We start from the raw sequence: 72,089 nt of genomic DNA, 5'->3' as shown, positions 1-72,089 counted from the left end.
GAGGATTTGAAAAAAATGAAAAAAAAAAAAAAACATGGGTTATAGCCCATCGTTTTTTGAAATTTTGAAAAAAAAAATAACCTCGTTTTTCATCATTTTTGAGCATGGGCTATAGCCCATACCGTACGGCATACTATAACACGCTGTTTTTCATCATTTTTGAGGATTTGAAAAAAATGAAAAAAAAAAAAAACATGGGTTATAGCCCATCGTTTTTTGAAATTTTGAAAAAAACAAATAACCTCGTTTTTCATCATTTTTTAACATGGGCTATAGCCCATACCGTACAGCATACTATAACACGCTGTTTTTCATAATTTTTGAGGATTTGAAAAAAAAAAACAAAAAAAACATGGGTTATAGCCCATCGTTTTTGGAAATTTTGAAAAAAAAAATAACCTCGTTTTTCATCATTTTTGAGCATGGGCTATAGCCCATACCGTACGGCATACTATAACACGCTGTTTTTCATCATTTTTGAGGATTAGAAAAAAATGAAAAAAAAAAAACATGGGTTATAGCCCATCGTTTTTTGAAATTTTGAAAAAAAAAATAACCTCGTTTTTCATCATTTTTGAGCATGGGCTATAGCCCATACCGTACAGCATACTATAACACGCTGTTTTTCATAATATTTGAGGATTTGAAAAAAATGAAAAAAAAAAAAAAACATGGGTTATAGCCCATCGTTTTTTGAAATTCTGAAAAAAAAAATTAACCTCGTTTTTCATCATTTTTGAACATGGGCTATAGCCCCTACCGTACGGCATACTATAGCACGCCGTTTTTCATCATTTTTGAGGATTTGAAAAAAATTCAAAATTTCAAAAAACATGGGTTATAGCCCATCGTTTTTTGAAATTTTGAAAAAAAAAATGTAACCTCGTTTTTCATCATTTTTGAACATGGGCTATAGCCCCTACAGTACGGCATACTATAGCACGCCGTTTTTCATCATTTTTGAGGATTTGAAAAAAAATCAAAATTTCAAAAACATGGGTTATAGCCCATCGTTTTTTGAAATTTTGAAAAAAAAATTAACCTCGTTTTTCATCATTTTTGAACATGGGCTATAGCCCCTACCGTACGGCATACTATAGCACGCCGTTTTTCATCATTTTTGAGGATTTGAAAAAAATGAAAAAAAAAAAACATGGGTTATAGCCCATCGTTTTTTGAAATTTTGAAAAAAAAAATAACCTCGTTTTTCATCATTTTTGAGCATGGGCTATAGCCCATACCGTACGGCATACTATAACACGCTGTTTTTCATCATTTTTGAGGATTTGAAAAAAATGAAAAAAAAAAAAAAAACATGGGTTATAGCCCATCGTTTTTTGAAATTTTGAAAATAAAAAAATTAACCTCGTTTTTCATCATTTTTGAGCATGGGCTATAGCCCATACCGTACGGCATACTATAACACGCTGTTTTTCATCATTTTTGAGGATTTGAAAAAAATGAAAAAAAAAAAAAAAACATGGGTTATAGCCCATCGTTTTTTTGAAATTTTGAAAAAGAAAATAACCTCGTTTTTCATCATTTTTGAGCATGGGCTATAGCCCATACCGTACGGCATACTATAACACGCTGTTTTTCATCATTTTTGAGGATTTGAAAAAAATGAAAAAAAAAAAAAAAACATGGGTTATAGCCCATCGTTTTTTGAAATTTTGAAAAAAAAAATAACCTCGTTTTTCATCATTTTTGAGCATGGGCTATAGCCCATACCGTACGGCATACTATAACACGCTGTTTTTCATCATTTTTGAGGATTTGAAAAAAAATTAAAAAAAAAAAAAAACATGGGTTATAGCCCATCGTTTTTTGAAATTTTGAAAAAAAAAATAACCTCGTTTTTCATCATTTTTGAGCATGGGCTATAGCCCATACCGTACGGCATACTATAACACGCTGTTTTTCATCATTTTTGAGGATTTGAAAAAAATGGAAAAAAAACAAAAACATGGGTTATAGCCCATCGTTTTTTGAAATTTTGAAAAAAAAAAAATAACCTCGTTTTTCATCATTTTTGAGCATGGGCTATAGCCCATACCGTACGGCATACTATAACACGCTGTTTTTCATCATTTTTGAGGATTTGAAAAAAATGAAAAAAAAAAAAAAACATGGGTTATAGCCCATCGTTTTTTGAAATTTTGAAAAAAAAAATAACCTCGTTTTTCATCATTTTTGAGCATGGGCTATAGCCCATACCGTACGGCATACTATAACACGCTGTTTTTCATCATTTTTGAGGATTTGAAAAAAATGAAAAAAAAAACATGGGTTATAGCCCATCGTTTTTTGAAATTTTGAAAAAAAAAATAACCTCGTTTTTCATCATTTTTGAGCATGGGCTATAGCCCATACCGTACAGCATACTATAACACGCTGTTTTTCATAATTTTTGAGGATTTGAAAAAAATGAAAAAAAAAAAAAAACATGGGTTATAGCCCATCGTTTTTTGAAATTTTGAAAAAAAAAATTAACCTCGTTTTTCATCATTTTTGAACATGGGCTATAGCCCCTACAGTACGGCATACTATAGCACGCCGTTTTTCATCATTTTTGAGGATTTGAAAAAAAATCAAAATTTCAAAAACATGGGTTATAGCCCATCGTTTTTTGAAATTTTGAAAAAAAAATTAACCTCGTTTTTCATCATTTTTGAACATGGGCTATAGCCCCTACCGTACGGCATACTATAGCACGCCGTTTTTCATCATTTTTGAGGATTTGAAAAAAAATCAAAATTTCTAAAAACATGGGTTATAGCCCATGGTTTTTTGAATTTTTGAAAACAAAAATTAACCTCGTTTTTCATCATTTTTGAACATGGGCTATAGCCCCTACCGTACGGCATACTATAGCACTCCGTTTTTCATCATTTTTGAGGATTTGAAAAAAATAATAAAACGATGGGTTATAATAGCCCATCGTTTTTTGAATTTTTGAAAAAAATATTATCCTCGTTTTTCATTATTTTGGACCATTGGCTATGGCCCATACCGTACGGCATACTATATGTAAACTATATATAGCACGCCGTTTTTCACCATTTTGACTTCACCTCTTCCGAGTTAGTTGCTTTACCAGACATTGAGGGTCCAATGGAGTTAAGGTTTTGTCCAAAGCACTTACCACTTTCAATTAGTTCAAAAATGGAGTTATGAGCAACAATATATGAAATGTCTTGTCGTAGTTTATCGCCGTTTTGCCTCATTCTATAACTCACTGAGTATTTACTTTAATAAAGATTGCCCCGTTAAATATTTAAAATCCTTGTCTGTGGTCGTTCCAGTTTCTGACATAACTACACTTTGTAGTGAATATAGTAGACCCACAAATATTACAGTATGTCATTTTTTTCCCGAAAACGGCATACAAGATTTATGCCTGTTAAAAGTGCCCATTATTGCTGCTTGCAGTTATATTTTTTGTACAAATGTTCAACTGGGATTTCAGATAATGGTTCATATATTGTGTGTAGAACATTACACGCAAATTGCTCAAATATCCCGGCAGAAAACAGGTTAAAGCAAAACCATGAACTATAGTATGTAGTCTTCTGGTTTTTCATCTCTCGAAACCTAAAAAAAATAAATAGAGATAAGCGACATGCTATAGCCTTCCGTCCGAAACCATTACCTATAGTCTGTCGTTTTCTCGATTTTCATCTTTCTCTAAAAACCGGCATGGACTCGAACCGTGAAAATCACGTAAAAGCGAAATGCTATAGTCCACGGTCTCTGAGTGAACAGAATTCATAAGTAATAAATAGACTTGGTAACCAAACTATAGGGAGCACAAACAGTAGAGAACCTGGGGGTTATCATCTATGAAAAGGCAACACAATGAGCAGACCTTTAAAATAAACCATGTAAATACAACCTATTGAGCAGAGCACTGCAGGGAGTTGAACCCCGTTCTGGTAAACCAGGAGTACCACACCTGTGCCTTAGTTTGTTTTGTTGTAATTTACAGGTCAATTCTTCATCTTTTTCTCAAATCCTGCAAAATCATGAAAAACTGCGTACTATATTATGCCGTCCGAGACCATGGACTATAGTAGGCCTATATTTTTTCAAATCCTCAAATCATGAGCTTGTAGATCAGATTTTTTTGCTAATGTTCCCCTCAGAATAGTGATTCATGTCGCTAATGCAATAAACACATAAATGAAAGTATGTATGTATTACGTCAACGATATGAACGAATGAATACTAAATGAAAAAGTTGCAATCACAAAGATTTGGAACTCCTCTGTAGTAACACTGAGGAAGCCCTATAGGTACCATGTGATCAGAGCCATCACTGGCTTCCGGTTAAATACAGAATAGAGTTCTAAATCCTCCTCACCGATAGAGCTCTCAATGGTCAGGCTGCACAATATCTCAAAGAACTCATCGATCCCTACAATCCTGATAGCATATTGTGTACACATAGTATAGGCTTGTGTTTTATAGAGAATGGTTTGAATATGTGAAGGGACTTGTGTTTAAGTGCTTTGCATATTATGAATCGTCATGTCGTAGTTTACCCCATTCTATAACCCACTGAGTATTTACTTTAATAAAGAGTGCCCTGTGTGTGCGTGTATATATATATATATATATATATATATATATATAAAAACCCTTGTCTGTGGTCTTTCCAGGTTAAAGTAATAACTACAGTTTGTAGTAAATATAGTAAACCCACAAATATTACGGTATGTCATTTGTGTGACTTATCTTTCCGCCAAAATCGTGAACGTAATGAGTTATGCTTGTTAAAAGTGCTCGTACAAATTTTCAACTGATTTCAGATAATGGTCCACAGATTGTGTGTAGAACATTTCACGCTCAAATATCCCAGCAGAAATCAGGTTTAAGCATTTTTTTTAACTGCTCAAAATGGCGGAGCGTAACTGGTCATTTTTTACACTGCTAAAGGCGGAGGGTAACTGGTCATTTTTTACACTGCTAAAGGCGGAGCGCAACTGGTCATTTTTTTACAAGGCTAAAGGCGGAGCGTAACTGGTCATTTTTTTACAAGGCTAAAGGCGGAGCGTAACTGGTCATTTTTTACACTGCTAAAGGCGGAGGGTAACTGGTCATTTTTTACACGGCTAAAGGCGGAGCGTAACTGGTCATTTTTTACACTGCTAAAGGCGGAGGGTAACTGGTCATTTTTTACACTGCTAAAGGCGGAGCGCAACTGGTCATTTATTACACGGCTAAAGGCGGAGCGCAACTGGTCATTTATTACACGGCTAAAGGCGGAGCGTAACTGGTCATTTTTTACACTGCTAAAGGCGGAGCGTAACTGGTCATTTTTTACACTGCTAAAAGCGGAGCGTAACTGGTCATTTTTTACACTGCTAAAAGCGGAGCGTAACTGGTCATTTTTTACACTGCTAAAAGCGGAGCGTAACTGGTCATTTTTTACACTGCTAAAAGCGGAGCGTAACTGGTCAAAGTGACAAATCTGTTGAATCAGATCGGGAGCCCAAAAACCAAACTATGGTAGAGGGCTACCATAATTATTGCCAACCGCCCAACCTGACAGCACAGTTCAGCCAGAACTGCCGTGAAACGACATAAATATATAATAAGCAAGAGACCAAGAGTCCCTTGGGGCTTGGTCCCTAAATAGACTTGTAAACCCAACTGTAGGGAGTACAAACACCGTAAAGAACCTGGGGGTTATGAAAAGGAAACAATGAGCTGAAAATGAACCATTTTGTAAATACAAATTGAGCAGGGCACCGCAGGGACTTGAACCCCGTTCTGGTAAACCAGGAGTACCACACCAGTGCCTTATTTTTTTGTTTTGTAATTTACAGGTCCAAAAAACAACATTACAACAGTAATTTCACAATTTACTGTGTAGGCAATTTATAAGAGATTAGATAAATATATTTGAAATGTTAGCTTCTGTAAATATGCCTCCCACGGCAAGATCATTTGATTTATATATATATATTAAAAAAAAGAGAAGTCCTTAATAGCCTACTTAGAAATTCAAATCATAACAGACTATAGCCATGATTATGACTTTACTCACTCCACAAATACCTCAAGGAAAACTCCTCAGACATAAACTAAGAAAATGTATTTCGTCATGCTCATAAAGTGCTACAAAGTGCTAAAAGTGAAAAGTGCAGCAGAAAACGTTTGAGTCATAGGCCCATCGTCAATGCCTCGCCTACTGACCGGCATGGATGAAGTTTTAGCTGCAAATGATAAAAGACATACATGACATCAACCAACATCACATACCTACCCTAACCTAACCCTATGTTCATTATGTGATGTGGGATGACATGATGAAGCCTTACTCACAAATGTGAAATGATACGAGACATAAACACACATCACATACCGGGCCTGTGTTCATATGTGATGTGGGCTTACGTAATGAAGCTTTACTCACAAATTAGATCTGATAATATAGCACCAACAATGGTCTTATGACCTAGATGTTTGCTGCTGCACTTTTCACTTTAAGCACTTGGAGCACTTTATGAACATGAACAAAATAGATTTTCTTGGTCTCTGCCCAAGCAGTTGGCCTTTAGGTTTTCGTGGCGCAAGTATTTTTCTATCTAGTTGTCCCATGTAGGAAACATGGGGCAAGACTGTACAATTTATGCCATTTGTGGACGATTGACATAAATTATACGAGGTAGCAGCATTCTTTGCGCCCCAGTATTTGTCAGCAATACTATGAACATTAGTACACAACATACAGCAATAAACAATTCATATGGCGCAATGCCAACAGACGTGAATGACGAGCTATCCGCAATTGCTGTGAAATATCACCTTTAAAAAAAAAAACACATAAATGCACATCACATATCGGCCTGTGTTCATATCTGATGTGAACTGACGTGTTGACGCTTTACTGGTAAATTACATGAAACAGCTCCAAATGAGAAACTGTACGCGAGACACGACCTGAATCACACATACACTAGTGAAGAACTAGTGTCATAGATAGGCAAGAAAGAAATAAGAAATTACAATACAATAAAGCAAAATGCGATTAAAAACTCAGAGACCACAAAAACAAATAACTTTATTAAAGCAAAGAAGAAGAGAGAAAAGATGAAGGTTGGGTAGAAGCCTTGTACGTCCAAAACAGTTACTTTTATGGACCAAAACAACTGTGATCCAATATTATTAATATAATAATCTGTGTTCCAATGTTATTATTTAGTCACAAGCTCTTGCTGATACTTCACTGGTTTGATACATTAGAAAAACAGACTACTACATGTTAAATAATCAATAATGGATTGTTTGCCTCATGAGATTGGCCATTTGCTACTTGTGTGTGACACTGTAGCATGACCAAGTAAGGACATTAATTTACTAAAGGTTGAACTATGGAGATACAAGGTTTCTGCCCGACAGCCAAGGATAATAAACTACGCTCACTTACCTTCAATATCAGCACTAAACAAAACACACACACCAACCAAAGAAGCAAATGACACAGCGGCCATCATTTGCTTCCTCTTGTTAGTTTGCACAGACCTACAGCATAGTAAGCTGTAAACACAGTGTTAAGGGGCTACATGCTACCATAATGACACAAGACATAAATCACATACCTCCTCCACATCACATTTGTACACACATAAAACACTAGTGAAGAACTAGGGCAATAGATAGGCAAGAAGAAAGAAATGACCTAAATAAATCAAAATGCGATTAAAAACTATGACAACAAAAAATAAATAACTTTATTAAATCCAAAGAATAGAGAAGAGAAAGGAGACACAAGAGAACATACATATGTGATGTGGATGTGGACAGACTTGACACGTAAATTATGTTAAACAATAAATAAATCACATGCCTCCACAAACATCACATAACGGTGATGTGGACTGGCATTATACACACACAAATTAAGTGAAACTATACATGGCGCGAAAGACAACCTACGGTATGGTAGCATGTAGCCCACTTAAACAAGCAGCAGGAATCAGACGGTTAACTAACCTTCACTGCACTGCTAACAGCACCCAGCAGTGGCAACAGCATAGAGTTCACCCAGCAGTGGCAACAGCATAGAGTTCACACCTCCAGTCAGCTTCACTTTCTGAAATGGCAGGGGAAAAGAAAATTAGTTGTCGGCCTATAGGATGACATTTTGGAAGTCATAACAGTCACTGACAGGGCTGTGTCACCATTATTACACACATTCTAGGGCTATAATCTGCCTCGTGCAACCATTTATTTTATGAAGCCTAAAAGCTAAAAAGGAAACTTCATATTCATATGTTCAACAGCAAACACAATTGTTAATCGCAATCCTTTGTATGACAATGAATGGTCAACTTAACATGTTGTAATGGTGACACAGCCCTAGTTTCTACTACAGCCACATGTAATCCAGGTACGTACCGTGGGGGGCCTTCCGTCGCTCGGTTGAAGATAGCCGGTATTAATAGAGCCGCGTAGGTTGTATGGCACAATACGTCCCGAGCACCGTACGCCTCGTAATCTCAGGGAGCGTTCGTTGACACCGTTATTCGTTTCAGCCCAGCCGAGTAGACACTCTATTACCAATACCAGCCATCTCCTGATGACTGCACACAAGGTCACCGCATGACACCAAGGTCACATGATCAACCTGTAAGACACAAACATAAGCCAACATTACTCTTTATCCAGATTTTATACATTGTAGAAAATACATCTTTAGGAAATTCTTGCATTTTTCTTTTGCAACCAGATCTTATTTTAATGATGTTTGGGAGACAAAAACACTTTCCTGGGGTCTTTATGCGTTTAGATATTTTAGTATTTCAAAGAGTCCATGACGTCATGGACACTGGGCTCACTTCCTTCCTGGACTAAATGTTGTCTCAGTAAGACAGCCCTCCCCCTATCCACAAGGAGGAGCAGTGGACCAAAGCATTGTGGGAATTGTAGTTCAGGAAGGAAGTGAGCCCGGTGTCCATGACATCATGGAGTCCATGGACACTTTGAAATACTAAAATATCTAAAAACACATAAAAACCCCAGGAAAGTGTTTGTCTCAAAAATCATTAAAATAAGATCTGGCTGCAAAAGGGGTGAAGTGGCCCTTTAAAGTTGCTCTGTATGGTAGAAATTGGCATGTAGATCTGCTACTTTTGTATACACGTATGTGTACGTTTGTACATTTGAGTTTTCCATCCAGCAGAGAGACATTTAGTTTAGCTTAAGCTTATGAATGTGTCTGAGCCACAGTTACAACTTGTGTTACCATTATGTACTAAAATAAAAGGGTATGGCATCAAAATGCACTTACAAAATGACCAAATGTAGCTCATTACACAGAAATGTCCCATTTCAAATGTTTAAAAGAAAGAAAATCTGACAATAGCAGATCTACAATCTCACAATGCATTGTGAGATTGTAGATCAGCTAGTTCCAAATGGCCAAAATGTGTTTGTAGCCAAAGGATTTTTTTACAATATATTGTCCACAGTACTTCAGTAGATGTAATTATTTACTTTCCACCTGTTTTAGTTTATTTGTTTGGGTCTCAAAAAGTACCAACACATTCCTCATACTGTTGTCCTTTTAGAGTCACAATAAACAACCAACAGTCCTTCTAACAACACTAATGTTGTAACAATAACAGAGTTAATGTTGGCTAACACCAACCATGCGGTTCTCAAACAAACCTCACCTTATTGCAGCTCCCCCAAACACTCTGCTATGCACCGCGTGCGGCTCCATTTTAAATCATAAGCCCCGCCTACCTTATCCGGGTCTAGACCGTCGGTCATTGGTCCGTCAGAGTGAATGGATAACAGCTGTGTGGATTTACAAACCGCGCGCACGCATTGATTTAGTTTAGTTTATTTGATCATCCTTCAGTTTCAAATACAATATTTAAAGAAAATGAATGTAAACAGAAAACAGAACAAAAAAAACCGAAAAACATGAAGATGATCAAAAGGAGTAGGCAGAAGCTAAAAGCTTATAGATGCCTATCCTACTTACAGAATCGTAATACTCATTACATTAACGAGAATTTCACCCTACACCATGCGCGCGCGCGCACACACACACACACACACACACACACACACACACACACACACACACACACACACACACACACACACACACACACACACACACACACGCAGGGAGGCGAGTGGTGGATCTTGGAATAGTCTGCATGCACTCAAAAACGTTTTTATGTTAAATTAAATGATCATGGCTAAATGATAAACGTTTTATTGATTCAAATAAACCCTAAAAGAAGAGATATATAAACAGACAGACATACCAGATGGGGGTCCCTGGTACAACTAGTGTTCAGATGGGGGTCCCTGGTACAACAAAGTGTTCAGATGGGGGTCCCTGATACCATAACCATAATGAAGTTTCACCTGCTTCTCTCTCCCTCTCTCTCTCCCTCCCTCTCTCTCTCCCTCCCTCTCTCTCTCTCCCTCCCTCCCCCTCCCTCCCTCTCTCCCCCTCCCCCCCCCTCTCTCTCTCCCTCCCTCCCTCTCTCTCTCCCTCCCTCCCTCCCTCTCTCTCCCTCTCTCCCTCCCTCTCTCTCCCTCCCTCTCTCCCCCTCCCTCCCTCTCTCTCCCTCTCCCCCTCTCTCTCTCCCTCCCTCTCCCTCTCCCTCTCCCTCTCTCTACCTCCTTTCCAATCAGCAATAGTGACTCTGAATTCAGTAGTCAGTTCAGTTGTAGATATTCTTTTAATCTTTTATGTTTATTTCTTGTGACAAACCTCACAAGGTCAAAACCCATTTAATAATGAAAAAAAAAAAAAAACAATTTAAAGCCATTACATCCAAAAAAAAAGTAACTCAACCATAGAGTATAATATATATATAGCACTGATGGCCATTACTGTATCTATTCTTTGACTTCAGTCATACATGGATATGAATCAAACTAAGAGGATAACAGACACAAGCAATTAGACGTTACACTAGGGGCCGTATCTTCAATTAGACTTAATGTTTGTTTTTAGTTCAATGTTTGTTTAAAAAAAAAAAAAAAAAACGCTGAGGGGGCACTGTCGGTAGTGCTGTCGCCTCACAGCTAGTAGAAGGTCCTGGCTTCGATTCCCGCTCGGGACGCTGTGGGTGCTGGCGGCGTGTTTCCTCCTCCGCGTCATCAGTGCCCATACCCGAAGGCGGGGTTGGCGAAAGGGCCTTTCTTTCTTTCGTTCTCCCCGTGACCCCTAGGGTAGGTACCCTCACATGTTCTCCACCATGTCCCCTAGGGTAGGTACCCTCACATGTTCTCCCCGTGTCCCCTAGGGTAGGTACCCTCACATGTTCTCCCCGTGTCCCCTAGGGTAGGTACCCCCACAAAAAACATGCAGTAATCCTGGTCTCTAAACTGCCTCCCCCTGGCCATCCGGGGCGCCTGATGGAGGGCAAAGGAACTGGTTGGAATAACGTGTTCCTTCCACGCGCTACGTCCAACCAGGGAAACTCCCCCCTGTCAGGTGTAAAGGAGCAACTTGGACACTCAGGCATGACGGAAGCATGAGTTCAAGTCTGTTGCTCTCCCCTTGTCCCCCCCAAGGATTTAGGCAATATGTAGCCCTAGGTGTTGCCATACAACCATACCGATGGTTGTTAAACATAAAACTTTTCTTTTAAAAATAATAATCATGTGAAATTGACTAATAAGATTTACCAAAGCTACATTTGTTTCCTCAAAATCTACTACATGTACCAACTGTTTCTCACAGGTTATTTCTTTTAACCCATTTTGGGCGGGAACCCCTTTTAGTGTTTTAAGCATTATGCCATGCTTTAGCTGTTGGAAAATAGCAGATCTACAAACTCGTAGGTCTGCTATTTTTTTTTTAATCGTGAAAATGTGGTACAAATATTTTAAGATATATTCTTTCAGAGTAAACGTTTTTAAGTCAAATCTTAGCATATTTTCAGATGGGGGTCCGCAGCCAAATACAGATAATTCTGGGAGTCCTTGATATAAATATTGAGCACCACTGACATAGAAACATAGGTTTTTCAGAAAACTGTCAGGATTTAGAAGACATTTGTAGAATGGTCCGTTAAAATAACACAAAGAGCTTGAACATATGATGTTTGAGACCTACAGTACACAACTCAATGTGCCGTTAGCTTGTAGAATCTATACTAGGCTATTTCATTTCATTTCATTTATGTATTTATTCCGAACATGTTCAAATATAAATGAGAAAAGACAAAGGAAATACAAGGACAATTAGATTATATAAAAAGTTAAAAACAAAAAAGAAGTGACCAAAAATAATAATATTAATGATCTTTCATAATACTGAACTTATAATATGTATGGTAGAGTATGTTAATACAATATATATATATATATGTATGATAGAGTATGTTAATACAATATATGATAGAATATGTTAATGGAACAAGATATTTATAGATGGGGGTCCGCAGCCAAATACAGATCATTTTGGGGGTCCTTGACATGAAAAGGTTTGAGAAGACATTTGTAGAATCGTCCTCAGGTCTAAATGGGTTAACTTCTGACCTGAGATCAGATTCATACGAGGTTTCCACTGGACACACACTGGTCTGATTAACCCATTCTGACCTGAGATCAGATTCTAAAAATGTCAGTCGTTCTTCGATTTTTTTCAAAAATAGCAGACCTACAAGCTCGTATCGCGCCACTCGGTGGCGCGATATGAGCTTGTAGATCTGCTATTTTTAAATAGCTAAAGCATAACGTAATGCTAACACCAAAATGGGTTCCCGTATAGAATGGGTTAATGGGCTAGACTAGAGCAGGGGCTCTCAACCCGTGGGTCGCGACCCCTCAGGGGGTCGCCAAATTATTTTGGGGGGGGTCCCCAAAAAAATAAAATATTTTTTTTTGTGCAACTGAATGGCTGGAAAATGGAAATGAAGAGTTTACATATAGTACACATAACACATAGTACATGCGTGAACTTTCCTCAATGTTTATATCTGGTTTCAGTATTCATTTATGATATACTGGGCTGTATTTTGCGTGTCTTATTAAAGTACCAGGTATTTTTCCTATAACTTGAGTAAACTAAAGACCTGGAGGCGTGATCAATGCCATTTGGCTATTCTGAGTGGCCAAAGAGCATTGATGACGCCTCCATAAACGTGTATAACGTTGGGCAAAAAATATATATTGAAAAAAAAATATATAAAAATAAAAATTAAATTTAAAAAATGTATATAAACTGGCAGTCAGAGCCTTTTAGCGCCCCCCTAGTGGCGATGGAAGAGTTTTAAGAAAAGCCTATGAGGAAAATGCATTGAGATTAATTTCCTGGGCCACTCCAAGGACTGTCTAAAGAGGACGGGACGCGGAGACCGTAAGGGCGCCGCCATGTTGCTCACATGGTGCTCCATGGAAGGAAAGAAACATGCGCAATGGGCTTTATGCAGCCAACACTTCCTCCTTCAGCTCAGGTTCAGCTTCCTTGGTCTCAACTGCGCATGTTTCTTTCCTTCCATGGAGCACCATGTGAGCAACATGGCGGCGCCCTTACGGTCTTCGCTTCTTGTCCTCTTTAGACAGTCCTTGGGCCACTCGTCCTTCTGAAAGGGGGAGGGACTGCGACGCTCTATTGGGGGTGGGGAGGGGGGGGGCGTGGCGGGGCGGAGCGGGAGGGGCCATGAGACAATGGCCAAAGCGGTCCCCGTCGGGCCCCAAAACGTTGAGAACCCCTGGACGACTAAAGAACCCCCGGCACGACTTAGAGCACAATCTGCAGAACTTCTACAGGCTGTGAGACGGAGACCTGCACCGGGGGGGTCTTTGTTGTGTCGCTGCTCGCTGCTCCTCCGTTCCTCCTCCGGTTCGATGCCGAGGCGCCGCCGGCGCCGCCGTGCTCCACCGGACCGCCGCCGCCGCTCTGCTCGTGGCCGAACTCAAAGCGGATCCGCAGCTCTCCGAGCCGCGAGCGCGGCAGCACGTCCGGGATCCACTCGATCACAAAGGGAGTGGCTTCCTTCTGCTCCGCGGTTCCTCCTCCTCCGGTGGCCAACGTTCCTGGTTCACAGAGATCAATGGATAACAGCGTTGTTGTTTTTTTTTTAAACCCATTCTGACCTGAGATCAGATTCATACGAGGTTTCCACTGGACACACGCTGGTCTGATTAACCCATTCTGACCTGAGATCAGATTCAATTAAAAATGTCAGTCGTTCTTCGATTTTTCAAAAATAGCAGACCTACAAGCTCGTAGCGCGCCACTCGGTGGCGCGATATGAGCTTGTAGATCTGCTATTTTTAAATAGCTAAAGCACGACATGATGCCGACACCAAAATGGGTTCCCGTTCAGAATGGGTTAACTTGTTTGTTGCCATTATAGAATCATTTACAAGCAATTTCATTTCGTATTACAGAATATTTCCTTTTCTCTCAGTTCATTTTTTTTCAAGTGTACAAGTGAAATAAATGACATTTACAAAATAAAGAAAGAAAACAAAACAAAAAAACAAAAAATAATAGTAATATATTGTATAGTATTGTTTGCCTTGAGAAGTTGAGAGTGCCTTGGGGATATTAATTACATAATTACTTTTCACTGTGATATGGGTTTTTATTTAAAATTTAGAGTATCTATATTTTTTGTTTTTGTGTATCTGGTCAGCGTCATTTGTAGATTCTGCTTCGTTGTTGTTGTTGTTGTTGTTGTTGTTTTTGTCGACAAAAAGAAAAAGGCGGAAAATGTTCGTCGACCACCTTTTATCAATGACGAATACCAAATGGAAACTAAATTAAAACTAAGCTAAGACTAAATGTATTGACAATTTCGTCAACAGATTAAAAACTAGACAAAAATGTTAGGAAGGGGACTAGTGGACAAGAGATCCAGTATAAGACATTTTAACCCATTCTGACCGGGCACCCATTTTGGTGTCAGCATCATGTTATGCTTTAGCTATTGAAAAATAGCAGATCTACAAGCTCATATCGCGCCACCGAGTGGCGCGCTACGAGCTTGTAGGTCTGCTATTTTTGAAAAATCGAAGACACTTTTAGAATCTGATCTCAGGTCAGAATGGGTTAAGCCCATCACAGACCGTCTGCGACCGCCGCGCGTCTAAACAGCCGCCTCCGTTATTTTCAATGAACCTATCGCACACTGGCAGCGGCGTCCGACGCGCGCTGACGCCTCGCCTGGCGGCGCCGATAGAACCAGTTCTATTTTCCAGGCGGCGCCGCGTTGCGCCGCGTCTGACGGAGCCGGTGTGTGTTGGGCTTTACACTTAGTTGCATGCTGAAAATAGCAGATCTACAAGCTCACAACGCGGCACAGCGTCCCTTCCTAACATTTGAGTCGTCTAGTTTTTATTTGTTGACGAAATTGTCAGTATATTCACTTCAGTCTTAGTTTTAGTCATCGTAGCTTATAGTTTTCAATTCGTTTCCATTTAGTTTTCCTCAGTGGAAAAAGGTAGTCGACGGACATTTTTTCGCCTTAAAGGACCACTTCACCACTTTTCAACCAATCTTCATATAATAATAGGTCCTCACTAATAATCATGATAAAATGGCACGATTATTTTCTACTCAGTCTGTGTCTCATAGGAGGGCTGTGGGCAGTTTAGAAACCGTCTTCCAGTGACATCATCATTAGGCAGATTGTTTTTTAAACAAGATTTTTTTTACAAAAAATGTTTAGATTTTTATTATCGTGAGAACGATGGCTTCCATTTTCGCATTGCAACTTTTCAGGACTAGAAAGCCTGCAGTTTCTATTAGCTTGTATTCCCCATCGATGATGTCACTGGAAGACGGTTTCTGAACTGCCCACAGCCCTCCTATGAGACACAGACTATTTCAAGATTATTAGTGAGGACCTATTATATAAAGAAGGGTTGAAAAGTGGTGAAGTCGTCCTTTAATAGTTTTAGTCGACGAAATCAACACTGCCCCCCTGACAAGAACCCAAAGCCCGGTACTGGGCAGTATTCACTCACCCACTTTGAGGAAGGTGAACCCACAGCCCGGTGCTGGACAGTATTCACTCACCCATTTTGAGGAAGGTGAACCCACAGCCCCGTACTGGACAGTACACACTCACCCACTTTGAGGAAGGTGAACCCACAGCCCGGTGCTGGACAGTACAGTCACTCACCCACTTTGAGGAAGGTTCGCAGCTCCACGGGTCTGATGGCCAGAGGTCGGTCCGTTCTGGAGCCCTCCGGTGGGGGGTCAGGGGGACACTCTGGACGGTGGAACGGGGAATAGGAGCCGTCCACGTTCTTCACAAAACTCTGGCTCAGTTCCAGAGGCATCTGCAGTACACCACCAACGTGTTTTAAAGCATCATGTTATGCTTTAGCTATTGAAAAAAGTAGCAGATCTACAAGCTCGTAGCGCGGCACCGAGTGCCGCGCTACGAGCTTGTAATAATAAACTTTATTTATATAAATGTAGCTCAAAGTGTTTTACAGAGCAGAAAAGATAATAAAAACAAAAGAAAAACAAAACAGCATTAAAACAGGCATGCAGTTTAAAACAATAGGACAATAGCGCAGTGTCAAATCAGGAGAAGGCAGTGGTACAAAGATAAGAACAGATAAAGCAGGGCAACGACATTAAAAAACAAGCAGTAATACAATACAGTGAGGACATGAATAATAATAAATTAATAAAATGACTTAAAAGCAATGTTGTAGAAGTGGGTCTTGAGCTGAGCTTTAAAAATGTCTACAGAGGCTGCCTGACGAATGTACAGTGGGAGCTTGTAGGTCTGCTATTTTTGAAAAATCGTGAAAATGCGGCGCAAATCTTTGAATATATATATTCTTTCAGAGCTTTTAACGCTTTTAACTCAAATCTTTGCCTCTGGAAGGGGGGGTCGGCCTGGAACAACATAATGGGCGTCGGCAGCCAATTAGGCTATAGTTTTTTGAGAACGATCCTTATAGAAACATGGGGTTTTTCAGAAAACTCAGGATTTAGCCCATTCTGACCTGAGATCAGATTCTTACGAGGTTTCCACTGGACACACACTGGTCTGATGAATCCATTCTGACCTGAGATCAGATTCTAAAAATGTCAGTCGTTCTTCGATTTTTTTCAAAAATAGCAGACCTACAAGCTCGTAGCGCGCCACTCGGTGGCGCGCTATGAGCTTGTAGATCTGCTATTTTTCAATAGCTAAAGCATAACATGATGCTGACACCAAAATGGGTGCCCGTTCAGAATGGGTTAGAAAACATTTGTGGAATCTTTTCTCAGGTCTGAGACCTATATAGGAGACCTATACAAGTTCGTAGCGAGGCACTCGGTGCCGCGCTAGAATTGTAATCAATGGCTCTGAAATTTGCCAGGTTCCACATACTAAATTCTTGGGTGTCATTATAGACGAACATTTAAAATTGGAAACAACATATTGATGCTGTATGTACTGTATATGAAGTCTGTGAAGATGCTTTGGTATGTTGAGAAAAATCTGCCCTTTTGTTCTTCCTTCATGTCATTTAAAACTCTATTATAGCTTAATTTTCCCTCATATCAATTACTGTAATATTGTCTGGGCTGCTACATATTCAACACATCTCACTAAACTACTGATCATTCAAAAAAGATTTCTGAGAATGATTTCACATTCAAATCGGTATGAGCCGCTCTTTATTAAATATTCACTATTACCCATTGACGAAGTAAACGTTTTTTAGACCTGTTTATTTATGTTTAAATTAAAAAAAAAATGCATACAAGACATTCCGCCTTCTTTTCACAATTTCTTCCGTGTTACTTCTGACATTCACTCCTACCCCACAAGGCAAAGAGATCATTTTGAATTACCGTACTCTATTGTCGCACGTCCAAACATCAATCTCTCATCACATTTAGAGGCTCTCATCTATGGAACTCCCTAGATGCTTCACTTAATCCATTCTGAACGGGAACCCATTTTGGTGTCAGCATCATGTTATGCTTTAGCTATTGAAAAATAGCAGATCTACAAGCTCATAGCGCGCCACCGAGTGGCGCGCTACGAGCTTGTAGGTCTGCTATTTTTGAAAAATCGAAGAACGACTGACATTTTTAGAATCTGATCTCAGGTCAGAATGAGTTCATCAGACCAGTGTGTGTCCAGTGGAAACCTCGTATGAATCTGATCTCAGGTCAGAATGGGTTAAATCCTCATTATCCTTGCCAATATTAAAAAAACAACTAAAGAAATATCTTATTTCTTCCTTTCTGTAGATTACATATTTTGATGCCTTATATTTTCTTTTGTGTTTTTTTGTTGTTGTATTGTTTATTTCCGTTTATTTTCCGTCTGTGTTTTTATTTCTTTACTGCACAGCTGCCCCCCCCCTTTGCCAACTTAGTAGACTTATGTACTGTTCTTTATGAACTTTTAATCTGTTTAAACCAATGACCTCTTCCATACAGGAAAGGATTCCAAATAAGCCAGCTGGCTTCTTCCCTTCCTTGCATTGTATTTTTGTTCTTTGATATGTTATTGTCTATTTGTTGTACTACATGCTAAATAAATAAACCTAAACCTAAACATCGAGTGGCAAAGCAACAGGCAAAGTGAGTTTAACATTGTTTAATGCAATCAGATAGGACTTTTCTGTTTAGATGTAAATGGGCTGTCGAGGCCAGAAAGTAGTTTTTTTGCCACTCAGTAGGCGTTCCTGCATAACTTCCGGGTTTGATGATGATGTCACGCATATACCCTCTATTGACTTCATGCATGTGCATAGTTGCACAGTGGCGTGCACAGACATTTAGAGGGGCAGGTGCTCAAGTGGAAAAAAAGGGCACCTTGAGCAGCGCATTTTGGGGCGGGAACCCATTGTGGTGCTTTAGCTATTGAAAAATAGCAGATCTACAAGCTCATAGCGCGCCACTCGGTGGCGCGCTATGAGCTTGTAGATCTGCTATTTTTTAATTATTATTATCGAAGAACCTCTGACATAGAAACATAGCTTTTAGATTGTGGGGGGCCTAAATAATATAGTAGAAGCGTTTTTTTATCAAGATTTGATCAATGTCACCATGGTCCACACACCACACATTAAGGAAAAAAATAAAACATTTTTTTAGGGCACATTGCCAAAAGGGCAGGTGGGGCACTAGGGGGTGCTCTAGCACCCCCTAGTGTCTATCTGTGCACGCCACTGTAGTTGCATATGCCCTCTCGTGGCCCAACTGACCTGTGGGGTGTCCAGGATGCGTTTGACCTGCATCAGGTTGGTGATGTTCCAGGTGTATTTGGAGAACGAGCCCAGAGGTAGAGAGTCATTCCTTACGAATGCTGACATGAGCAGAGAGAGAGAGAGAGAGAGAGAGAGAACACAGACAAATAATACTTATTATTAGCCAACAATACATTGCATTTAAAGCTGCTATAGGTAATAATATGTCAACATTTTAATGACTTTTTTGTGTAAGTCTGTAGATAGATAGATTGTACATATATAATAATACATATACACAAATAGGATAGTTAACTCATGGATGCATCGTTCTCCAACGTAACTGCCATGCCTTCTCTATACATTTTCCAAAAACAAAAACTTCATTACTGAACAACCAATTTAACATAAAACACTCAAGACATCCAAAACAGATCTGGGTTCTTCTTATCCTGAACTTTTTCAAATAAAACATTTCTTAAATCATGTAACTCTTGGTCTCAGAGTTACCGACTTTTTTAAGGGGCAATTTAGAACCCCCTAAAACAGTGGTTCTTGAGGGGGTTCCAGGTTAGCCTGGTTAATAAACCAGACCGAATCAGCCGTTGGCAAAACATTTTTTGCCTGCCGGCGGATTACGGTCTGGAGAGGCTCAATTGTACGGCCAATCGGGACACGGTATGCAATATGGGCGGGCTTTGGTACAGTGACTTTCAATGCTTGAGACCTTTGACTGACAGTAGCTCTGACCAATTGCGTCAAAGAGAAAATGTTTCAACCCGCCCCCCCTGGAAATGAAATCCAAGCTGAGCCTCCCCAGACTAATATCCCGCGGTCCGTGCGATATTAGTCTGGTTTATTAACCAGGCTAGTTCCAGGTGGTCCCCAGACAGCTAAATGATGGAGAGTTGGTAAACAAATGGACCCTTATAGATATTCTTTTATTATTTAAGTGAACAAATCCATAATTGCGGAGTCCAGATCTGCATTATTTAATTTACAAGAAGTCTACACAATTAAGAGAATGTAGGATAATTTTACACAATTATTGTGAGCAGATTTGACTGAGAGGCCTCCAGCTTTTTCACCGAGGGGTGGGTCTCGAACCTCTGGACCCGGTGTGTACTGAAGCCAACGGGCCTCATGTGGTACCGGCCCGGTACCCGTTACAATAATTACATTTCGGTTCTCTCTATCGGTTCCCACAGACACGCTGTCACACGCCATTTATTTATTTTCTTATTCATTTCCCTTTAGTAGACGCGCAGGGAACAGAGCGGATCTACAAGCGTTGCATCAGCGATGCGTTGTGGGCTTGTGGCTTGTGGCTTTTTGCTTCCTATATGATGAATTCCTGTTCTGTTCTTTAGCTACATAGAAGTGTCTATTTGTATGTCTCTAAATGTTTTGATGAATTGAACAATGTGGACCCTGTTGTAAACAAGTGTAATGCTTAATTGGGTCGTCCACTCACAGTTAACAGTCTTTGTATTGAGTTTGTGCTTAAAATGTACTGTAAATTCTACAAACTGTTAATAAATATTTCAATCAATCAATTTCAATGTGGACCCTGTTGTAAACAAGTGTAATGCTTAATTGGGTCGTCCACTCACAGTTGACAGTCTTTGTATTGAGTTTGTGCTTAAAATGTACTGTAAATTCTACAAACTGTTAATAAATATTTCAATCAATCAATCTATCTCTCTGCATGGAGTTAGTTGTGGAGGAGTCTAGACAGACAGAGACGCGCGCCGTGCCTTTATGACACTGAAACATATTAATTTTCAATCTTGCGTCTTCACTGCATACTGTACGTCGTGTGCAGGACGCTGGCTGCGTCGACATGAGACCAGTGTTGTTTTTGGCAGCAAAGTTCTATTTTAGTTTTAGTCATAGTCTTTGGACTGAAACTTAATTTAGATTTAGTCACATTTTAGTCACCTGGAATGTCTTAGTGTTTAGTCTAGTTTTAGTCGACTAAAAATCATAAGATTTTAGTCGACTAAATCTACAGTTGATTTAGTCGACTAAAATGTATTTTGGCGGGCCTTGATGCCGTCGTAATGAGTGTTTTTTTACACTTGCTGAAAATAGCCGATCTACAAGCTCACAACGCGTCGCGGTTGTGAGCTTGTAGATCGGCTATTTTCAGCATGCAACCAAAGTGTAAAATGACTCATACTGGATCTCTTGTCCACTAGTCCCTTCCTAGCATTTTAGTCTAGTTTTTATTTGTCGACGAAATTGTCAGTATATTTAGTCTCGGTTTTAGTCATCATAGCTTAATTTTCATTTAGTTTCCATTCGTTTTTGTCAGTGGAAAAAGGTAGTCGACGAACATTTTTCGTCTTAGTTTTAGTCGACAAAAACAACACTGCATGAGACGAGAGAGAGGAGGAGGAGAGAGAAAGCGTCTCTTGTCTGTCTCACCGGTGGTCGTGTTGGGCAGGCGTCTCTTCCTGGAGCCCAGGGACAGACGGTGCTGCAGGGCGTTGAAGAACTCCTGGGGGACGTGGTACACCAACGCCTCCGGCTTCCCTGGAGCAGCAAAAACATGGTAAATGGTGCATTTATACAGCGCCTTTATATCCAAGGGGCTTTACATAGATTGTGCATTACATTCACCCATTCACACACACATTCATTCATACACCGATTGCGGCGGAAGCCATGCAAGGTACCAACCAGCACATCGGGAGGAATTTGGGGTTCAGTGTCTTGCTCAAGGACACTTCGACATGTAGACAGGAGGAGGAGCCGGGTTTCGAACCGCCGACCCACGGATCATTGGACGACCTGCTCTACCTCCTGAGCCACAGTCGCCCCGTTGAAGCGTTATTCATAGTCTGATTTATCGGTGGTGAGGTGACCATGGGTAACAATGGGTAACACATTATTACACAGTGTGGCTTCCCCCCCAGTATATACCTTCACATTCAGTAGATCCTGTGATCTACAGTATATACCTTCACATTCAGTAGATCCTGTGATCTACAGTAGGCTACCTTCACATTCAGTAGATCCTGTGATCTACAGTAGACTACCTTCACATTCAGTAGATCCTGTGATCTACAGTAGACTACCTTCACATTCAGTAGATCCTGTGATCTACAGTAGACTACCTTCACATTCAGTAGATCCTGTGATCTACAGTAGACTACCTTCACATTCAGTAGATCCTGTGATCTACAGTAGACTACCTTCACATTCAGTAGATCCTGTGATCTACAGTAGACTACCTTCACATTCAGTAGATCCTGTGATCTACAGTAGACTACCTTCACATTCAGTAGATCCTGTGATCTACAATAGGCTACCTTCACATTCAGTAGATCCTGTGATCTTCTGTGGCCAGATGTAATTTCCTGGGGTCTATTATTCTCAAGGGTGCGCTATAGAGCATTGGTTCTCAAATGTTTCACCCTGTGACCAAAAAGATTAATTTGATGGGCTTTACTTTCGTCCATGCTGTATATAGGATGATTTTGTGTGACAGTACAGTACAGTACAGTACAGTACAGTACAGTACAGTACAGTACAGTACAGTACAGTACAGTACAGTACAGTACAGTACAGTACAGTACAGTACAGTACAGTACAGTACAGGAGGGACCCCCCGGAGACCCCCACACGGTAACTCATTCTCATGAGTTACCGTGTACCGAAATTAGTCATTTCTCGACCCGATGTCTACCTGGGACCCAAATAGCAGATCTACAAGCTCAGACTTGTAGATCGGCTATTTCCACTACTATACTTCTCAAACATTTGTTTTCCAAGTTAAGGGAATTTCTTTGATTTCTCATTGGTTTCTTCATGAAATTTCTGGGGGAAAAAAAATCATGATTAGCTTTTTTGGGAATGTTTATATATTTTTTTAAATAACATTAATTAAAAACTAAATGTAGGAAACAAACATACATCATACCGTATGATCTGCCAACGGATATACTTACTTAGGCTATTGTTCACAATTGCATCGAGAGAGAGAGAGAGAGAGAGAGAGAGAGAGTGGCTTCGTACACACAAAAACAACTGTGCTGAGCTATATAGAAGCGTCTATTTGTACGTCTCTAAATGTTTTGATGAATTGAACATGGTGGACCCTGTTGTAAACAAGTGTAATGCTTAACCCATTCTGACCGGGCACCCATTTTGGTGTTGGCATCATGTTATGCTTTAGCTATTGAAAAATAGCAGATCTACAAGCTCATATCGCGCCACCGAGTGGCGCGATACGAGCTTGTAGGTCTGCTATTTTTTGAAAAATCAAAGAACGACTGACATTTTTAGAATCTGATCTCAGGTCAGAATGGGTTAATCAGACCAGTGTGTGTCCAGTGGAGAACTCGTATGAATCTGATCTCAGGTCAGAATGGGTTAATTGGGTCGTCCACTCACAGTCAACAGTCAGTTTGTATTGAGTTTGTGCTTGAAATGTACTGTAAATTCTGCAAACTGTTAATACATATGTGACCAAATTTGACTGGGAGACTGCCATTGGATTTTTTTTAATTTTTGTTTTTTCATGTCATATGAAAGCAGGGAATCATAGCTTCAAATTGACATGTTGGTTGTTCAGTTTGACCCACCAGTTTTGGAGATATAGTAATGTCTTGCAGAAAACAGCGAGTTGAGAAAACAAGCTTGAAAGGTTCACTTCTGTGGTCTCTAACATTACAATAGCTACATGTTTAAGCATTTTTTTCATATTTACATGTCAATTTCAGCTTTGACACTTATTTCAGACTTGCTCTAGTATGTGAAGAGTCTGCCTGTGCAATTAACTCATCTTGAAAAAAGAAAATAATAATAAAAGTTTTTCTGAAAAGCTGAAATGTGCGCGATGGCAGTCTCTCAGTCAAATCTGGTCACATATTTCAATCAATCAATCAATCAAAGCTCTGCCTGTGTTTCATGGCCGCCCCAATGCTCCAATGGAAGTCACATGGTTTGACCCCCTCCCCCCCCCCCCATCACACACAACCGTTTGGTCCAAACCACGAGACTTCCATTGGAAAAGCATTGAAACACGGACAACACAGAGCATGTCTGTCTGATATGTGTGTACGAAGCCAGAGAGAGAGAGAGAGAGTGAAAGATCTACATATTAACCCATTTTGGGGGCGGGAACCCCTTTTGGTGTTAGCATTATGTTATGCTTTAGCTATTGAAAAATCACACCTGTGTGAACCGAGTGGTGCAACTCCCCTCTCTCCCCCCCTCCTCTCTCTCTCTCTCTCTCTCTCTCTCTCTGCTCCGTCAGATTAGCTTTATTATGGATATCAATCCGCGTCGCTGAGAACTATTGTTTCATTATTATTTTGGCTCGGCCTTTCCTTCTTTAGCGAACCTAGACCGGGTTGCACAACAGCGGTCCCGTCCACCTCCCATTATACAGGCAAACTAAAAGCTGAATAACTCCTAATCTAAGGAGCTCTCCGTGGTTTGGTCAATTAGCGCGATGTTCGGAGGTCTTTGCTGATTATCCGGTGGTCTAGACGGAAACATTGGTGCTTTCTAGAGCAAGGATGGCTATATTTTAGCTCGCTAGCATTGACGCTATTTATTTAGCACAAGATGTGATCTGTTTCTGTGCTGCATGCGCAGCCTCTCCAATTTCACGCATGCGCACACCACTCGTGCTCACACAGGTACACAGGTAAACAGGTACACAGGTACACGGACATTGCTGGATGTAGGAGTGGTTGCACCACTCAAAAATAGCAGACCTATACAAGCTCATGGCGCGCTACGAGCTTGTAGGTCTGCTATTTTTTTTAAATCGAAGAACGACTGACATAGAAACATAGCTTTCTCATAAAACTGTCAGGATGTATAGAAGACATTTTATAGAATCTGATCTCAGGTCAGAATGGGTTAACTTACCATCAAACTGGTAGTTCATGGTGTGGTGGATTCTCTCCGTCACGCTGGCCAGCCATTGGAGGAAACCCATGGACACGCTGTGTTCCTCTACTGGCTGACCGCTGCCCCCTGCTGGAACACACACAGAAGACGTAGGTCGCCACCAGTTGTTGTTTTCGTCGACTAAAACTAAGATGAAAAATGTTCGTCGACTATACCTTTTTTCCACTGACTAAAACTAAATAAAAACGAATCTATGATGACTAAAACTAAATATACTGACAATTTCGTCAACAAATAAAAACTAGACTAAAATGTTAGGAAGGGAATAGTGGACAAGAGATCCAGTTTTATGCTGGGTTGCATGCTGAAAATAGCAGATATACAATCTCACAACGCGTCGCAGCGACGCGTTGTGAGATTGTATATCTGCTATTTTCAGCATGCAACCAAAGTGTCAAATATTTCATTACAACGACATCAAGGCCTGTCAAAACACATTTTTGTCGACTAAATCAACTGAAGATTTAGTTGACTAAAATCGTATGACATTTAGTCGAGTAAAACTAGACTAAACACTAGAACATTCCAGGTGACTAAAATGTGACTAAAACTAAGTGAAAACTATTCAAGAGACTAAAACTAAAATAGAAATTTGCTGCCAAAAACAACACTGGTCGCCCCAATGCCCTATAGACCCCTGGGAGATGGAGTCTGTCCCCGTTAAAATTGCCTGCTAATTAGTGGACAATATTAAAATGAAAATGCAATTTAGAAAATACAAATGAAATAGGAAGAAATGCTTTTTAACCTTCAGATAATGAACGCATTAATAATCATGCAAAAGAGGTGAAGTGGCCCATTAAGGTCATGGTTAGGTTTAGGCATTGCCTTTGTGGAGGTAAAGGTCGGGTTCTAAAGGCGCCACACCAAAGATGGAGTCCCCTTGAGGCGGGGGGGGGGGAAGACATTACCTGGACTCTTCATCACCAAGGGGTGAGGATGAGGAGGAGGCGCTCTCCTCTGAACGGCCTTCCTCGGACCGGGGGGTGACGTGACCTCTGACCCAAAGCCGACATGAGGAAGTGACATCACCTCCGACCCCAAGCCGACAGGAAGTGATGTCACTTCCGCCGCTACGCCGACAGGAAGCAGCACCGCCGAGGAGGAGGCTGGAGGTATAGAACGACAGAAGAAGAAGAAGATGCACACACGAAGAAGAAAGAAAGAAAGAAAGAAAGAAGAAAATGTGGGAGGGAGAAAAAAAAAGAAGTTAACCCATTCTGAACGGGAATCCATTTTGGTGTTGGCATCATGTTATGCTTTAGCTATTGAAAAATAGCAGATCTACAAGCTCATATCGCGCCACCGAGTGGCGCGCTACGAGCTTGTAGGTCTGCTATTTTTGAAAAAATCGAAGAACGACTGACATTTTTAGAATCTGATCTCAGGTCAGAATGGGTTCATCAGACCAGTGTGTGTCCAGTGGAAACCTCGTATGAATCTGATCTCAGGTCAGAATGGGTTAAACAACAAAATGTAGGCAACACACACAACAAATGTTCACGAGTGAGGGGAGGACGGATAGATAGATACAGTAGAATACTTTATTGGCAGTTTAAGAAAATTACAGAAATTGACATCATTTTTTTAAAACGCCAAATGGACTTAGACACAAAAAAGCCTTCGCTTGTTTCCATTGTGGTCCACTTTGAAACATGAAACTATACACATACATACTGTACAGACAAAAACAACCATGGAACGTATAATAAATAATCCTTATATATAAGGCTGGGAGCTATATACATAGGACAAGAGGTACCCTGAGAGAATATTCCTGAGCATGGGAGATGGGCTATCCAGGGTCGGAAGCTAACTATGACCAGTGAGTGTGAAGATGGAGCCATGATTTCAGGTCTTTCCTAAATATTGCAGTAGAATTGAGGGATTTCAGGGCTGGAGGGAGTGCATTCCACAGAGTAGTGTGTCCTGAAACTGGGGGGGAACTAGATCATAAGGACTTCCTCTGGTTGAGTACCTGTGAGCATCCCTCACTCTGGGCAGGTAGCCCAGCAGGTACTCTGGAACAGAGGCACCTAGGATCTTGAAGACCAGACACAATGAGAGCTGAGATACTCTCTCCTTCACCCTTTAGCCATCCCAGGCTACTAAAGTGGGCAGAGGTAAGATGAGACCTGGGGTTCAATTTTAGCAGTAACCTCACAAGCTTGTTTTGGGAGGTCTGCAGCCTTGTTTTCAAAAGCTTGGAGATACCTCTGTACCATGAAGTACACGCATAGTCAAAGTGGCACTGGATGAGGGCACCGGCCAAGGTCCTCATAGCAACACCTAATTCCAACCAGTTCCTTTCCCCTCCACCAGGGGGGCGTGGAAGGAACACGTAATTCCAACCAGTTCCTTTCCCCTCCACCAGGGGGAGTTTCCCTGGACGGAACGTAGCGCGTGGGAGGAACACGTAATTCCAACCAGTTCCTTACCCCTCCTTCAGGCGCCCCGGCTGGCCAGGGGGAGGCGGCCAATTACATATTAAACCGGGGATCCTTGAAATGAAAAAAAAAGGCTTGTAACCACGGCTACAGTCAGTGGCGTGCACAGATAGACACTAGGGGGTGCTAGAGCACCACCTGATAGTGGATGGTTGTACCAGTGACAGAGTGGTGTGATAGTAGATGGTTGTACCAGTGACAGAGTGGTGTGATAGTTGATGGTTGTACTGTACCAGTGACAGAGTGGTGTGATAGTGGATGGTTGTAACCAGTGACAGAGTGGTGTGATAGTGGATGGTTGTACCAGTGACAGAGTGGTGTGATAGTGGATGGTTGTACCAGTGACAGAGTGGTGTGATTAGTGGATGGTTGTACCAGTGACAGAGAGGTGTGATAGTGGATGGTGTTACCAGTGACAGAGTGGTGTGATAGTGGATGGTGTTACCAGTGACAGAGTGGTGTGATAGTGGATGGTGTTACCAGTGACAGAGTGGTGTGATAGTGGATGGTTGTACCAGTGACAGAGTGGTGTGATAGTGGATGGTTGTACCAGTGACAGAGTGGTGTGATAGTGGATGGTGTTACCAGTGACAGAGTGGTGTGATTAGTGGATGGTTGTACCAGTGACAGAGTGGTGTGATAGTGGATGGTTGTACCAGTGACAGAGTGGTGTGATTAGTGGATGGTTGTACCAGTGACAGAGTGGTGTGATTAGTGGATGGTTGTACCAGTGACAGAGTGGTGTGATAGTGGATGGTTGTACCAGTGACAGAGTGGTGTGATTAGTGGATGGTTGTACCAGTGACAGAGTGGTGTGATAGTGGATGGTGTTACCAGTGACAGAGTGGTGTGATAGTGGATGGTGTTACCAGTGACAGAGTGGTGTGATAGTAGATGGTTGTACCAGTGACAGAGTGGTGTGATAGTAGATGGTTGTACCAGTGACAGAGTGGTGTGATAGTAGATGGTTGTACCAGTGACAGAGTGGTGTGATAGTGGATGGTGTTACCAGTGACAGAGTGGTGTGATAGTGGATGGTGTTACCAGTGACAGAGTGGTGTGATAGTAGATGGTGTTACCAGTGACAGAGTGGTGTGATAGTAGATGGTGTTACCAGTGACAGAGTGGTGTGATAGTGGATGGTTGTACCAGTGACAGAGTGGTGTGATAGTGGATGGTTGTACTGTACCAGTGACAGAGGGCTCCATGCAGTATCTCTTTGAGTGGTGCTGAAGGTCGTCTGATAGTCCAGAGAGATGGTGCTGGATCTTGTCAGGAGCCGAGAGGAGTCTGGACCCACTGGACCCACTGCCTTGATGAACATCTGTAGACACATGAAGACTTGCTTTTGTTTTTGCTTTAAATGTAAGTCGCTCTGGATCAAGAGCGTCTGCTAAATGCCTAAATTGTAAATTGTCTATATTTGTCCCAGTGTCCCATTTGTACCGTTGAAGTTGTAGTTTATCAGACCGGAACAGTCGAAGACCAGCTTGTCTTCGCTGGCGAAGGCACACACGCACGCATAGAAGTGGAGGCAAGGCTCTGGAGCAAGGCTCGCGCCGCCGGGAGTAGGATTAGAACCAGCAGCACGTCGCCTGGACATGGCAGGCTGACCGGTCCCATCATCTAGAGAAGGTTTGCCTCTTCTGGTGTCGACCTTCCGGAGTGGAAAACAACAAATATATATATATATATGAGACAGAAAAGGGACTCCTGTGAGAAGCCGGCGAGTGACGACGACAACACAGCCGCCATGACTACTACGCCGGCTCCGGCCCGTTCGGGTCCTGTGACTATGGCCCAAATAGCTGCATTGCTAGACCAACACAGAGAAGCACTCGCGGGGGACATTAAATCAGCGTTTACCACCCTGGAGAAGAAAATAGACAGTATGAAAGCCACTGTGGTCAACCAAGGTCAGAGCATAAGGAGTCTCGAGAAAAGGGACTCCTGCACATCCAAAAAGACCCGTAGGAGGTGCAAGTCTAGTTAGCAGGCATAGACATTAAAAAAACCTTCCAAGGAAGGGACTGCACACTCCAGGGAACTAGCACGACGCGTTTCGCCGTGAGCTTCGTCAGGTGCTATACAGAGGTGTGAATGTGTCAAGCATCTATATAGGGACAGTCATTATACAAAACCACCCCCCCCCCCCCGGGTGTGGCATCAATGATTCAATAAATATTCATATATGGGAGGGGCAGACTAGACACATGAACAAACAGTTTGTTCATGACTCTTTTTGATATTACAGAGACACTGAGACAGTCATGGTGGCAAGACTAAAGGTGGTCGCACACTGACTGGACGCGTCTTTTTGGGGAAAAACAACAGAAAAAATCCGAAAATGCGTCCAGTGTGCTGACAGGGACCTTTACTGTTCAGGAGAGGAGAAAACATTAAAAAAATAATTAAACCCATTTAGACCCGAGTTAAAAACATTCACTTTGAAAGAATATATATTCAAAGATTTGCGGCACATCTTTACGATAAAAAAATAAATAGCAGACCTACAAGCTCGTAGCGCGCCACTCGGTGGCGCGCTAGGAGCTTGTAGGTCTGCTATTTTTCAATAGCTAAATTATAACATAATGTTTAAAACACCAAAAGGGGTTCCCGCCCCAAAATGGGTTAAAAGCACAGGCAGACTCTACACATGATAGAGCATGTCAGAAATAAATGTCAGAGCTGAAATTGAAATAAATGCTTAACCCACTTCACTTCACGCCATTGCCATTAACTTTCGCTGATATCTACGTTTATAAACGTAGCTAGGCTATCGGTATACCTACTGTTATATATAACTACGCGTGTGTTCGTAGACGACCGTATATACTCCATATATCAAAGCAGCGACCGTTTATTGACCTTTTTTTTAACGACGGCGTCTGCGCGCACATCAGACGCGCCACGGAGTGCCAGAGCCACACCCACGCCGCTGAGCAGCTGACCAATGGAGAGAAGGGATCCGTGTTTTTGGTTTTTTTGTTTTAGTCATAGTCTCTTGAATGGGTTTATTTTAGTTTTAGTCATAGTCTCTGGAATGGGTTTATTTTAGTTTCAGTCATAGTCTCTTGAATGGGTTTATTTTAGTTTTAGTCAGAGTCTCTTGAATGGGTTTATTTTAGTTTTAGTCATAGTCTCTTGAATGGGTTTATTTTAGTTTTAGTCAGAGTCTCTTGAATGGGTTTATTTTAGTTTCAGTCAGAGTCTCTTGAATGGGTTTATTTTAGTTTTAGTCAGAGTCTCTTGAATGGGTTTATTTTAGTTTCAGTCATAGTCTCTTGAATGGGTTTATTTTAGTTTTAGTCAGAGTCTCTTGAATGGGTTTATTTTAGTTTTAGTCATAGTCTCTTGAATAGGTTTATTTTAGTTTTAGTCATAGTCTCTTGAATGGGTTTATTTTAGTTTTAGTCATAGTCTCTTGAATGGGGTTATTTTAGTTTTAGTCAGAGTCTCTTGAATGGGTTTATTTTAGTTTTAGTCAGAGTCTCTTGAATGGGTTTATTTTAGTTTTAGTCAGAGTCTCTTGAATGGGTTTATTTTAGTTTTAGTCAGAGTCTCTTGAATGGGTTTATTTTAGTTTTAGTCAGAGTCTCTTGAATAGGTTTATTTTAGTTTTAGTCAGAGTCTCTTGAATGGGTTTATTTTAGTTTTAGTCAGAGTCTCTTGAATGGGTTTATTTTAGTTTTAGTCATAGTCTCTTGAATAGGTTTATTTTAGTTTTAGTCATAGTCTCTTGAATGGGTTTATTTTAGTTTTAGTCATAGTCTCTTGAATGGGGTTATTTTAGTTTTAGTCAGAGTCTCTTGAATGGGTTTATTTTAGTTTTAGTCAGAGTCTCTTGAATGGGTTTATTTTAGTTTTAGTCAGAGTCTCTTGAATGGGTTTATTTTAGTTTTAGTCAGAGTCTCTTGAATGGGTTTATTTTAGTTTTAGTCAGAGTCTCTTGAATAGGTTTATTTTAGTTTTAGTCAGAGTCTCTTGAATAGGTTTATTTTAGTTTTAGTCAGAGTCTCTTGAATAGGTTTATTTTAGTTTTAGTCAGAGTCTCTTGAATGGGTTTATTTTAGTTTTAGTCATAGTCTCTTGAATGGGTTTATTTTAGTTTTAGTCATAGTCTCTTGAATGGGTTTATTTTAGTTTTAGTCAGAGTCTCTTGAATGGGTTTATTTTAGTTTTAGTCATAGTCTCTTGAATGGGTTTATTTTAGTTTTAGTCAGAGTCTCTTGAATGGGTTTATTTTAGTTTTAGTCAGAGTCTCTTGAATGGGTTTATTTTAGTTTTAGTCAGAGTCTCTTGAATGGGTTTATTTTAGTTTTAGTCAGAGTCTCTTGAATGGGTTTATTTTAGTTTTAGTCATAGTCTCTTGAATAGGTTTATTTTAGTTTTAGTCATAGTCTCTTGAATGGGTTTATTTTAGTTTTAGTCATAGTCTCTTGAATGGGTTTATTTTAGTTTTAGTCAGAGTCTCTTGAATGGGTTTATTTTAGTTTTAGTCAGAGTCTCTTGAATGGGTTTATTTTAGTTTTAGTCAGAGTCTCTTGAATAGGTTTATTTTAGTTTTAGTCAGAGTCTCTTGAATGGGTTTATTTTAGTTTTAGTCAGAGTCTCTTGAATGGGTTTATTTTAGTTTTAGTCATAGTCTCTTGAATGGGGTTATTTTAGTTTTAGTCAGAGTCTCTTGAATGGGTTTATTTTAGTTTTAGTCAGAGTCTCTTGAATGGGTTTATTTTAGTTTTAGTCAGAGTCTCTTGAATGGGTTTATTTTAGTTTTAGTCAGAGTCTCTTGAATAGGTTTATTTTAGTTTTAGTCAGAGTCTCTTGAATAGGTTTATTTTAGTTTTAGTCAGAGTCTCTTGAATAGGTTTATTTTAGTTTTAGTCAGAGTCTCTTGAATGGGTTTATTTTAGTTTTAGTCATAGTCTCTTGAATGGGTTTATTTTAGTTTTAGTCAGAGTCTCTTGAATGGGTTTATTTTAGTTTTAGTCATAGTCTCTTGAATGGGTTTATTTTAGTTTTAGTCATAGTCTCTTGAATGGGTTTATTTTAGTTTTAGTCAGAGTCTCTTGAATGGGTTTATTTTAGTTTTAGTCATAGTCTCTTGAATGGGTTTATTTTAGTTTTAGTCAGAGTCTCTTGAATGGGTTTATTTTAGTTTTAGTCAGAGTCTCTTGAATGGGTTTATTTTAGTTTTAGTCAGAGTCTCTTGAATGGGTTTATTTTAGTTTTAGTCAGAGTCTCTTGAATGGGTTTATTTTAGTTTTAGTCAGAGTCTCTTGAATAGGTTTATTTTAGTTTTAGTCATAGTCTCTTGAATGGGTTTATTTTAGTTTTAGTCATAGTCTCTTGAATGGGTTTATTTTAGTTTTAGTCAGAGTCTCTTGAATGGGTTTATTTTAGTTTTAGTCAGAGTCTCTTGAATGGGTTTATTTTAGTTTTAGTCATAGTCTCTTGAATGGGTTTATTTTAGTTTTAGTCAGAGTCTCTTGAATGGGTTTAATTTAGTTTTAGTCAGAGTCTCTTGAATAGGTTTATTTTAGTTTCAGTCATAGTCTCTTGAATGGGTTTATTTTAGTTTCAGTCAGAGTCTCTTGAATAGGTTTATTTTAGTTTTAGTCATAGTCTCTTGAATGGGTTTATTTTAGTTTCAGTCAGAGTCTCTTGAATAGGTTTATTTTAGTTTCAGTCATAGTCTCTTGAATAGTTCAAATTTAGTTTGTTTTTTCTCCGTCACATTTTAGTCACCCTATGGAGATGTTTTTGTGTTCTAGTCTAGTTTTAGTCGACTAAAACATAAGATTTTAGTCGACTAAAATCTACAGTTGGATTTAGTCATGACTAAATCCCCCGACGAGGAGGAGGAGGAGGAGGTCTCCAGGGCAGGCCGGGAGCTTTTGTCCGTTTATGAGGCATTTCAGACCGGTCTGAAGTGAGTGGTACTGTACTGTACTGTACTGTACTGTACTGTACTGTACCGTACCGTACCGTACCGTACCGTACCGTACCGTACCGTACTGTACTGTACTGTACTGTACTGTACGTGTGTGTATGTGTCCGTGCTGCAACATCTAAAGTGGCCAGTAGAAAGCACACACACACACACACGACAACATCTCCCCTGTCTCTCCCTTGACTCTGACAGTAAGACTCTTTCTCAACAATGCCACAAAGCCAACTTCTCTATTCCTCTCTCTCTCTCACCGACATGTCTTCATCAGTAATGCCACTATACCAACTTCTCTATTCTCTCTCTCTCTCACACAAGACACTATAAAGGTCATTGACCCTTTCAGTTCAACCAGGCCTTTCTGAAGGGTTCTATCTGGTGCAGAGCTGTGCTTCAGAGGGTCACCACGTATACAAACTACCCTGACCGCGACCTTGTCCTCCATGTTGACCCTGACCTTGACCCTGGCCCCGACAGCCTACAGTCGAATACATTGTCTTAGTATAAAAGTGTGAAAAGACTCTTCAAAGACACTTCAGTACAATTAAAACAGCCTTTCTTTGATCATTTCATCATGAGAATGAAACAATAGAAGGAAGAATAATTTAGGAATGCTTAAACATTCTGCTGATAAATAGCCTTCCTGCCCTGCAGGTTCAAATCACTCTGTTCAAATCACTACTGCTAATAATATTAATAATAATATTAATAATAATACAATAATTTAAGTAACACATCTATCGTTCTTACGCAATAGCATCACAGGGCCTCTCTTGTCAATGCTTTATGGGATGTGTTTAATGGAATTAGCTTTTATTCACATTATGCCTTAATGTATACAATAATAGTGAAAATGTGTCTGATGTTTACATTCAGGATTTAAGAAGAATTTCTTCAAAGCTGTTGCAGCGTGTGTGGGGCTGCTCCTATTGGCTGGCATCATTGTCCTGGTCATACTCAGTGAGTAGCATTTTATAAACACTACTGTATCTTTACGTCTCATATTTGAGTCAGGAATAGTTTGATTGATTGATTGATTGAATACTTTATTAACAGTTCGCCAAAAAGAGCACAGGAAAGTACAGTTCAATACAAAGTCTGATATTTGAGGATTTGGTGCGTGTGTGTGTGGGTGCGTGCGTGCATGCGTGTGTGCGTGTGTGTTCGTGGATGAATGTGTGTGTGTGTGTGTGTGTGCGTGTGTGCGTGCATGGATTTCTTATTTTTTATTTTTTTTTAACCTTTATTTAACCAGTAAAAACCACATTGAGACTGTCTCTTTTACAAGTGTGAACTGGCCAAGACAAGAGGAGAAATAAGTGACACAGCTCTGCCAGTAACAAAAAAAATACAGAACATTTTGTTGGAGGCACGATGTAGCGTAACCACTAACCAAGCATTTGATCTGAGGTTGAGAGAGTTCTGGACAAATGTAGAACCAATGTAACGTGGGAGGTTACCAAGAATGGCTTTATAACTGAGAATATACCAATGTAGAAACCTGCGAGACGTTAAGGAATACCAACCCACGAGGGCGTACAGAGTACAGTGATGAGTCCTATAGGGGGAGTTGGTTATGAACCTCAATGCAGCATGAAACAGGGGGTCGAGTCCTACAGGGGGAGTTGGTTATGAACCTCAATGCAGCATGAAACAGGGGGTCGAGTCCTATAGGGGGAGTTGAAACATGAAAGGGGTCGAGTTTGCTCAGAGTTGAGGAACTAGCAAAGCGGTAGACAGTATCGCCATCAAGCTGCAACAGGAAGAGGCGTGTAACCAGCTTTTTGCGATAAGCATTAGAAAAGCAGAACTTCATTCTGTAGATGAGGAGGATGAATGTGTGTGTGTGTGTGTGTGTGTGTGTGTGTGTGTGTGTGTGTGTGTGTGTGTGTGTGTGTGTGTGTGTGTGTGTGTGTGTGTGTGTGTCTGTGTGTGTGTGTGTGTGTGTGTGTGTGTGCAATAAGTCACAATATGACCTTTAGGAGCATTGACGCATGCAGAGCATATACAGCCAACATTAGAGACATTTTGTCATGAACAGGTATCCACCAACACCAAAATGAATGACTGCAGTGTGGACCTTTAGGACCTGGTCCTGTCTGCTAACTGTCTGTCCCTGTGGACACATAGTGGACTTAATGGCTTTACAATGACAAACGCTACATAACAGATCTGTCTGTCCCTGTGGACACATAGTGGACTTAATGGCTTTACAATGACAAACGCTACATAACAGATTGACTGTCTGTCCATGTGGACACTAGTGGACTTAACCCTAAAAGACCTGGATATATTTCTACTTGCAAAAAAGAGATTTCAATCTTACTACTACTTTCTACTACTAGGACTTTGCAGAGGACATTATGTAAAAAAAAAAAAAAAAAAAAAGTTTAGTGCAAATGTTATGCACATTTACAATGACAAACGCTACATGGCAGATTCACTAAGTCTGTCCATGTGGACACATACTGTAGATAGATACTTTACAATAACAAACGCTACATGGCAGATTCAAACTCCTAGAACTTCAACCCCTGTAGCAACCAGACAACTCTCTTTGTCTCATTGTCAAATGCAGACTTAAGATCACAATAAAGCTGGATGTAATACTAATCAGTTTGTTGATTATCCTTCTTGCAGATTTGGACCTGACTAAACAGAGAGACCAGTGGAAGACCAGTTTTGATGAGTTCCAGACCAGACTTAACAACATGACTGACCAGAGAAACCAGTTGCAGACCAATTTTGACCAGTTACTGACCAGACTTAACGACATGACTGACAAACCAGATGACCTGAAGATACGTTGTGGTCAGTGAGACAATGTTTTTTATTCATTCTAATATCATGTAGAATGTAGATCATCATTTGTCATTCATCTGAGCACATGAAAACAGTGTCTAACATTATATTTTGTTGTTAGAATCACGTGGATTTACATTTGGTGATGGTGTGTGTTACTACATCTCTACTGGGTCTAAGACCTGGGAGGACAGCAGAGCAGACTGTACAGCCAGACAATCTAACCTGATGACCATAAAGAGCAAAGAGAAGCAGGTGCAGTGTGTGTGTGTGTGTGTGTGTGTGTGTGTGTGTGTGTGTGTGTGTGTGTGTGTGTGTGTGTGTGTGTGTGTGTGTGTGTGTGTGTGTGTGTGTGTGTGTGTGTGTGTGTGTGTGTGTGCGTGTGCATGTGTGTTTGTGCGCGTGTGCGTGCGTGCATTAGTGCATGCTGTAACCTACTCCATCTAGTTGAGACACACATCTAGTATTGTACAGATTGTACTTCAGTAACCAGCTGATTGTCTGTCCAGGACTTTGTTGTCAGATTCGGTGGCGCATCCAGACTCCAAGTTGTGTGGTTTGGACTGACCGACAGCAAGACAGAAGGAGAGTGGAAGTGGGTGGATGGAACACCACTGACCACAACGTAAGACTTTACCTTCATTATTCTACTGAGGCCCATTCTAAATACTGACCTAAGTTTTCTGAAAAACAAATATTTATATAGCAGCATCACATTTTCTTATTTCTTTAATACTGTACATACTGTACATACTGTACAGAACCCCAAACTACATTTCACATTATTTCATCTTCATATTTATTTCTAAATGGAATCCAAGGCTATAATACAACAGTTACTCTGTATCCGTTGTCTATTTCATTGTCCAGTTCATTTGTACGTAACTATATAATCATTATATATATTTTATCTGAATGTTTAGTTTTTTTTTCCAAATTATATGACATTATATTATAATGTAATATAATTTGAAGTCATGATTAAAAAAACCTAAACATTCAGATAAAATCCTTGTTGTGAAGGTATTGTAATGTATTAATGTTTCTACTTCTACAGGTACTGGTGGCCTGGTGAGCCTAATGGTGGTGAAAGAGAAAGCTGTGCTGGGTTTTATTCTAATGGGGAATGGTGCGACTATCCATGTGGGGAATATTGGTATTGGATTTGTGAAATAGTTTTCTAGAGTTATGCATTAACTAGTAATAGTTATGTGTATGTGCAGCACCTGATTAACCCTTTGTGGTGCCTGGAGCTACCACCCCTAGGGGGGGGGGGGGGGTCTTTTTTTCTGAGTACACCAAATAGACAATGAGCTTGTAGATCTGCTATTTTGGGAAATATTCCCCCCATAATAGTCATGCTGGGGTTCAAGAGGATAATTCATATTTCCATTATTCATCATAATGTAATGTAACATGTAATCAATGAATAACAGCCATCTGTTTAATTTTAACACCACAGACAGATAGATCAATAAAGTGTTTGTGAGGAAACTGGGTTTGGTCCAAATCAGTTTGTTAAAGGACCACTTCACCACTTTGCAACCTATCTTCATATAATAGGTCCTCACTAATAATTCTCAAAGATGTTTGCCTTGTTTATTGGTTTTCGTAAAATCTACAATAAATATTGTATTTTTACTTTATTGTGCTTCTGTTTTCCTGTTTGTTTTAACTTGTTGATTGTTCTGTGCTCACTGTTCAGCACCTCGTAACTTTATTTTGAAAGGTGCTTAATTACTTACTTACTTAAAGATGGAGAACCATGATTTTTTCCACACTTAAACATGACCATCAGGTGTATTTAGGTGTATATGAGGTATAATGTTTTCAAAAAAGTGTACAGTATTTAGAGCAGAGAAGCATTGTTCTAGGTTTACGTTACAACACGTAGACTGGATGTGAATGATAATATTGTATATTGTACTTAATATTTTAACAATAGAATATCATTTTAATATGGTTTAATACTTTAACAAAAGAAAAGCTGAAGAAATATGGCTGTTTTAAGGCAGCATAGTCTTCACCCTCCATTTTCCCCCAACTCTGGAAGTGTCATAACATTGTTTTATTACCAGAACAATGCATCTTGGGAAACATATTGCCTGTTGCCCAAAATTACTGTTGCCCTGTGTCTCAACATGTTGCCCATTGATGTTGATGTTGTCAGTTGATATTGAGGGAAAAAATTGATAGTGTATCAGGGCCTTAAGACTCCTTCTCAATAAGGCCACTAGGCCAACTTCTCTATTCTACTTCTCAACAATGCCACTATACCAACTTCTCTATTCTCTCTCTCTCTCTCTCTCTCTCTCTCTCTCTCTCTCTCTCTCTCACACAAGACACTATAAAGGTCATTGACCCTTTCAGTTCAACCAGGCCTTTCTGAAGGGTTCTATCTGGTGCAGAGCTGTGCTTCAGAGGGTCACCACTTATACAAACTACCCTGATTGACCCCGAGCTTGACCTAGAGTCCTAGACCCTGACCCCAACAGCCTACAGTCCAATAAATTGTCTTAGTATAAAAGTGTGAAAAGAGACTCTTCAAATAATTTAATACAATTAAAACAGCCTTTCTTTCACATCATGAAACAATACAAGGAAGAATCATTTAGGAATGCTTAAAACATTCTGCTGAGAAAAAACGATGTTATAGTCACTCGATCAACACCTGCCCAAGTTTGTGTTGTGGTTGTGCATGCATGTCTTTGGTGTGAACTTCCTCAGCAATGATGCAGAGGAAATTAACACAGGAAGCAGTGCAATTTTACCACATCCGTTCTCTCAAAGAGTCCATCTTCAAACGTCCTCTCTTGTGACTTCTGTCACATCAAGCCGTGCAAGGAGAGCAGTCTGACAACCCACTACGATATCTGAAGACGTGTACACCTCAACTAGTAATAGTTATGTGTATGTGCAGCACCTGATTAACCCTTTGTGGTGCCTGGAGCTAACACCCATCGGGGGGGGGGGGGGGGGGGGGGGGGGGGCTTTTTTACTGAGTACACCAAATACACAATGAGCTTGTAGATCTGCTATTTTGGGAAATATTCCCCCCATAATAACAGTCATGCTGGGGTTCAAGAGGATAATTCATATTTCCATTATTCATCATAATGTAATGTAACATGTAATCAATGAATAACAGCCATCTGTTTCATTTTAACACCACAGACTGATAGATCAATAAAGTGTTTGTGAGGAAAATGGGTTTGGTCCAAATCAGTTTGTTAAAGGACCACTTCACCATTTTGCAACCTATTTTCATATAATAGGTCCTCACTAATAATTCTCAAAGATTCTCAAAGATGTTTGCCTTGTTTATTGGTGTTGTTACATTTACAATAAATATTGTATTTTTACTTTATTGTGCTTCTGTTTTCCTGTTTGTTTTAACTTGTTGATTGTTCTGTGCTCACTGTTCAGCACCTTGTAACTTTATTTTGAAAGGTGCTTAATTACTTACTTACTTAAAGATGGAGAACCATGATTATTTTCCACACTTAAACATGACCATCAGGTGTATTTAGGTGTATATGAGGTATAATTTTTTTCAAAAAAAGTGTACAGTATTTGTTAAAATGATGGTTTTATGTGGACACACCCACCAGTTCATTAGGTATGCGTGAGTTTAACCGTAGCGCCACCCACCTAATCCAGTCCCTCCGCCTCCTCCTTTAAGACCACCCACTTGTCCTAGTCCCTCCCCCTCCTTATAAAAAGGACAGCCCATGGCTCTGCCCTTTTGTTTACAAAATGACAAATTGGTGTCTGTAATGTAACAAAAACTCATGTTTTTGTGAATGTTAGAAGTGAACACTTCCCATATTTCTGAGATATCGTATAAGCACCATTATGCACTTATACTGCCACCATCCATGTATAGGCATATAACACCACGCATCCATACCATATCAGATCTGGTTTTTTTCAGATTTTTTATAATCATTTATTTATTTCCTCCAATTATATTGACCCTATTGTATTGTCACAATCAGCTCAGCTCATGAATAATTTGCCAATATATTGTAGGCTATTGATTTCCTCCAGCTAAGCACCCTGGGGCCCTTTCTGAAACCAGTCCCTTGACTTGAAGTGCTCTCGGGAGGTTCCCTCGTCAGGAAGTGCCCCTCCAGCTGAATCAAGTTCCCTTGATTAGGGTGCTGGGTATAAAAAACTGTTTGGAAATACACTCGCCTTCCTTGTGAAGAAACAGGAAACAGACACTATTCGTTGCCATGGTTACCATCATGCAATTGTGTTACCTGTTATTTTGTTTGTACAGTTATATTGCATTGCATCGTGTATGTCTGTGTGACATGTGGATTTCATTAATATGGAAAAAGGAAATACAGCATGACTGTCAAAAATGACATCCATGGTGTTTATAAATCATTGTGTTAAAAGTTGTTTTGTTTGTGTGGTTTCATTTATAGTTTTTCACGGTGGGGTAAATAAAGAGCCCTTGTAAACATCAGTTGGAGGCGTTGTCTATTCTGCATCAGATGAAGATTGTTTAGGAGGAGTTTATTTATAATTTATTTGTGGTAGTACTTCCATTTGTAGGTCGCGGTTTCCATGCGGACAGAAAGCAGGGCTGCACAAGGCAATAGACTAGAGTCTAGATCGGCACAGACTCGCTCTTGAGGGCTTTATAAGCCACTTCCACTCAAGGCTGCTTGGTTTCGGACAACACTTAATATGGTGCAGCCTCGCGTGAACTCGCATATCGAGGGCAAGTGTGTAGGGCGAGTGGCTGGTTTCAGAAAGGGGGTGGCATTAAAATTGTCCTTAACTGACTGCATTGAGTTTCAGCAAAAGTCGCCAGATTTAAAGAAACAAGCGGCCAGGTCCACAAAAATAAGTCACAGAATATAATTGCCTTGAATATTTATGAAAACGTTTCAACAACACCAATCCTTTTAACAACATATTAATCTGAGGGTCCTTCACATGAACCATTGGTCAAGTCCAACCACATCTCCCCTGAAAGTTACTTATATGAAAACAAGCCCAAGTCGCTTGTAATAGCCAGACATGGCAACATGACTTCCAGCGCGACACAACAGATACTTCTAATTCTTGACTTTACAGCCTCGTATAAGTATTAGGACCTACATACATATTGACTACAACAGCCAACAAGAATGCACATGCACTGTGACACTACACTCTGTATCAAAGCCCGACCACTGTGATTATAAAAGAAACAACCTACTCCTTGAGAACAACAAGAGCAAACTATACAACAGAGCAGGTAGGCTGCCTATAAGGCTGGTTTGTTGTGGTTTCCTTGATTAATCCTGAGGAAGTTGCTTCGCCCTGCGGGGGCTCACCGATTCAGAATTGATTCGCTTTTTGTTTGTGTACACCAAATACACGACCCGATTGTAGAGCTTGTAGATCTGCTATTATTGGCAAATGCCCCCGCCCACAACGCGAATAATATGCGAATAATACACGAATAATACGCGTATACACGAATAATACACCAATATCACTCTGGATTAACCCATTTTGGGGGCGGGAACCCCTTTTGGTGCATCATGTTATGCTTTAGCTATTGAAAAATAGCAGATCTACAAGCTCGTGGCGCGCTACGAGCTTGTAGGTCCGCTATTTTTGAAAAGTCGAAGAACGACTGACACAGAAACATGGACGTAGAAGACATTTTTAGAATCTGATCTCTCTCAGGTCAGAATGGATCAGGAGCATCTGCCATTGTAAATGGTACCTGACAGGTGCAGTGGAAGCCGGCCTGCTGAATGCGCGTCAGCTCTGGGCCCTTGTTGTTGACCTCCTCCTGGCCTGCCCTGGAGACCTCCTCCTCCTCCTCCTCGTCGGGCGGCGTCTCGGCGCCGCGGCCCCCCCGCCCCGTGGTGACGTGCAGGAGGCCCAGCGGGTGGTCCGGGTCGGCGTGGCACTTGACCACCAGCGTGTCCTTGTGGACCCGCTGGACCAGCGGTCCCGACGACTCGGTGGCCAGTCTCCACAGCTCCGCGCGCGTCTCCAGAGACACCTTAGAGAGACAACAACACCTTGACCCCATTAGACCATTCTGACCTGAGATCAGATTCATACGAGGTTTCCACTGGGACACACACACTGGTCTGATGAACCCATTCTGACCTGAGATCAGATTCTAAAAAAATGTCAGTCGTTCTTCGATTTTTCAAAAATAGCAGACCTACAAGCTCGTAGCGCGCCACTCGGTGGCGCGCTATGAGCTTGTAGATCTGCTATTTTTCAATAGCTAAAGCATAACATGATGCGAACACCAAAATGGGTTCCCGTTCAGAATGGGTTAAACCACAGCTCCGCACGCGTCTCCATAGACACCTGGAGAGACAACAACACCTTGACCCAATTAGACCACAGCGACAGCCACGCGTCGTGGTGCTTGTAGATCGGCTATTTTCAGCAAGTGAAGAAAAGAAAATCAGTCATGACTAAATCAAACTGTAGAATTTAGTCGACTAAAATTTAATGTTTTAGTCGACTAAAACTAGACTAGAACACAAAAACATCCCCATAGGGTGACTAAAATAGGACAAAAAAAAAAAAACTAAATTAGAACTATTCAAGAGACTATGACTGAATTAAGCAATAAGCCACGAGAGGTCTCAGGTTACCGGGTATTTTACACTGGCTGGGGGCGTAGGCAGACCCGACGCGCAGCGGAGGGTCTTCTACCCTCCTAGGGTTGTGTTTGTAACCGTTCTAAAACGGTTACAAACACATAGCAATATTAACCTAATAAAACGATTCAATTCACAAAAGTAGCTACGCTTTGCGCCACCAGAGCGAGCGAGCCAGAGCCACAACACTTCCTTGTTGTGCTCGGCAAGTAGCCTATGTGACGGGAGAATAGCGCTTGATGTCTTTTTACGGGGCTGCCTGGAGCCACACATTCACAGTCATATGAGCCGGGCGGTGCTTATAGACGCCCGCACGGCATTGGGTTTGCAAAGCAATCAAGCGCTCCCCTTCCCCAGTTCAGCTACAAGGCAGGATGATACAAAGTGATTGAAGGAGTGGGTTATCGGTGAAACTTACACCGGTCACGTGACGGTATAACCAGCCAATTAGAATGAAGTATTGGGACTACCCGTTTTAGAAACTAAAATAAACCCATTCAAGAGACTCTGACTAAAACTAAAATAAACCCATTCAAGAGACTCTGACTAAAACTAAAATAAACCCATTCAAGAGACTATGACTAAAACTAAAATAAACCCATTCAAGAGACTATGACTAAAACTAAAATAAACCCATTCAAGAGACTATGACTAAAACTAAAATAAACCCATTCAAGAGACTATGACTGAAACTAAAATAAACCCATTCAAGAGACTATGACTAAAACTAAAATAAACCCATTCAAGAGACTCTGACTAAAACTAAAATAAACCCATTCAAGAGACTATGACTAAAACTAAAATAAACCCATTCAAGAGACTATGACTAAAACTAAAATAAACCCATTCAAGAGACTGACTAAAACTAAAATAAACCCATTCAATAGACTATGACTAAAACTAAAATAAACCCATTCAAGAGACTATGACTAAAACTAAAATAAACCCATTCAAGAGACTCTGACTAAAACTAAAATAAACCCATTCAAGAGACTATGACTGAAACTAAAATAAACCTATTCAAGAGACTCTGACTAAAACTAAAATAAACCCATTCAAGAGACTCTGACTAAAACTAAAATAAACCCATTCAAGAGACTCTGACTAAAACTAAAATAAACCCATTCAAGAGACTCTGACTAAAACTAAAATAAACCCATTCAAGAGACTCTGACTGAAACTAAAATAAACCCATTCAAGAGACTATGACTGAAACTAAAATAAACCCATTCAAGAGACTCTGACTAAAACTAAAATAAACCCATTCAAGAGACTCTGACTAAAACTAAAATAAACCCATTCAAGAGACTCTGACTAAAACTAAAATAAACCCATTCAAGAGACTATGACTAAAACTAAAATAAACCCATTCAAGAGACTATGACTAAAACTAAAATAAACCCATTCAAGAGACTGACTAAAACTAAAATAAACCCATTCAAGAGACTATGACTAAAACTAAAATAAACCCATTCAAGAGACTATGACTAAAACTAAAATAAACCCATTCAAGAGACTATGAGACTCTGACTAAAACTAAAATAAACCCATTCAAGAGACTATGACTAAACCTAAAATAAACCTATTCAAAAGACTCTGACTAAAACTAAAATAAAGCCATTCAAGAGACTATGACTAAAACTAAAATAAACCCATTCAAGAGACTATGAGACTCTGACTAAAACTAAAATAAACCCATTCAAGAGACTATGACTAAAACTAAAATAAACCCATTCAAGAGACTCTGACTAAAACTAAAATAAAGCCATTCAAGAGACTATGACTAAAACTAAAATAACCCCATTCAAGAGACTATGACTGAAACTAAAATAAACCCATTCAAGAGACTCTGACTAAAACTAAAATAAACCCATTCAAGAGACTCTGACTAAAACTAAAATAAACCCATTCAAGAGACTCTGACTAAAACTAAAATAAACCCATTCAAGAGACTCTGACTAAAACTAAAATAAACCCATTCAAGAGACTCTGACTAAAACTAAAATAAACCCATTCAAGAGACTCTGACTAAAACTAAAATAAACCCATTCAAGAGACTCTGACTGAAACTAAAATAAACCCATTCAAGAGACTATGACTGAAACTAAAATAAACCCATTCAAGAGACTATGACTAAAACTAAAATAAACCCATTCAAGAGACTATGACTAAAACTAAAATAAACCCATTCAAGAGACTCTGACTAAAACTAAAATAAACCCATTCAAGAGACTCTGACTGAAACTAAAATAAACCTATTCAAGAGACTATGACTGAAACTAAAATAAACCCATTCAAGAGACTCTGACTAAAACTAAAATAAACCCATTCAAGAGACTCTGACTAAAACTAAAATAAACCTATTCAAGAGACTATGACTGAAACTAAAATAAACCCATTCAAGAGACTATGACTAAAACTAAAATAAACCCATTCAAGAGACTATGACTGAAACTAAAATAAACCCATTCAAGAGACTATGACTAAAACTAAAATAAACCCATTCAAGAGACTCTGACTAAAACTAAAATAAACCTATTCAAGAGACTATGACTAAAACTAAAATAAACCCATTCAAGAGACTATGACTAAAACTAAAATAAACCCATTCAAGAGACTATGACTAAAACTAAAATAAACCCATTCAAGAGACTATGACTGAAACTAAAATAAACCCATTCAAGAGACTATGACTAAAACTAAAATAAACCCATTCAAGAGACTATGACTGAAACTAAAATAAACCCATTCAAGAGACTCTGACTAAAACTAAAATAAACCCATTCAAGAGACTCTGACTAAAACTAAAATAAACCCATTCAAGAGACTCTGACTAAAACTAAAATAAACCCATTCAAGAGACTCTGACTAAAACTAAAATAAACCCATTCAAGAGACTCTGACTAAAACTAAAATAAACCCATTCAAGAGACTCTGACTAAAACTAAAATAAACCCATTCAAGAGACTATGACTAAAACTAAAATAAACCCATTCAAGAGACTGACTAAAACTAAAATAAACCCATTCAATAGACTATGACTAAAACTAAAATAAACCCATTCAAGAGACTATGACTAAAACTAAAATAAACCCATTCAAGAGACTCTGACTAAAACTAAAATAAACCCATTCAAGAGACTATGACTGAAACTAAAATAAACCTATTCAAGAGACTCTGACTAAAACTAAAATAAACCCATTCAAGAGACTATGACTGAAACTAAAATAAACCTATTCAAGAGACTCTGACTAAAACTAAAATAAACCCATTCAAGAGACTCTGACTAAAACTAAAATAAACCCATTCAAGAGACTATGACTGAAACTAAAATAAACCTATTCAAGAGACTATGACTGAAACTAAAATAAACCCATTCAAGAGACTCTGACTAAAACTAAAATAAACCCATTCAAGAGACTCTGACTAAAACTAAAATAAACCCATTCAAGAGACTCTGACTAAAACTAAAATAAACCCATTCAAGAGACTATGACTGAAACTAAAATAAACCCATTCAAGAGACTATGACTGAAACTAAAATAAACCCATTCAAGAGACTCTGACTAAAACTAAAATAAACCCATTCAAGAGACTCTGACTAAAACTAAAATAAACCCATTCAAGAGACTCTGACTAAAACTAAAATAAACCCATTCAAGAGACTATGACTAAAACTAAAATAAACCCATTCAAGAGACTATGACTAAAACTAAAATAAACCCATTCAAGAGACTGACTAAAACTAAAATAAACCCATTCAAGAGACTATGACTAAAACTAAAATAAACCCATTCAAGAGACTATGACTAAAACTAAAATAAACCCATTCAAGAGACTATGAGACTCTGACTAAAACTAAAATAAACCCATTCAAGAGACTATGACTAAACCTAAAATAAACCTATTCAAAAGACTCTGACTAAAACTAAAATAAAGCCATTCAAGAGACTATGACTAAAACTAAAATAAACCCATTCAAGAGACTATGAGACTCTGACTAAAACTAAAATAAACCCATTCAAGAGACTATGACTAAAACTAAAATAAACCCATTCAAGAGACTCTGACTAAAACTAAAATAAAGCCATTCAAGAGACTATGACTAAAACTAAAATAACCCCATTCAAGAGACTATGACTGAAACTAAAATAAACCCATTCAAGAGACTCTGACTAAAACTAAAATAAACCCATTCAAGAGACTCTGACTAAAACTAAAATAAACCCATTCAAGAGACTCTGACTAAAACTAAAATAAACCCATTCAAGAGACTCTGACTAAAACTAAAATAAACCCATTCAAGAGACTCTGACTAAAACTAAAATAAACCCATTCAAGAGACTCTGACTAAAACTAAAATAAACCCATTCAAGAGACTCTGACTGAAACTAAAATAAACCCATTCAAGAGACTATGACTGAAACTAAAATAAACCCATTCAAGAGACTATGACTAAAACTAAAATAAACCCATTCAAGAGACTATGACTAAAACTAAAATAAACCCATTCAAGAGACTCTGACTAAAACTAAAATAAACCCATTCAAGAGACTCTGACTGAAACTAAAATAAACCTATTCAAGAGACTATGACTGAAACTAAAATAAACCCATTCAAGAGACTCTGACTAAAACTAAAATAAACCCATTCAAGAGACTCTGACTAAAACTAAAATAAACCTATTCAAGAGACTATGACTGAAACTAAAATAAACCCATTCAAGAGACTATGACTAAAACTAAAATAAACCCATTCAAGAGACTATGACTGAAACTAAAATAAACCCATTCAAGAGACTATGACTAAAACTAAAATAAACCCATTCAAGAGACTCTGACTAAAACTAAAATAAACCTATTCAAGAGACTATGACTAAAACTAAAATAAACCCATTCAAGAGACTATGACTAAAACTAAAATAAACCCATTCAAGAGACTATGACTAAAACTAAAATAAACCCATTCAAGAGACTATGACTGAAACTAAAATAAACCCATTCAAGAGACTATGACTAAAACTAAAATAAACCCATTCAAGAGACTATGACTGAAACTAAAATAAACCCATTCAAGAGACTATGACTAAAACTAAAATAAACCCATTCAAGAGACTCTGACTAAAACTAAAATAAACCCATTCAAGAGACTCTGACTAAAACTAAAATAAACCCATTCAAGAGACTATGACTGAAACTAAAATAAACCCATTCAAGAGACTATGACTAAAACTAAAATAAACCCATTCAAGAGACTATGACTAAAACTAAAATAAACCCATTCAAGAGACTCTGACTAAAACTAAAATAAACCCATTCAAGAGACTCTGACTAAAACTAAAATAAACCCATTCAAGAGACTATGACTGAAACTAAAATAAACCCATTCAAGAGACTATGACTAAAACTAAAATAAACCCATTCAAGAGACTATGACTAAAACTAAAATAAACCCATTCAAGAGACTCTGACTAAAACTAAAATAAACCTATTCAAGAGACTATGACTGAAACTAAAATAAACCCATTCAAGAGACTATGACTAAAACTAAAATAAACCCATTCAAGAGACTATGACTAAAACTAAAATAACCCCATTCCAGAGACTCTGACTGAAACAAACTAGCGGGCTCACCTGCAGGGCGTCCAGCACGGAGCTCTTGACGCTCAGCGGCGTGGCGTGGCTCTGGCACTCCGTGGCGCGTCTGATGTGCGCGCAGACGCCGCCGTTGTCGTCTTTGTCCGGCGGCGAGGGGGCGTGGCCACGCGGCGGCCGCGAGGGGGCGCTGTGGCTCCGCGCGGCAGCGGGGGGGGTGGTGGTGGGCGGGGTGGAGGAGGCGTGGCTCCGCCCCCCACGCTGCGCCGAGTTCTGACCCTGTCGGCACGACGGCAGGAAGCAGCGGCCCAGGTTGATCCTGCAACGCACGAACGGGTCACATGGGGGGCGGGTTCTTTAAACACCTGAGGCCCCTCCCCTGAACTGCTATATGGTCCAATCACAGCTATAAGCATAACATGGGTTAGAGACAGGGGGCAGTCAGCCAGATATTTCGTGAAGCCTCATTTGAAATTGGTAGTTCATATAATGGCCTGTTGTGGCGCTGGACTGGACCCAAAAAGCCCCATAGCTCCATAGAGGCCCATGTATTTGGGCCCAACTTCACCTAGACTGTATTACCTTAATAAACATGGTCATGAATACTTTCTGCTTCCAGTCACTAGTTTAAAGTCTCATTTCTAATGCCATAATATTCTTTTTGGAAAATTATGGTCCCATTTATTAAAAAAATGACCATAAAGTCGCGTATGTTCTGAGGGGCGTGGCTACCGTTACAGTCTATGATCGCGCTTCCCCTCCCACTCGAGTCAAAATAAAAACCAACGGAGAAGAAGGGGGGAAGTCCCGCCTCGTTGTCTGGGCCAGCCAATGGCCAGCTGGTCCAAAACGGATCTAGAAAGATGGCGACTTACAGTGCATTAGAATGCAAGGGATTTCAGGCTTCATTTTACGTTCATGTTAGACCCGGGGAACGCTTTGTCCATATTTTTTACAGTCTATGGTTAGAGACAAAGCTCTCCACCAATAGTTTTCCTATGTGATAAAAACATTGCATTCGTAGGGATTATGGCGATGAGGATTATGAAGATTATGAAGATTTGTAGAGGGTTATGGCGATTCGTAGAGGATTATGGCGATTCGTAGAGGATTATGGCGATTCGTAGAGGGTTATGGCGATTCGTAGAGGATTATGGCGATTCGTAGAGGATTATGGCGATTCGTAGAGGATTATGGCGATTCGTAGAGGATTATGGCGATTCGTAGGGGATTATGGCGATTCGTAGGGGATTATGGGCGATTCGTAGGGGATTATGGGCGATTCGTAGAGGGTTATGGCGATTCGTAGAGGGTTATGGCGATTCGTAGAGGGTTATGGCGATTCGTAGAGGGTTATGGCGATTATTATTTTAACCCATTCTGAACGGGAACCCATTTTGGTGTCAGCATCATGTTATGCTTTAGCTATTGAAAAATAGCTGATCTACAAGCTCATAGCGCGCCACCGAGTGGCGCGCTACGAGCTTGTAGGTCTGCTATTTTTGAAAAATCGAAGAACGACATTTTTAGAATCTGATCTCAGGTCAGAATGGGTTAATCAGACCCAGTGTGTGTCCAGTGGAAACCTCGTATGAATCTGATCTCAGGTCAGAATGTGTTAAGGCAACAAAAAAATGCAACGTTTGGACCGACTAGGTCTTCATGGGGCCGGTATGAGTACTACGGCTATATACCTGGTCAGCAGCGTGGCTCCGTCCCCCGTGGCGATGGCGGTGTCAGTAGGAACCAGCTCCACGAAACCCATCTGGGGGCCAGAAGACCCTCGCCCCCCCCCCGCCTGCACCACGGAGTACACCTGGACCCCTCCTGGACCTGTGGTCACCAACACAACACGTCACTGAACCACACAGAACCAGTGTTGAAATTTCGTCGACTAAAACTAAGGCGAAAGATATTCGTCGACTACCTTTTTCCACTGACGAAAAGTAAATGGAAACTAAATGAAAACTAAGCTACGATGAAAAAAAACGACTGACAATTTCGTCAACAAATAAAAACGGGACTAAATGTTAGGAAGGGACTAGTGGACAAGAGATCCAGTATAAGTCATTTTACACTTTGGTTGCATGCTGAAAATAGTCGATGTATTCAATTCAATTCAATGATTTATTTGCCATGTCAACAAGTTGATAGGAATTTGTCTTGGTTCATACTCAACATATACAGACAACCATAGATACACAAACAAGAAGGACAGTACAATACAAAAACAAAAACCAGCAGCATAGGAAATTACATTCAGTTTTTTTTTTAAAGTGCTATATGCATGTACTATGAGTTCAGATGTCTAATGGCTACGGGGTAAGTGCTATCCCTGAAGCGACATGTAGAGCTCTGGATACTTCTATGTCTCCTGCCTGATGGGAGGAGATACAAGCTCACAACACACCGAGTGGCGCGCTACGAGCTTGTAGGTCTGCTATTTTTGAAAAATCGAAGAACGACTGACATTTTTTTAGAATCTGATCTCAGGTCAGAATGGGTTAATAATCAGACCAGTGTGTGTCCAGTGGAAAACCTCGTATGAATCTGATCTCAGGTAATTAATTTCGACGTCAGGCCTAAATGGGTTGACCGGGCTTACCGGCGCCGCTGTGGGCCTGTGTCTCCTGTCCTCCGTCGATCACCACCTTCACCACGTCTATGGCGCTCTTCCTGCTGGCCCCGCCCCCTCCCGCTGAGCGGCGGCGTCCGTCCCTGAGGACGACGCCGCACGCCTTGTTCTTACAGCTCAGCCCTCTGGTGCCGTTGTAGATGCCGCACTGGGGACACCTAGTGGTGGGAGGAGAATATGGCGGTGCAGATTTTTATTTTATTTTTCTTTTAGTTTAGTTTAGTTTATTTCGCACGATAAAAACAGTACGAAAAAAAAGGTAACATCAATAAAAGAGAAGTGTGTGTGTGTAGGTGAGAAAAGAAACCCTTATATGTGGTTCTCACCAAAGATAATATACAAATAGTAATATACAAATAGTAAGACAAAGTAACAAGTAAGACGCGCAAACGCGGGAAGCGAACGCAACTCGTAAATTGCAATAACAACAACTAGAATAAATTACGTACTTTTTTTTCTTCTTTTTAGTTAGTAATTTTTTAAAGTTTTCTACTGTGTGTGTGTGCGTGTGTGTGGTTGTGTGTGTGTGGTTGTGTGTGTGTGTGTGTGTGGTTGTGTGTGTGTGTGTGTGTGCTACAGCTGTGCCCTCTGGTGGCGGGCGGGTGGTGTCACAGCGGGACAGACACACACACACACACAGACATGATCTGCAGGGTCTCATAGTTAGTGCTCATTGCGTTCGCAATCAAACATAGGTATGGAAAATAACAAAAACAAAAACAACAAAAAATACATTATTTACACTGTAACACTGTATTGTGTGTGTGTGTGTGTGTGTGTGTGTGTGTGTGTGTGTGTGTGTGTGTGTGTGTGTGTGTGTGTCTGAGTCTGAGTATGTCTGAGTATGCACAATTAGGCTACATTACATTGGAATCAAGTGGAGAGGGTTGCGTCAAGAGGGCTGGCCCTCAATCTATGTTTAAAGTTACAGAGTGAAGATGAGGAGTTGGCGATAAAGTATGTGTGAATTCCAGAGTAAAGAACCTCTGACTTTTATGGAGAACTGGCTAAGAGTGGTACGGCTGAAGGGAGGATGGTCAATTCGATATTTCGTCAACAAATAAAAACTAGACTAAAATGTTAGGAAGGGACTAGTGGACAAGAGATCCAGTATGAGTCATTTTACAATTAGTTGCATGCTGAAAATAGCAGATCTACAAGCTCACTTGTAGATCGGCTATAGTTTCAGCAAGTGAAAAAAAAAAACATTACGACGGCATCAACTAAGGCCCCGCCAAAATTTGTTCAACTAAATCAACTGTAGATTTAGTCGACTAAAATCTCATGATATTTAGTCGACTAAAACTAGACTAAACAACAAAATGTGAACTAAAACTAAATTTGAACTATTCAAGAGACTAATGACCAGTGTTGTTTTTGGCAGCAAATTTCATTTTTAGTTTAGTCATAGTTTTTGGACTGAAACTTCATTTAGTTTTAGTCACATTTTAGTCACCTGGAATGTTTTAGTGTCTAGTGTTTAGTCTAGTTTTAGTCGACTAAATGTCATAAGATTTTAGTCGATTTAATCCATAGTTGATTTAGTCGATCTAAAATGTATTTTGGCGGGTCTTGATGCCGTCGTAATGAGTGTTTTTACACTTGCTTTTTATGAGTGTTTTTACACTTGCGTCGCAACGCGTTGTGAGCTTGTAGATCAGCTATTTTCAGCATGCAACCAAGTGTAAAATGACTTATACTGGATCTCTTGTCCACTAGTCCCTTCCTAACATTTTATTGGTAGTAATTGGTAGTCAACGAACATTTTTAGTCTTAGTTTTAGTCGACGAAAACAACACTGCTAATGACTAAAACTAAAATATAAATGTGCTTTCCGTAAAACAACACTGCTAACACTGCATCAAATCTTGGATGAGTGAGAACTTTCTCAAGCTAAATGAGGATAAGACAGAAGTTCTCATAATCGGTTCTAGCGAGCAGAAATAATCAATAATAAGCAGGCTTGGCAACCTGACTGTAGAAAGTAACAGTACAGTAAAGAACCTGGGGGTTATTATTGATTCTGAATTGAATTTTAATTCACACATTAATCATGTTACCAAGATTGCCTTTTTTCACCTTAGAAATATTGCACAAATCAGAGCCTATTTGTCCTTGGACGATGCAAAAACGCTAATCCACGCCTTTGTTTTTTCTCGGCTTGACTACTGCAATGCGCTCTTTTCAGGACTGCCTAAGAAAACAACTGACAGATTACAACTTGTCCAAACTGCAGCAGCTAGAGTTGTAACTAGAACTAAGATGAGAGAACATATTACTCCAGTTTTGGCATCACTGCACTGGCTTCCTGTTGTTTTTAGGATTGATTTTAAATTTATTTTACTTGTCTATAAAGCTCTCAATGGTCTCGCACCTTCCTACCTACATGACTGCCTGCCTAAATATGTCCCAAACCGCCCCCTAAGGTCTTCCACTGCTGGCCTGCTCGCTTTGCCTAAAAAAATGGCAACTAAAAAATACGGGGAAGCCGCTTTTTGCTTCTACGGGCCGTCGGCATGGAACAAGCTCCCACTGTACCTTCGTCAGGCAGCCTCTGTAGACATTTTTAAAGCTCAGCTCAAGACCCACCTCTACAACATTGCTTTTAAGTGATCTTTTATTTTTTGTTATTCACTTCCTCACTGTATTGTTTTACTGCTTGTTTTTTAATGTCGTTGCCTTATTTTATCTGTTCTTATCTTTGTACCACTGCCTTCTCCTGATTTGACACTGCGTTATTGTCCTATTGTTTTAACTGCACGCCTGTTTTAATGCTGTTTTGTTTTGCTTTTGTTTTTATTATCTTTTCTGCTCTGTAAAGTACTTTGAGCTACATTTATGTATAAATAAAGTTTATTATTATTATTATTATTACCTGCGGATGCCGCGCAGCGTAGCCTTGCCCAGGTTGGACAGGAAGGCGGGCGTGGCCGTGGCGGCGTTACCGCCGGCGGGGTGCGTTTGTTTTCTGTACTCCCGGTTTGCCGCGGAGGACGCCATGATGCCGCCGCTGCTGCTGGGCGCCGCTGGGTGCGCTTGTTTTCGACAGCCTCGGCTCTGTGTTGTTGTTGTCGACGCCATGATGTTGGGTGGAGTTTTAAATAAACCCTGGAGCGCTCGCTGCTGTGGAGGATATGGAGACCAATGGTTGGCATTAAAGGGTGAAATAATTAAAGAAAGGATTCTCCAGATGACAGTGATGTGACAGTTTAAGCCTTTCTTTGACCAGTGATCCTTAGACAGCACAATAATTGCATTGTATGTAGTCATAGCACTTCATAGTACATGTATGTATGGCATAGTATAGTAGTGTAATATAGTTTATATGTATAGTGTCATTATATAATGTTCTAGTTACGTTCTTAGCTTACGCATGTTTCATGATAAATGCATTTTATGTATCTGATGTATTCCCATGCCTTTTTGTGCTTAACCCATTCTGACCTGAGATCAGATTCATACGAGGTTTCCACTTTTCCACTGGTCTGATTAACCCATTCTGACCTGAGATCAGATTCCAAAAATGTCAGTCGTTCTTCGATTTTTCAAAAATAGCAGATCTACAAGCTCATAGCGCGCCACGCGGTGGCGCGCTATGAGCTTGTAGATCTGCTATTTTTCAATAGCTAAAGCATGACATGATGCTAACACCAAAATGGGTTCCCGTTCAGAATGGGTTCATGTAAGTCGTTCTGGATTAAGAGCGTCTGCTGAATGCCTAAATTGTACATTCGTACACTCTCAGAGTTACATTAACATTGATTTTACAATAAAAACGGGGGTCCCCCAGAGATAGAAAAGACAATGAAATGGGACCTGTAGATTAATATGCATGTCAAACTGGGGGTCCTTGAAAATAAACAGTTTGAGAATCACTGCTAGAGCCGTAAACATCTTCTCTTATGGGGGATGGGGGGGGGGGGGGGGGCTGGCATATCTTTTCAAATGGGGGGGGGGGTCCACGGGGCTCACCAGTGTCTCAATTTGGGGGTCCTTGAGGTGAAAAAGTTTGGGAAACACTGCAACAACACAGCCTAATAAATAATAATATAATCCGTCAACAGTTATGTTGTGTTTAAATGAAATCAACTAAAACCCCTTTTGGTGTTTTAAGCATTAGGCCTATGTTATACTTTAACTATTGAAAAATAGCATATCTATAAGTATCTATCATAGTAGTAGATATGCTACTTTTTTACAAAATCATGACAATGTAGTGCAAAACTTTGAATGTATATATTCTTTCAGAGCGAACGTTATTTTTAACTCAAATCTTTGCTTCTGGGGGTCGGCCGGCCAATTATAAAGGCTACTAGCCCTGGTCCAAGGCTTACAGCGAGCCTCTCTCTGACGCCTTGTGGAAGTCCCTTCCACAGCCCTCTGGTCATATTTCCACTCCCGTGCACTGTTTTTCTAATACCAGCAAATAAACAAAACGACGTAACCACTCACCGAAACAAAGCCTGCTAGACCTTAAGGTAAAAGTCTATTCTCGAACCTGGGAAGCGTCTCAGGTCCCCAGTTTCTCTCTAAAATGCACTTTGTGCCATTTTAATAACGCAATGTACCCTGTATTGAATTGCAGGTAACGCTATCCTACACTCGCGAAACGCCAGTAATGTGATCCTGGCGGTTCGTGAGTGTAGCATAGCGTTACTCAGTTAAATTCAGGGTACATTGCGTTATTAAAATGGCACAAAGTGCATTTTAGAGAGAAACTGGGGACCTGAGACGCTCCCCAGGTTCGAGAATAGACTTTTACCTTAAGGTCTAGCAGGCTTTGTTTCGGTGAGTGGTTTCGTCGTTTTGTTTATTTGCTGGTATTAGAAAAACAGTGCACGGGAGTGGAAATATGACCAGACTCACCAGAGGGCTGTGGAAGGTACTTCCACAAGGCGTCGGAGAGAGGCTCGCTGTAAGCCTTGGACCAGGGCTAAAAGGCTACATAATAGTTTTTGGGTTTATTTTGATTGATTGATTGATACATTTATTAACAGTTTGCAGAATTACAGTACATTTCAAGCACAAACTCAATACAAAGACTGTTAACTGTGAGTGGATGGACGACCCAATTAAGCATTACACTTGTTTACAACAACATAATCCACATTGTTCAATTCATCAAAACATTTAGAGACGTACAAATAGACACTTCTATGTAGTTAAAGAACAGAACAGGAATTCATCATCAAATCTTTGCTTCTGGGGTGGGGGGGGGGGGGGACAACATTTTTCCCAGTGAGGGGGATAACTTTGTAATATGCTATTGGCTGTTTGTATTCTTTTTGGAAAAATATAAAAAGATACTCCTGTGGAAAGGCTATATTATATTACTTATATTGACCCTATAAAAAATTTAGTATTATTTAGTATATGTAAGGTTTTGCCCCCTCAAATGGTACCTCGTCAGATAATCATTATATTATATTATATTTGTACTTAGGCTGTTCTGCTGTCATGAAAGTTTATAGTTAGAGAAATTCAAAGTCCAGCCGTCTGCTGTCCAGCCTCTCCCACCCCTCACTGGGGAAAATTCTGGGAGGAAAACAGAAACGGGGTGAGTCTTCTTGTATTCTTTTCAGGTAAGGAGTCCACGGCCAAAATATACAGATAATCCTGGGGAGTCCCTGGAACAACATAATATTCCCAGATGGGGGGTCCGCGGCGGCCAATTATAAAGGCTACATGATAGTTTTTGGGGGTCCTTCCTTGACATGAAAAAGTTTGAGAACCACTGAACATTAGAAACATAGGGGTTTTTCAGAAAACGGTCAGGATTTTTAATAGAAGACATTCCCAGGTCTAAATGAGTTTTATTATTATATTTTCCACGTGCTCACATTCAGACCGTGTCCTCCACCAGGCGTCAGAAACAGAATCCCAACTGGTCGCGTGTTGTTGTATTCCTCCTCTGTCTTCAAACTGTCACCGGTAACAACACGGCAGCTCTGCTCTCTCTCCTCTAGACCGACGCCATTCCTCCTTACATCCCGGCGCTGCACTGCGTCTGTAACGACACTCGCCATTGGCCGAGGGCGCGGTCACGTGGGACAAGAGGGAGGGAGGGAGGGAGGGAGGGAGGGAGGGGGACGGGCGCTCTGGGTGCTCTGAATGCTGGGAAATGGTGTTTGTTTTTAATATTATACTCCAATTTACTAGCAGCTCCAAATGCAACATGACAACATTATTATTAACGACAACAACAAAACAACAACAATATTGAGTGAGTGAATCATGTTAACAAAAAACCAAAAAATAAAAATAAACATTCAAAATATATAATAATCCAAATGTTTCCAGTAGCAATCGATCCAGACTGAGATAGCTAATAACAATACTGATACAGATATAAGGACAAAGTTTCCATGTAATTCAAATAGGGCTGCCAAATCTTCAAAAAAATTCTCAAAACCCCTTGAACTTCTCAAAATAAATTATATGTAATCTTCTCAAGAGGGACACAACTGTTCAATTCTGAGAACCATCTTGCGATAGGTGGGGGTATTTCTGACCATTGTTTTGACTTTTACATTTGTATGCTATAGCCCAGTGTTTTCACCTGTCGTATCTGGACTCGATAATTCTGTACTATAGCATGCTATAATCAACTCTAAGTTGATTGTCTAGTCTGTCTGTCTGCAAGTTTGAAAGCAATCACTCAGTCAAGTACTCTGCATTGTTCATTACTCCTTTGAAGCTTCTCTCAGGTGTAAATCAAAACACACGTAGCAGCCATCTGCTATTCCTATGCACGTTGTTGATCTTTATGTTAAATCCCAACCCCTCCCAGAACTCAACTGTTTGATGTAAACTATATATATGTCTGTAAATACAATGTTAAGGGAGTCTTGTTGGGGGCAGTGTGACCGTACGGTCATGTGCTCTGGGCTCCGCGGCTCAACTCAAGGGCCGCGGAAAGCCCTCTGTCTTTGTCTGACTTACTGCAAATAAATACATCGATGGATATTCAGCTCATCTCTCTGCCTGCGTGATTTTCCTCATCCGACCGTCTAAGAGTTTACCGTCTATACTCTTCGTTACTTTGTCTATTTTAGTCCAGTTTAGATGAGTGTACTTGTTGAATTTACACGACAAGTTGGAGCCTGAAAAAACTGCTTTTGGGATGGTTTTCCATTCCAGGTAAAACGAACCGTGGACCACTGGACAATTTGGACAATTTGGCGTTGAGTTGAATTTTATTTTTTCGGCGAACGGCGGTCGGCGGAACAAAGGCATTCGGCGACGGGAGGGGGACCAACAGCACGTGCGGTGCTCTCCGACGTGGACGGCGACACAGCGGGAGGAAGCGCCTCTACAGCGCATCGGATGGCGACCTGCGGATCTACACATATCGGCGGGAAGCGGCGGCGATCCGACCGGGGAAAGCGACACTACAAGCGGCGAGAGGATGCGTCTCTTCACGGCAAGCATGCAGCGGCCAGGAGGGAGGCGTTCTACAAGGCCTTCAACGAGTGAGTCTTCACCGAGGGGGGTCCCCGACGATGCGGCGAGCGAGTGCTTTCGTCACGGCGTGCGGCGAGAGGACGGCACGTCAGCGATCGCGAGCGGAGACGTTTTCATTCATTCTTCATTCTTCAAACAGCAGATCTGCAAGCTCACGATGTTGCGTTTATTTTTCTTTCCAGTCATTATGTGATATTTTATATTCATAGTGTCTGGAAGGGGGGAGTGAATATGTGTGTTGGACGGGACGAAAGGACAAAGGACACACGTGAGTGCGCGGAAAAAGCAACAAGGTTTTCTTCATAACATGATGCAGTTCCTCAGTTTGACCACGAATGCCTTCAGGTACGTCACATGTGTAAAAGGGGAATTATATTTGAGAAGATTTAAAATACAGTATGAATAAGTACTGTGTCGAATTGTGGGCTAAAGTAACCAGAGCGAAAATGGTGGTCAGAATAGTTAAATCTATTAACCTTACTCGGTCTGTAGGCCTAGTATGGGGCTAAAAGTAATTTTGGTGAAAAAGTAGCATGATATTGGGTTATCGCTTCATTTTTGAGCAGTGACCGTTCTTAAAGTAGATTGATTTTTTCTCAAACGAATAATAGATATTAAACAAGTTAAGAGACAATGTTTTGCGACACTAGAAATAGTTCATTTATAACAGATGGAAGAGATTCAACAATCTATCTGTATTCAAAACGTTTGTGTAATGTATAAGTTTATTCAACATATAATGTAGGCATGTGTTGATATGTGTTTTGTCGAAGTTTAAATTAGTTAAAAAAGTTGATTAAAGAGCCTATGGGTCTTGGAAATGATTAAATAATGTTTAGCTCGATTGAAACAATTGTATGTGGCTGTGTCAGGCGGACGATAGTGGCCCTATCAATACGCGTCAGTACGTAATTCGTCTTGGTATTAATAGAGCTAATTATGGTTTTCTCGTATGAAATTTAGTGTGCGAATATAGTCAACTATGAAAAGGCAGTTAGGTGCCGCGATGTGCGAGGTTTTGCTGTTAATATCGAGATAATTTAGCCTGTAAAGGTGAGATAAGTTAACAGTAGCAGCGTAGGTCGATTCGTCATTTACCAGGCCTTAAAGGTGGTACTGGAATAGTGAAGTTGCAGCGTGCTGTTATCAAAATCGAGGCTTTCGTCAACGGGACCAATTTCAAAATATATACGGGATTATTAAGAATGTCTGTAAAAACTTGTGTGTTTAAAACTGAAACACAGGGTAAGACAAAGTTGTGGTGTGTTTAAATGTCAGTTAATTGTGAAGTGCAAATGTCAATTTTCATATATGCATGATGCCTGGAATTATTTTTTGGGAACTTTTAAAGTGGAACGTTCTGTTGTTTCTTTCCTAATGTTTAGTATAGTACATGTGATTGGGTCAAGGGGGGTGTAATAGAATTATTGTTCCATATTTTTATGTGACCATCATCATGGTAATGGTCAAGGGGGGAATGTCGTATCTGGACTCGATAATTCTGTACTATAGCATGCTATAATCAACTCTAAGTTGATTGTCTAGTCTGTCTGTCTGCAAGTTTGAAAGCAATCACTCAGTCAAGTACTCTGCATTGTTCATTACTCCTTTGAAGCTTCTCTCAGGTGTAAATCAAAACACACGTAGCAGCCATCTGCTATTCCTATGCACGTTGTTGATCTTTATGTTAAATCCCAACCCCTCCCAGAACTCAACTGTTTGATGTAAACTATATATATGTCTGTAAATACAATGTTAAGGGAGTCTTGTTGGGGGCAGTGTGACCGTACGGTCATGTGCTCTGGGCTCCGCGGCTCAACTCAAGGGCCGCGGAAAGCCCTCTGTCTTTGTCTGACTTACTGCAAATAAATACATCGATGGATATTCAGCTCATCTCTCTGCCTGCGTGATTTTCCTCATCCGACCGTCTAAGAGTTTACCGTCTATACTCTTCGTTACTTTGTCTATTTTAGTCCAGTTTAGATGAGTGTACTTGTTGAATTTACACGACACACCAGCATGTGGGAGACTATTATTTGAGTGCTTAGCACAGCTGCCATTAATTGGTTTTCAACCATGGTCCGCGTACACCATCCTTGAGGGGGGTTCCAGGTGGTCCCTAGCATCGGAAACCCAGACGTTTTAGGACGTCACCGGTAACACGGCAGCTCTGCCACAGAAGCACTGAGAAAACTGTAGCGCCTTAGCTTTCTTTGTCCTTTTTTTGAGTACTCCCTTACGGAGCTATGTGTGTGGGTGGGTAGCTGGCTGGGTATGAGCACGAAGACAACATGGTTGTTTTTCACCACCTGTGCGCAACCTAACGCGCACACAAACACACACACACACACACACACACACACACACACGCACACATTAACTGTATATATGACGCTTTCGGGTGTGCCCACAGCCCTCCTATGTGAAAAATGTGTTACAAAGGAGTTTTTCCATACACAGAAGCACACATCTGTGCATGGGAGGGTGCGCTATAGCCCCGCACCCTCCCAATATCCATATTTGGCAGTCCATAGCCTATATGACATCATCATCCTCAGGCTGTGTCTATACTTTATAAGCAGTATGCCACGCTTCTCTCTGGCGTGCAGGTTTTCTAAGAGCTCCCGGTATTTAGAAAAAGATCCGTTTTGTAGGCATCGTAATGACCATGAGACGCAGCAGCGTGTTGCTGTGGGCGTGGCTCTGTGCCACGCTCGCGCTGCTGCTGCTGCTGACGACGCCGGCGGCCCGAGGAGCGCTCTACGGCCCCGGAAATCCCCGGAAATCCACCGGATCTAGAGGCTCCGGCGGAGGATCAAAAGGCGGAGCTAAAGGCGCCGGTGGGTCCGACGGAGCGTCCGGAAGCGGCGGCAGGAAGTCGGACGTGGTGGAGCTCACCGACGGCAACTTTGACCAGCTGGTGCTGCAGGGGGGAGGAGGAGGAGGAGGAGGAGGAGGGGCCGGGGTGGACGTGTGGATGGTGGAGTTCTTCGCGCCGTGGTGCGGACACTGCCAGACCCTGGAGCCCGAGTGGGCGGCGGCGGCCGCGGCCGCCAGGGAGCGGACGGGGGGGAAGGTCCGCCTGGGCGCCGTGGACGCCACGGTGCACCGGGGCGTGGCCGCCCGCTACGCCATCAGCGGCTTCCCCACCATCAAGATCTTCCGCCGGCGCGGTGACGCCCGAGCCGAGCCGGAGGACTACCGGGGCGGCCGGTCGCGCGGCGAGATCGCGGCGAAGGCCGCGGAGCTGTTCGCGGAAACGCCGCCCGAGCCCGAGCCGCTGCAGGAGATCCTGGACGAGGACGTCTTCGGGGAGGCGTGCGGCGGCGAGCGCCAGCTGTGCGTGGTGGCCGTCCTCCCGCACGTCCTGGACTCGGGCGGCGCCGCGGGCAGGAACGCCTACCTGGAGCTGGTGACGAAGGCGGCGGCGAAGCATCGCGGCCACCGAGGGAGGGCGGCGGCGGCGTGGGGCTGGCTGTGGGCCGAGGCCGGCGCCCAGCCTGGCCTGGAGGCGGCGCTGGGCGTTGGCAGCCTGGGCTACCCCGTCATGGCCGCCGTCAACGCGCGCAAGGCCAGGGCGGCCGTGCTGCGCGGCTCCTTCGGCGAGCGCGGCATCGGAGAGTTCCTGGCGGAGCTGTCGGCCGCGGGCCGCGGCGGCGGCGGATCGGCCTCCGCGGCGGCAGCCATGACGGTCACAGGATTCACCGTGCCCAAGATCCACAGGGTGGAGGCCTGGGACGGGAAGGACGGACAGCTCCCCCTGGTGGAGGAATACGACCTGAGCAACGTGGAGCTGTGAGGAACGGGGATGGGTTTCCCCAGACAGGGATGTGCAGAGAGGGGACAGGGGAGAGGGGACAGAGAGGGTACAGGGGAGAGGGGAGAGGGGACAGAGAGGGGACAGGGGAGAGGGGACAGGGGACAGGGGATGGAGATAGCCCCTCCTATATGTCCAGCTTTTCGTGTATGTGCACAAACTTTGTAACCTGACTCTGCCCAGATGGTGGCAGTATTGAGTTCACCAGTCCCCCGCCTCCTGCCTGCATCTGGGCTCTCACAAGCAGAAACGATGAACCCGGGAGCAGCAAAAATCTGATTTGGTGGAGTGGTTCCACCAGGCTACAAACTTTGTCCCAACACAAACAAATCCCAGATCCCAAGACGAAGAAGGAGAGGACGCAAATTTCCGATTGGCCAGAATGAGATGATGTATGATGTTGTGTACGATGATAAGAGCGCACCTCACTTCACACAGGTGTGATTTTCTTTTTACATTTAACTCGTAATACCACGTTTTTTTTTCTTCTCCCGAGGCTAAAAGGCTGCCATTGCTTGGTGTACGGCACTGTACGCCTTTTACACCAATTTGACGTGGAAATTCATCATGATGTGAGGCATTTTGTTCCAAAAATGTGTTTAGCCAAAACCCACCTGCTGGTGAAAAGGTTGGGATTTATTCCTCTGCCTAGTAGGAAAGTACGTGGGAAAAAATGTCACGTGAATTGTAAACTGGGACCATTATCTGAGGCATTTTTGTCATCCTGCAAACTTTGTAAGCCAATGAATGGTAGTGTCTTGATCACATGATATCTGTGTGATATGATAATGATACCGTGTACCAGAATCTGAAATAATAAGTAGTAGTAAAGACAACATAATAAAAAATGTTGTCCCTGGAACATGAGATGGGGTCGGCCGCCAATTACTGTACATATAATTTCTGGGGTCCATGTTTTTTTTCTGAAAACCGTCATGATTTAGAAGACATTTGTAGAATCGTCCTCAGGTCTAAATGGGTTAACTTTCTGACCTGAGATCAGATTCATACGAGGTTTCCACTGGACACACACTGGTCTGATTAAACCCATTCTAACCTGAGATCAGATTCTAAAAATGTCAGTCGTTCTTCGATTTTTCAAAAATAGCAGACCTACAAGCTCGTATCGCGCCACTCGGTGGCGCGATATGAGCTTGTAGATCTGCTATTTTTCAATAGATAAAGCATAACATGAGGCTAACACCAAAATGGGTGCCCGGTCAGAATGGGTTAAGGGGCGCTAGCCCCTTCTATAAACAGCGTTTGTCCCAGGGGGGCAGTCAGACAGATATTTTGTGAGGCCACTAAGGAAATCGGGACATCCTGAAAGTTCATATAATGGCCTGTTGTGACGCTGTCTGTCATTGGGCCCAAAAAAACCCATATCTCCATAGAGGTCCATGTATTTGGGCCCAACTTCACCTAGACTGTATTACCTTAATAAACATGGTCATGAATACTTTCTGCTTCCAGTCACTAGTTTAAAGTCTCATTTCTCATGTCATATTATTCTTTTTGGAAAATTATGGTCCCATCTATTTAAAAAAATACCATAAAGTAGAGTATGTTTTGAGGGACGTGGCTACCGTTACAGTCTATGATCGAATAAAAACCAACGAAGAAGAAGGGGGGAAGTCCCGCCTCGTTGTCTGGGCCAGCCAATGGGCCAGCTGGGCCCAAACGGATCTAGAAAGATTTACAATTCAAGGACTGACTGGCTTCATCTTACGTCCATGTCACACCCGGAGAACGCTTTGTCCATTTTTTTTTAAACACGCGCGCGTGCGTGTGTGTGTGTGTCTCGCTACCTTCGCAATGCGCGCGCGCGTGTGTGTGTGTGTACTTTCGCCACGCGCGCGTGTCTGTGTGTGTTTCGCTACTGCTTTTACAATAGTAACGGGGGTCTCATGTAACTCAGAGACAGCGTATACAATTGACCCATTTACACTCTCACATTTAACAGACATACAAATGCCATTCAATGGGGGGCTCCACAGGCATCTTCACCTTTCAAATGTCTCCACGTATATTTGTTACATCTGTGTGTATACAAATATATTATACAAGTTAAAATGAAGAGCAATTAAATATATTTATGGGGGGAAATTGTCCATACAACGGGTAAGGACTATATCAATAATTTAAGCCACCACTCGACGGAAGGGAAACACACATCCCGTAAAATACAATGATAAAATACATACAGACAAATGCAATGACTATAACGTTTGGCTGCCCTGTGTCGACACCACTTGAGTACTCAGGAACGAAACATTCCTAAATCACAAAAAAACGTCTCATTCTTATCCTGATTAGATAAAGCACAAAAAACTGCAACTTGATTTGAAGCCCAAAAAGCCAACCTCCGACTTTAATACAGTAGATTATATGCATCTCTATGGGCAGCAGACGGTCAGCTGAGCGGTTAGGGACCGTCTACAAAGTGCAACACCGAAAGTGAAAATATTCAATAGCTTTATTTCTATGCAGAATATTACCAACAAATATACATCACACATCAATGGTGTACTTGATGATTGTACTACAGCATCTATTAGTGAATACATTTTTCCCATTGACTTGCATAGGAAAATCTACAACTATAACATTATGTCCTACAGTCCACTTGCCGCCCCCCCCCCCCCCCCCCCCCCCCCCCCCCTCAGGAGTGTAGGCTCATAACGGGGAAGAAGTTATAAGAGTGCGGGTGCCCGTAGGCTTTTGTTTTCATTTGCTCGGTTCACCAGCAGCCCTTAGGGTTATCGGTTATATAGGGTTAGGGTAGCCGTTAGGGTTATCGGTTAGGGTTAGGGTAGCCGTTAGGGTTATCGGTTAGGGTTAGGGTAGCCGTTAGGGTTATCGGTTGGCCACCAGCAACATTATCTATCCATCCATCCATCCATATTAGCCTATACTTTTGTGCCTATAACCCAACTTCCCAAGATCATCTGTAAACTATTCCCTGCCTATCAGTAATGTGATCTATTACAACACATCACCCACACTGAATATCATTTGCTGTTCATATATTCAGAACGGGTAAGGACTAGTAATATAAATGTACTTTAAACTATTTAATATAGGTATGGTTTTGCACACTCAATTTTATTTAACGTTCTAATTTTGGAGGTCTGGCTCATGGACTAAAAACTGGTTCTGACCTGAACCAGTTCCCAACCGGTGGAAAAGGAGTCTGTGTGAGCGTCATTGCGGCGGGGCTCCACCGGGCGCGTTGCGTCTCCGTCGCGTACCCCCCCGGGGTCTGTGTGAGAATCACTGCTTTAACCCATTCTGACCTGAGATCAGATTCTAAAAAATGTCTTCTATACATCCTGACAGTTTTCTGAAAAAGCTATGTTTCTATGTCAGTCATTCTTCGATTTTTCAAAAAATAGCAGACCCTACAAGCTCGTAGCTAAAGCATAACATAATGATAACACCAAAAAGGGGTTCCCGCTCAAAATGGGTTAAACAACATTAGAATAATAAATAAGCACTTTAGAAACAAGCCCCTGCCCCCCCCCCACACCCCAATTTAATGAGCTATCGCTGCAAAAAAAAAAAAAAGGATAAAAAAGAATAAGATATATATATATATATATATATATATATTCTATTTAAGTTGCCCACAGTCAGCGATGACAATCCTGGCTTTGCAAGTGCCGCTCTTCGTCCCTTGTTTGTCCATGGCCTTGACCACATCGATGCCTTCCACCACACTGCCAAACACCACATGCTTCCCGTTCAGCCTGCAGAGGGAGACAAACACCCACAATTTACAATTTACAATTTAGGCATTTATCAGACGCTCTTAATCCAGAGCGACTTACATTTAAGCAAGAACAAAAGCATGGGAATACATCACATAAAAGCATTTATCATGAAACATGCGTAAGCTAAGAAGGTAACAGTGGAATATCTATATGATGAAACTATACATACACTATACATAATAAACTATACATATTCACTACTATGCTATACATATGTACTATGGCGTGCTATGACTATATACAATACAATTATAGTGCTGTCTACATAACATGCTATAAGTCTGTGTCAAATGCTATCTAAGCCAACAGAAATGCTATGTAAGGGGTTAGGGTAAGTGCTATGGGCCATGATGGAGTCTGAAAAGGTGGGTTTTCAGGCTACGGCGGAAGATTGGGAGTGATGCTGCAGTTCTGACTGCAATGGGAAGTGCATTCCACAGTTTTGGAGCCAGAAGGGAGAAGAGTTTGGGACGTGTGGAGCGTGCAGTGGTTTACACTATCTCACACTATTAAAGGACCACTTCACCACTTTTCAACCTATCTTCATATAATAGGTCCTCACTAATATTCATGAAAAAAATGGCACAAATCTTTTTCTACTTGGTCTGTGTCTCATAGGACGGCTGTGTGGGCAGTTCAGAAACCGTCCTCCAGTGACATCATCGATGGGGAATACAAGCTAATAGAAACTGCAGGCTTTCTTGTCCTGAAAAGATGCAGTGTGAAAATGGAAGCCATCGTTCTCACGATAATGAAAATGTTAACATTTTTGTTTAAAAAAATCTTGTTTAAAATAAATCTGCCTAACGATGATGTCACTGGTCTGGAGGACGGTTTCTAAACTGCCCACAGCCCTCCTATGAGACACAGACTGAGTAGAACAAAATCGTGCCATTTTATCATGATTATTAATGAGGACCTATTATATGAAGATAGGTTGAAAAGTGGTGAATTGTTCCTTTAAGTTTAAGGCAACCGTACATCTTGCCCCAATGCATTTCCAATGGAAGTCACATGGTTTGACGCAACATTTTTGTTGTACGGCTTTCGGCTGTGTTTCGACTTCCCCTCATACAACAAAAATGTTGCGTCAAACCATGTGACTCCCATTGGGAAATGAATTGAGAGCTTGCATCAGTAAACAAGTCTCATATACAACAAGCATACATCAATCTGTTGCGAAGGTGTGAGTCAGGCCTAAGGGCCGATTCATACTCCTATTTTAGAGCCGAATAAAAGTCAGTTCGGCGCTGTAGAGCCTACAATGTGACGTCATCTGGCTCTGTAGAGCCTACAATGTGTCGTCATTTGAGGTTCGGGGGGGGCGGGTACCGTCCTAAAGTCGGCTCTTCGGTGCTACTGAAAATTTCTGACGAGCCGAAATCATTTCGGCACTACAGCGGTAAAATAGGAGTATGAATCGGCCCCTAAGGGTTGGCAATTCCCGTCCCGTGGGACCCCTTAAATGACGACGTGCAGCCTCACCAGTCGGTCTTGCCGGTGCAGATGAAGAACTGCGAGGCGTTGGTGTTGGCTCCGGTGTTGGCCATGGACAGCGTGCCCACGCCCTTGTGCTTCAGGAGGAAGTTCTCGTCCGCAAAGCGCTCTCCATAGATGGACGTCCCTCCACTCCCGTCATGGTTGGTGAAGTCCCCACCCTGAGAAGAGAAGACACACAACACACACACACAACACACACAACACACACAACACACACAACACACACACACACACAACACACACACACACACACACACACACACACACACACGTCACTCGTGTGCGTGCATGCGTGGGTTCTATTCACTGTAATCTTCTCTGTCGGGTGGAAACCTTATGGGCTATATCTTAGCCCCTAAACTTATTTGCCTTTTTAAAAAAACCTTTCAAAATAGTTTTAATAGCTGATCTACAAGCTCACAACGTCTCGATGTAGATCGGCTAGTAAGTTGAACTATTTTTTAATGTTTTTCAAAATAGTAAAAAAATGGCAAATAAGTTTAGGGATAAGATGGAGCCCCGTATGTCCAAAACCAGTGGTTCTGAACCAGTGGTCCTTGAGGGGGTTCCAGGTGCCGGGCCCCAGCTAAATGATGCAGAGTTGGTTTGATTGATTGATTGATTGATTGAAATATTTATTAACAGTTTGCAGAATTACAGTACATTTCAAGCACAAACTCAATACAAAGACTGTTAACTGTGAGTGGACGACCCAATTAAACATTACACTTGTTTACAAGAGGGTCCACCATGTTCAATTCATCAAATAACCAAACCATTTGGTAACCAAATGGACCCTAGATCTTTGGTTGGTACGTAACCAAATGGACCCTAGATCTTTAACTCTTGAGAGCGTAAAATGAAACCAAAATGGACCCGTAAGAGTTAAATTATTGTTAAATGTTTTTCAAAATAGTAAAAAATGTCAAATAAGTTTAGGGATAAGGTATAAGGGTGGCGCAAGATGGAGCCCCCAGTATAAGTCATTTTACACTTGGTTGCATGATGAAAATAGCAGATCTACAAGCTTGTAGATCTTGTATATTATCGGCTATTTTCAGCAAGTGTAAAATACGGCATCAAGGCCCGCCAAAATACATTTCAGTCGAGTAAATCAACTGTAGATGTAGTCGGCTAAAATCTTAAATGACATTTAGTCAACTAAAACTCGACTAAACACTAAAACATTCCAGGTGACTAAAACTAAATGAAAACTATTCAAGAGACTATATGACTAAAACCAAAATCAAAATGTGCAGCTAAAATCAACACAGTACTGTACTACTGTATACACCTACTGTACCTGACACATGAACTTTGGGATGACGCGGTGAAAGTGTGACCCCTTGTAGCCAAAACCCTTCTCTCCCGTGCACAGGGCTCGGAAATTCTCTGTAAAACAAACAAGCGGCCATTCAGCCTTTTCCTACAACAGTGAGCTGTCACAACACAACAGTCACATCACCCTTAAACCAAATGACGTCAAATACGGTTGCGTTGTCGCACTGCGACTTCTCCGAGCAAACACGCATGTCTCATTGAAAAGGAACTATAGAGATATATATGTTTTATCGCTCCCCGTTTGCAAGGCCCTTAATTCTAAATAAAATAGCTTACCTGCAGTTTTTGGAACCACATCAGACCGGAGCTTGAAATACAAATAGAACACAACAGTAGTTGAGGACATGATGGGGAGTGAGTGTAAGCTATAGCCTAGGTTTTTCCATAATACAAAAAAAGAAAAAACAATAAAGATTCAACATTTCCAGTCAGTCCTGTCTATGGCAGCAGGCAGCAACATAGGTAGAGAACACAATTATAACAAACTATCTTAACGCCCAAACAGGTGCTACAGTATATTGCTTTTGCTTTTGACAGTGAGGAATGGAACAAGCAGTTAGTTGCTGCGAGAGTGAGGTCTAGCCACCACCAACTCGGGATTCCTGGATCGCTGCCCTCCTACAATTTCCTATCCAAACAGTCCAATCCAATCAGGTTCTTGAGCTCTTCTTCAGTGTTGTCATTAGCCAAGCTGTCGCGCCGCAGCACGTCTACATACACTGTAAATCCCTGGAACATGTGACACGTTTAAACCTAAACACCATGTGTGTAATAATAAAATGCCAAGTGTTTATTAATGGTCATAAAATACAGTAGAACACGAGTTCACTCAAACACCTCACGAGAACACCTAGTGTTCAAATTCTAAACACCTATATGACTGACTTTGATTGTAAAAACTAAACACGTTTATGTGTTTAAAAAGTGTTACAGGGATTAAACATGTTCTTCTGTTTATAATCTAAACACTGTGACACGTTTAAAAAGTGTTACAGGGATTAAACATGTTCTTCTGTTTATAATCTAAACACTGTGACACGTTAAAAAAGTGTTACAGGGATTAAACATGTTCTTCTGTTTATAATCTAAACACTGTGACACGTTTAAAAAGTGTTACAGGGATTAAACATGTTCTTCTGTTTATAATCTAAACACTGTGACACGTTTAAAAAGTGTTATACAAATAAGTGTTTAATACTGTTTATAACCTAAACGCTTGGGTTTAGTGTGTAGGTGGTGGTACCGCGCTTCTTTCCCCTCCTGGCTTTGCCCTGGGTTGGCTCCCATAGGGTCCATTTACTTGCCTCAAGTTCTGGGTGCCGGGACGCAGTGCCCTGCCAGCCTCATCCTTCTCTCTCTGACTTTGTCCGTGCGTCCCGTGACCCGTTGTAGGTCCCCATAGAGGTCCATATTTATGATGTGGCCGCTAGACTAGTCCACACGTTGCAACTACTTAACCCATTCTGACCTGAGATCAGATTCTAAAAATTTCAGTCGTTCTTCGATTTTTTTTAAAATAGCAGATCTACAAGCTCGTAACGCGCCACTCGGTGGCGCGCTATGAGCTTGTAGATCTGCTATTTTTCAATAGCTAAAGCATAACATGATGCTAACACCAAAATGGGTTCCCGTTCAGAATGGGTTAATTACTACTGTTATATTTTCGATTGCAGCCAGATCGGATTGCATTATGCTAGTACTGTGTCTCTGTTTCCACGTGCTTGGAATATTTAAATGGATAGCGTAATATTAAAAATCTAAAAATCACACAAGATTGAAAGTTGAGGAGGAAAGCAGTCTCTGTCGGGTGTCCAAAACTGTAGAGAATTAATTTAGGGAAAAAACACAAAAAGCAACGATATACACACATAAGTATATATTCGTTGCTGCCGGGAGGAAACCTCATAACTCCATTTTTGATTATTTTTTTTGTGGCATAAATCAGTGCTATTGAACACCCTTTACGTCTGTGTGAAAATATTGAACCAATGGAAAGTAGTAAAAAGTGCTTTGGACAAAACCTCTTAACTCCATTGGACCCTCAAAATGTCTGCTAAAGCAGCCAACTCCACCACCTCTCCCCCCCCCCCCCTCTCATGGAAGTCACTGACAATAAATAAAGTCACAACACCAACTTTGACGAGGCTGTCTTTTTTTATTTAAAAAAATATATAAGGTTTTCTTAATTTCCTGAAAACGTTATATTTTTCATTTCCTGAAAAATTAACATTTTGGAGTTAGGTGGTTTCCTCCCGACAGCATGCATGCATATATATATATACACACACACACACACACACACACACACACACACACACACACACACACACACACACACACACACACACACACACACACACACACACACACTTAGTTGTTACAGTAAATCAACTACAGTATAAAAGACAATTAAACATTAGTCTTACCTCCATCACAATCCTACCGATGTTTGCGCCGTCAATAGTGAGGTCAAAGAAAACTGTGGGATTTTCCTGCATGGCTGAAGACAATCTGGACTGCTAAGACGCACAGGAACGATGCTGCTCTGGACTGCTAAGACGCACAGGAACGATGCTGCTCTGGACTGCTAAGAAGCACAGGAACGATGCTGCTCTGGACTGCTAAGAAGCACAGGAACGATGCTGCTCTGGACTGCTAAGACGCACAGGAACGATGCTGCTCTGGACTGCTAAGACGCACAGGAACGATGCTGCTCTGGACTGCTAAGACGCACAGGAACGATGCTGCTCTGGACTGCTAAGACGCACAGGAACGATGCTGCTCTGGACTGCTATAAGACTCACAGGAACGATGCTGCTCTGGACTGCTAAGACGCACAGGAACGATGCTGCTCTGGACTGCTAAGACGCACAGGAACGATGCTGCTCTGGACTGCTAAGACTCACAGGAACGATGCTGCTCTGGACTGCTAAGAAGCACAGGAACGATGCTGCTCTGGACTGCTAAGACGCACAGGAACGATGCTGCTCTGGACTGCTAAGGCGCACAGGAACGATGCTGCTCTGGACTGCTAAGATGCACAGGAAC

At 41.1% G+C, this 72,089-nt stretch overlaps 3 protein-coding genes across 3 annotated transcripts; 1 reads left to right on the top strand and 2 right to left on the bottom strand.

The window, feature by feature from the left end:
* Positions 1 to 13,729: 13,729 nt before the first annotated feature.
* On the bottom strand, positions 13,730 to 54,227 carry cUnh2orf42 (chromosome Un C2orf42 homolog; the record flags this gene model as incomplete). The annotated part of the gene is made up of 13 exons (XM_083792964.1): positions 13,730 to 14,007; positions 16,122 to 16,281; positions 19,168 to 19,268; positions 21,580 to 21,687; positions 25,039 to 25,149; positions 25,992 to 26,189; positions 28,717 to 28,851; positions 28,974 to 29,184; positions 42,014 to 42,298; positions 48,551 to 48,830; positions 50,206 to 50,344; positions 51,117 to 51,304; positions 54,022 to 54,227. 13 exons carry the CDS (start codon positions 54,225 to 54,227, stop codon positions 13,730 to 13,732), a joined length of 2,400 nt encoding a protein of 799 aa, XP_083649090.1.
* Positions 54,228 to 61,272: 7,045 nt separating this feature from the next.
* On the top strand, positions 61,273 to 62,409 carry LOC310878611 (protein disulfide-isomerase A6-like; the record flags this gene model as incomplete). The annotated part of the gene is made up of 1 exon (XM_083792963.1): positions 61,273 to 62,409. One exon carries the CDS (start codon positions 61,273 to 61,275, stop codon positions 62,407 to 62,409), a length of 1,137 nt encoding a protein of 378 aa, XP_083649089.1.
* A 3,631-nt stretch (positions 62,410 to 66,040) lies between these two features.
* On the bottom strand, positions 66,041 to 71,539 carry LOC310878610 (peptidyl-prolyl cis-trans isomerase-like; the record flags this gene model as incomplete). Its single annotated transcript, XM_083792962.1, has 5 exons — positions 66,041 to 66,176; positions 67,686 to 67,858; positions 69,004 to 69,092; positions 69,318 to 69,348; positions 71,468 to 71,539. 5 exons carry the CDS (start codon positions 71,537 to 71,539, stop codon positions 66,041 to 66,043), a joined length of 501 nt encoding a protein of 166 aa, XP_083649088.1.
* Positions 71,540 to 72,089: the final 550 nt, after the last annotated feature.

Source organism: Protomyctophum parallelum (genome assembly GCF_964188405.1).
Source record: "Protomyctophum parallelum genome assembly, chromosome: 21".
NCBI lineage: Eukaryota > Metazoa > Chordata > Actinopteri > Myctophiformes > Myctophidae > Protomyctophum > Protomyctophum parallelum.
Note: the sequence above shows the minus strand (reverse complement) of the source record. Positions and strands in the feature narration are given on the sequence as shown.